The sequence below is a fragment of the Copadichromis virginalis genome, linkage group LG6, assembly GCF_057382275.1.
Source record: "Copadichromis virginalis isolate Kocher_CV1m ecotype Utaka linkage group LG6, C_Virginalis_male_GT1.1, whole genome shotgun sequence".
Lineage (NCBI taxonomy): Eukaryota > Metazoa > Chordata > Actinopteri > Cichliformes > Cichlidae > Copadichromis > Copadichromis virginalis.
In genome coordinates, this window is record NC_140623.1 from 21,835,460 (window position 1) to 21,907,548 (window position 72,089).

At 40.4% G+C, this 72,089-nt stretch overlaps 2 protein-coding genes across 2 annotated transcripts; one reads left to right on the forward strand and one right to left on the reverse strand.

Moving 5' to 3' along the window:
• The first annotated feature begins 8,191 nt into the window (after positions 1-8,191).
• Positions 8,192-35,594, forward strand: tacr3a (tachykinin receptor 3a). Its single transcript, XM_085459265.1, has 5 exons — positions 8,192-8,834; positions 12,226-12,423; positions 13,186-13,336; positions 30,872-31,068; positions 32,860-35,594. The coding sequence occupies exons 1-5, from the start codon at positions 8,467-8,469 to the stop codon at positions 33,191-33,193; spliced, it is 1,248 nt and encodes a 415-aa protein (XP_085315391.1). The 5' UTR covers positions 8,192-8,466; the 3' UTR covers positions 33,194-35,594.
• Positions 35,595-48,233: 12,639 nt separating this feature from the next.
• On the reverse strand, positions 48,234-50,180 carry LOC146707763 (uncharacterized). The gene is made up of 3 exons (XM_085460773.1): positions 49,577-50,180; positions 49,060-49,342; positions 48,234-48,878 (listed from the first exon to the last, which is right to left on the reverse strand). The coding sequence occupies exons 1-3, from the start codon at positions 49,807-49,809 to the stop codon at positions 48,234-48,236; spliced, it is 1,161 nt and encodes a 386-aa protein (XP_085316899.1). The 5' UTR covers positions 49,810-50,180.
• Positions 50,181-72,089: the final 21,909 nt, after the last annotated feature.

The following is a 72,089-nucleotide window of genomic DNA, read 5'->3' on the forward strand; positions in this document are numbered from 1 at the left end:
GTCACAACAGTGTTTGTTTTCATTCAAAGGCTATATGGCTTTAATACCTGGTGGGCCGGTCTTTAGTCAAGCCCGGGCTGTTTTTTTGTCCCAGTCCAGCCCTGGGCACGACACGCAGTGAATTAATCTGAGAGGGTGCATCAAAAAATAAATGGCCGGGCCAGCAGTGCATATCACAAATCAGCTCGCATAGACACATTAGTTGTGCCTCTTCATAATGAATGATGGTATCTTAGCTAACAACCCCAACTACCAGATTCAACTTGTAATTGGCTAAAAATAATTTAGCCTACTGGTAAGAGGGACGTTGTTAGCTTTCCACAATCCGACACTTCAAAAGCTTCAGGAGCTTTCCGCTCAGCACAGCATCAGCACTACGGAAATACACAGATACATCCGTAGATTCGAGACACAATGCATTTTTTTTTAAATGTTATTTATAAGATTTTAAGTTCAAAGTTACATAACGTCACACCAGACAAAGGACATAAGATTCAAAAACAATAACATTTAAGCACAAAAAAAAAAAAAAAACAGAAACCAAACACACAACAACAAAAAAAAACCAAACAGGAAAACAGGAAAGAAAAGGAAAAAAAATTAAATAAATAAAAAATGTATTAATAAATGAAAAAAAATAAAAAATAAAAAAAATAAAAATACACCAGTTAGCCAGTACAAATCAAAAGTTCAAAAGAAACACCATTGTTCAAAGAAGATGATCTTCTGCGTGAGTTTAGACAGGGCAACAGAGAGTTCACCAAGACCAAAAGATGTGGGAAACAAGTCCAGGAAGGAATCAGGGTCCGGCAGAAGTGCAGTTTCACACAAACACAAAGTGCAGTCAAATGGGTTAAAGTTTATGTTGAATTCCCATTAATATGATTGAGAAAAGGGCCCCAGATTTCGACAAACTTAAAATGGGTGTCAGCCAAACGATAACGAACCTCTTCAATATACAAACAAGCAATCATCTCATGTAGCCAAACCCTGAACAATGGAGGAGATGGTGATTTCCAGGCTCTAAGAATAAGTCTTTTAGCTACAATCATGCCAAACATTAAGGCTCTCTGAAGAGGATGTCTGAGTGCCAATGAGGTTAGGGAGACACAATGCATTTTTGGGACTTTCAGGTGTATGGACCAATGTTTTATTTTCTGATCAAACCAGAAATCTTTAATGAGCAGCTAGATTTGTCTCGCATTAACTGGCTAAGTTAATGCCAGTTAATGCAACATCGAAGCAGCTGGTATCCACAGCTGTGCGTGTTCATGGAGCTTGCATTTTCACCTGCTGGACATCACTACCTGACAAGTTTAACTGTCTTCAGAACATTGCAGAGGCCTTATTGACAGTATTTGGCTCTAATATCTGTGTGAGCACATTTTCTCCTACACGAAGCGTGTCCTCAGGTAGCCGTCTGAATGCTGGAGTGCTGAGTGGGAGACCAGAGATGACATTAACATGTGTGTCTCTGTATTAACAGACATGCCATATTGGCTTAGTTTATTTTTCTTATCATTGTTGTGAGGACACCATAAATAGCATTTGTATTTTCTGTTGTACAGTCCATTTGCTGTTATGAAGTTCTTGTTGTGGATAAAATGTGTCTTTTTTTGTTTATATTGTGTAACTGTTCATATAGAGCATTATTAAATTTATTGCTAAAGCAATCATATGGCACACTGACTTCTGAGGAAATTTTAAATGGCACTCGCCATCAGAAAGGTTGCCTACCCCTGGTCTAGAGGATAACCAAGTTAGGCACACTGACAAGTGTCCTAGTGACTGTCAAAATTAACGCGTTAACGCAAATTAATCTGCCATCATGGTCAATGTGATAAAAAAAATTTAACGCAATTAATGCATCTGGAGTGCAGAATGACTCAAAATCCCTGAAATGTTTCTGTCAATGCATTTTGGGCAATTTTTGCAAGTAGAGTTACCTTTGCACATGGGCAAATGGGCAGTTGATCAGGTAGTGCGTATATTTTCCCTTTTTTCTCGAGTCTGTTTGCTCATGCAAAATTAAATGCGATTAATATAGAATACAAATAAATGATATTTAATCGTGATTAATCAAAATTAATCCACTGTAACCCTGTAAGGTTTTAATTGTTTGACAGCACTCATTTATATTATATATTAGTGTATACTTACCTATTAGTATATAGGTTTTTTAAAAAGTTGTATTTCACAGGAGAGAACCTGTGTTAAAAGATTGAAGAAAACTATTCATTCATATTCATATTCATATTTTTTAAATCACTAGTCCTGGCACAAGCAACTGGATCTGCATAGGCTAGGCCTGTTAGGCGTTGGCGGTTAGACTCCGATTGCCCGCCTCGGCAGGTGTTCCATGCTTGTGTATTGGCAGGTATGTGTGGGTGTGTGTGTGTGGATACAGGTGTGTCTGGGAGCACCTGTTTACAGGCATCTTCAGGCCCGGATTGGAGTCTTTGCCATCTCCAGGCCTGGCCAGGTGGCTGGCCACACCTTAAAAAAATGATCGCACACCTGCAGCCGATCAAACATCGTCGGGGGAGCTACAAAGCAGTGTGGCTGAGAGCTCCTCGACACTGGATCGTTTTGTGACTTCCCGTCAGTTCTCAGTAAATGTGTGAAGTAAGTGCCAGTCTGCCGTTGTGTAAAGGTACTCACGGCTGCCTTTGTATGTGTGTTTCCCCAGGAGGATTTGTGGAAACAAGGAAGCAGCAGACGGACTGTACACAAGGAACGGAGACAGAGCACGGCGCACTGGAGAAGGGAGAAGACACGGAACGGGAGTCGGGATCGCACTGGGGATTTATTGTTGTTTGGATTGTTACATCTCTGTAAATAAATGCACTGCCTTCATCTAAGAGTCCTGTGTTTTGGGTCCTATTTTCCTCCACATCCCCACAGTCTGCCACGCGGACTGTGACACTCAGCCTGATGTTCTAGCATACCCAACCCATGGGAGTTTGGAGTTACAGAAGAATAGGGTGGCAGAGAGTAGATATAGTTGCCAACTCTTTGTTCTGTTGTTCTCTGCTTTACTAGTACTCTAAAGATAAAATCAGAATGCTGGCAGAACGGAAGCTTTTCCAGATGATGGAAGTGAACTGAGGTCCCCTGTCCAAGGAGATGTCACAGGGAGGAGTTGACCTCAAAACCCCTTTCTGACCAGCCCATTTGTTGCTTCCCTGGCAGATGGCAATTTATGCAAAGGCACGAAAATGCAGAAGCAGTCTGTGAGTTATTATGAACGATCAGAATTAAACTCTTAGGCAGAACTATTTAGCAGATTTTAACCTCCTGTCCTTTTAATGAGAATTTTAATTTCTCTAAATATGAATGTGTTGTTACTTCTCTCATCAACCCTGCATCGGCTATGGAGTATCTCTGGTTGAGAAATGGTTTCCAAAGCCACAAAACTGTAACAACAGTAATCAGTAATGGTGAGATCAATTACATGGTTGTGAGAAGAAAAAAAAGAAACTTTGAAAGTGAACTTAGCTGATTTGGTCCAGGTCTTGTGTTTGTTTGATCTACACCAGGGATTTTAAACTCATTTTACATCAAGTACAGGAATGTTTCTGTCATTTAAATGTTTATCTATTACTGAACTACTTTATTGTAGTTTCAATGTCCCTGGGGAGGTATTTATTTGGAAGAAATGTTGCAAAATGTACAAAAATACAGTTAAAGGTTCAGAAATGTATGCTCTCCATTATATTTCCCAAAGCTGTCCAACTTTGGGGTCTTTGCCAGGCTGATTCTGGCCCACAAGCCTTATGTTGCAGTACTCCATCCAAAACAAAAATCAAGTTTCCACATATAGGTTTAAGCTTTGCCTATGATGAGCACGGGTTTATACTTATCACAATAAATGCAACAGAATATCTCCTGTACGGATGTAAAAAACATTATCAGAAGACAAAAGAGGTGTATTGTTATTAAACACAACAGCTTCTCCTAGTGATTACAGACGTGGAAGTCAGTGTGATTTTGGTCTGTTTTAAGGACTTTGACTCTGAACATGCATCACTTTATTGTCTCATTTTATTTGGGCATTCAAGCCATTTGTTTGGGGAAACAAACTTTTTACTTTAGATCTTATTCCATGCTCAGGCAACATGATGTCAGCCCAACTGTTGTCCAATCCACAACACACAGAAGGGCGAATGAATGTGGTGCTGTCCATGACAGCTGACCGCTTTATTTCTAATTGTATGTCATACTGGATGATATCCAAAGCTGCCTCGGGGACAGCTCACAAGAGCTCCAAAGAGAAAGACCAGCATGTCACAATTTTTTTTAAATGTTTGATGATGGTTACAGTGTTTCAGTTGACCAATTTCTGACCCCTTAGCTGTGTACAACTGTAACAATGTTACTGATATAACACCTATTTTCATCATTTGTTTAAAAGCCTAATTTTAGCTTCTCTCACTCTGAGGCCCTCCTCCAAATAGCCCAGTCTGTGTTATCATTTTGTAATTTTATGTGCTGTATAGACTGTGTGGCTTAAGAGTCTGAGTCATTATTTAAACTGTCTTCAGTTCAACCAGCTGTTAATATTTTGCTGACATTTTTATCACATTTAGGGGGAAAAGACTGGGATCACTGGACTTCTACTTTTACATGAATAAAATGGACCTTTTTGAATTTGTTTCGTACCACAGTCTATCTATAGTCTATCTCATATCTAATAGTGTTGGTCTTTAAAAGCTGAAAGAAATCGACAAATGGTCAAAAGCTGCCAATATCCCACCCAGGTCATTTCCACAGATCTCACAGAAAATGCAACCTTTATCTTACCTCTGATGAATGCAAGTATGTATGAGCAAAGTGAAATGTTAATAGAAATCTTGAAGTGCTAGATGAGAAGACAACCACATTTCTTTGTCTTTCTTTTGTCCTTTCTCCCTCCCTTAAACCCAACCACTCATGGCAGATGGCTGTCTCTTCTCTAGTTTGCTTCTGCCAGATATTTCTTCCTGTTCAAAAGCCTTTTTTCCTTCCCACTGTTGCCAAGTTCTTTCTCATAGGGATTCTTTGGATTATTGAACTTTTCTCTATATTTTGTTAGAGTCTTACAATATAAAGCACTTTGAGGTGACTGCTGTTGTGATTTGGCGCCATATAAATAAACTGAATTTAATTAAAATTGAAATCTAACATGAATGTACAAAATATACTTTACTTTAGCATATCACCACCATCCATGATGATTATTCCAAGCAATGGTGCTTTATTCTTATCAGTGCAGCAGACCTTGACAGCTGCTGTAACTGCACTGAAGCTGGTTTTATTGAAGACAGTTAATCTTTGCTCTGGTAGGTGTATATCTATAGCAACAAACTAGAGTTTGACAGTCCTACCTCATTATTCTCATTTTAGTTGAGGTAACACTGAAAACACTCCCTTGCTTCTAAATTTGAGTCCAAATGTTTCAGCAGTGCAAGCATGGCTGCTGATAACATTTAATTGATTAGTGTGTGGCAGTCTGTTGTTGGTCAATAGTTGCACTTTGACAGCAAAAACTGAACTGAACGAACAATACAATGAATTCCTCACATGACAGTCTTCTTAGGAATTCAATTTTCAGCTGTTAATGTCTGAGATATGGACTAATTAGGAAATAATTGAAGAGCGATGCACATTCATTAGCAAATAAATTGCTGTCCATGGTTGCTGTCCACATTTTGAACTGATCAAACCAAATAGCCCCGAGCTCTAACCCCAGTTTGAAACACCACAGCACCAGCAGTGAAAAGAGCTACACATCAGCTGTCCTGGCATGTTTATAAAAGGTACTGTTATCTAAATAGCTAAGCAAATGACACATTAAGTCAGAAAATGGAGCTTCCCAATGACAATCAAGCCTATCAAGCTTTACAACAACAACACAGCAAAGAAGCAGTGACCAAACAATAAGTCCATGGTGGCTCATTACACAGCTGTTCTCAACGTGATCCAAGGGGAAAACAGACAGGAGTCAATTTCAAGTTGGTATGCATCACATACAAAAGAAGTTGTTGTTGTTGTTTTTTTCCAACATTGATGCTACTTTTTTTTTTTTAAATTACTGGTAATTTAGGTTTTGTTCCTGCACCACAAAACCATTTAATTACTTCTGCACAGTTTCTTACTCTATAGCCATTACAATGTATTATGTTAACAGTGAGAGTAAAACCATTATGCTTCAGATTGCAGGGTAGCAATAGTTGACAGGTGTAGCGTTTGTTTGTAACTATTTGCATCTTTTTATGCACCTGTATCTCTTGGTAAACAGTATAATTAAGATGAATTTCAGAAGCTGCAAACAATGTCTTTGTGTCAGGAAACATTGTCTTACTTTTATATGACACAGCCTATAGACGCAGGCTGCAGTCACTGCAGTGTAATTGTGCCTAGCAGAGTGAAAATGTCTAATAAACGTCCTCTCACATTTAAATGCAGCATTAAATGTTCTGCTGAGTCAGAATTCAAAACAAAGCTTACTTTTTTCTTTTGTTTGAATGCACACATTGAACTGAGTTAAAAGTTTTAGTTTGAGGAAGACCTACTGTGGAACCATACCTGATAACTGGGGATGTATTGTTTCAATGAGGAAAAATGACACTGAGCAGCTGCCACAGTACAGTGGGATACACTCACCAGCTACTTTATTCATCAACTGCTCATTGATGCAAATATCTAGTCAGCAAATCACATGGCAGTAACTCACATGTACTTAGGCATGGTCAAGACAACCTGCCAATGTTCGAATCAGAATTAAGAAAAAAGGTGATTTAAGACACTTTGAAAGTGGTGTGATCGTTGGTGCCAGTGCAGTGTGTCTGAGTATCTCAGAAACTACAGATCTGCTGGGATTTTCTCACACACATCTCTAGTGTTTGCAGGGAATAGTCTGAAAAACAGAAAACACCCAGTGAGTGGCAGTTGCCTGGGAGAAAATACCTTGTTGATGGCTGATGTCAGAGGAGAATAGCAAGACTGCTTTAAGCTTAGAGGAAGGCAACACTAACTCAAATCATCACTTTGTACAGCCAAGGTAAGGAGAAGAGCATCTCTCAACGTGTTAAACATTGAAAACATTGGACTGCAGCAGCAGAAGACCACACTGGGTGTCACTCCTGTCAGCTAAGAACAGGAAAATGAGGCTACAATTATAACAGGCTCACCAAAATTAAACAATCAAACACTGGAAATATGTTTCCTGGTCTAATGAGGGCTGTTTTCTGCTGCGAACTACAGATAGTAGGGTCAAAATTTGGCATAAACATCCTGAGTGCATGGTTCCATCCTGCCTTCTATCACCGGTTCAAGCTGCTGGTGCAATATTGAGGGGATATTTTCTTGGCACACTTTCACATCCGAGCATTGTGTAACACCACAATTGTTGTTGATGATTGTTGCTGTTGCCATTACATAAGGGATTTTTTTCAGACTGACACTGTGCCCATCTTCTGATGGCAGCTTCCAGCATGAAAACATGTCACAAAGCTCAAACCATGTCAAACAAGTTGTACTGGTGAGTGCATGTTATTGTCTGTCAGAAAGCTTTGCTGAACTCAATTGGATTTTATTAGCTGTATAAAACATGTAAATGCAGCCCGGATAGAGGTTTGTATAGCACTGTATGGGGAAAAAAGCGATGTGAGCTGTTGGATGTCTGGAGGGAACTTCAGCCTGTCAGTTGTAAATGCTGCATGGGTCTGACAGGAAAAGGAGAAATGAGAAAAATCACAACTATACCAAAAGTAAAGGTGACACAGGACACTGCACACTTTCACTTTCTCTCCAGTACAACTTAATAATAATAATAATAATAATAATAATAATAATAATAATAATAATAATAATAATAATAATAAGCAGCAGCACAAAATTTAATATATCTGGAGAACCCAACAGCAGGAAATGGCACTGATGAATTCATTGACATAGTTGGAACAACAAGTGTTAGAGAGAAAGACTGAATGAATGAAATGTAATATCCTGTTTGTAGCTTCGTTGGAAATACTGCAAACAACATCATCTGACGGGTCAGTGTAGATAAAGGTGCACACTAAACACGGACTGATTCTACACCGCAGAGAGAGAGAGAGAGAGAGCGCGCATTATTCATGAAGTGTAAAACAGCCGCCACTAGAATCAATCAATCTTTTTTCACTTTGTGCCACTTGTGCGTCACTGAGCGCGCACGGCGTCCTGCTGCTGGAGGAGAGGCTGCGCATTCATAGGCACAATCAGACACTGGGATTTACTTGTTCCACACACAGTTTCACTGCGTTTTATTAGTTGTGCGCAGAGACGTGCATGTCGGATCAAACAAACGGGGATCTTGTTAGGGGTGTTTAAGTTGCGCGCTATGGCGCATGTAAGCAAATCCTTCTTGCCAATCCAGCTGTGCGCCTAGAACATATTGGCGAAACAACTGAAACCTTTACAACATCAGGGGAAACGGAGAAGAGGATGACGGCTTCATATAACGGATCCAACATAACGACGAATCACACCAACCAGTTCGTCCAGCCGCCATGGCGCATCGCTCTCTGGTCTGTTGCCTACAGCTTCGTGCTGGCGGTGGCGGTGTTTGGAAACCTAATTGTGATATGGATCATTCTTGCGCACAAGCGCATGAGGACAGTGACAAACTACTTTCTGCTGAACCTGGCGTTTTCGGATGCGTCAATGGCTGCTTTCAATACTTCAATAAACTTTATCTATGCCGCTCACGGGGAGTGGTACTTCGGGGAAGCCTACTGCAAATTCCACAATTTCTTTCCAGTCACATCTGTGTTTGCAAGCATCTACTCAATGGCGGCAATAGCTGTGGACAGGTGGGTTTTATAAAATGCAGTAAAAAAAAAAAAAAAAGTTAAACAGATAATGTTCTGTTGCTCCACATGCACCTCATACACCAATTCGTTTTTTATTGGTCACCGGGTAAATTGATTAAGGTCTTATTTTAGGTTTACCAACAGCCTTTAATCAGTTTCTGTCATTTTTTTTTTCAATATTGGAACAAATAATCACTCAGTGTGAGGATGTTATACAAACACTAGAGTTCAGACCCTTCATTCAGCAATGGGAATATATCCCACTTATGTGCACAGTCTTATTAAATGCAACTAATAATCAGAAAATAGAATATTAGAAAACACACAGGATGAAAGATAACCTTGACACTTTAATCTGGATCATTTTATTTCAACCCTGAGTTCAAGCAGCACTTGTGGGAATGTGAATTAAAATCAGTGTCTTGCTTCAAGTCAAAATGCGTTTTGCAAGGCAAATGAATGTATTAACTTGTTCCCTTATAGAAACTGATTTGGAGTCCTCACCAGTTTAGTCTGATGCCTCTGTTATCAACTTCATCTTTGTCCTTTTTTGTTCCCACTCTCTGTCCCTGCTGTTACACGTTTTTTTTGTTTGTTTTTTCCCCAATTCCCAATGGAGTAGTCAAGTCGTGATTTGCATAATTGTATTGGAAAGGCAGTTCCTCAGGGGGGTGACTGCCATCTCATACACCTTGAGCCTGTTTCATAGATTTAGTTTTACATTTCAATGCAAGTGAATCAGACTGAAACAGTTGTTTTGGACAGAGTCTGTGCTGCAGTGAATGACTCTGTGTATGCCAACACCCTAGAAAAGATTGCCCTTTCCTCCTACACGCTCTGGCTCTCTTGCTTTCTGCCACATGCACATCTTTTCCTTTTTTTCTTTTTTTTTTTGCTCATTCACACGTCCTCTTTTCTCCGTTGGTTCGTTTGCAGTCTTTCTCTCTGACAACCCTTGTGCTTTCCATTAATGTGAGGATGCAGTCAACACTATCACCAGGGCTTTGAAACTGATCAGTGGACCATCATACATCATAATGTTTGAATAAAGGGATTAAACTGATGAAAGAAGTAGCCACAGGCTGAACATAATGAAAAGACAAAATCATGTGAAAGCTGCAAGCAAGTGCAGTGTGTGTCTACAGCTAGTGTTCACGTGTCACAGTGCGTTGTGTTATTGTCTGAGGTGTTTTCTTCCTCCAGTGCTTCTTCTTGTCGCTCAAATGGAACAATGTAATTCCTCAGGCCGTGCTCATTTTGGCTTCTCTCAACAACGACTTACATGCCTTTATATTTTTGGTCCACAATGTCCATTCAATTTGTCATCTGTGTACAGAGAAAGAGAACATCGGCATGACCTAGATGATGTAGATGTAACCTCCGGTCATGCTTTTCGTAACCCCAGTATGGTGCTGTCTCCGCTCTGATGTCTTGAAATGGCATGAGGCCACAGTTCATGATCATCTGTGAATTTGTCCTTCCTGCTGAGTCTCTCAGCTGCCAAGTGTGTTTCCTTGGGCAGCGGAAAGAAAAGAAAACAGGTTTCTGTGTGAAAGGTAACACCACTGAAGATTTTACAATGTCCCTGTGGTCATTTTTTTAAACAATTTTTTATACCTCATATAATTATTTGATTATTGATTATTGATTTTATTGATTAGCATTCAAATTCAAATCTCAGTGAAAACAGTGAGAAAAAAAAAACAGTGAAAACAGAACAAAAATCTACCATAAAGAAAGAAAGCATGAGACAAGGCTAATCAAAAGGTATTGGCTGAAGCATTTGCTTATTACGCCAACCCTTTTCTGTTGTCTCCCTAAATGTTCTTCGATAGATATCAAAAAGGTGTACACTTGTGTTATTTTATTTAGGTTTTTCATGTTTGCTCACTGCAAGTCCATTCCATCAGCTGACATTGTGCTCTGGAACATACTTGATTTAATTATATTTTGGAGGTCAATATTGTAACAGAAATTAATTTCTTAAAAGCTTATGTACAATTTAATTTTCTTTGTTTAAATAGCTTTAATTGGGAACACTTAACATAGCTTTTACTAAAGAAAATGCAATGTTGTTCAAATGATAACAATATAAAGAAAAAATGAATAGAAAACCATGGCTAGTAAGGATTAAGTACAAATAACAATTAATGATTCCTTTGTGATACTCTAAAGTGAGGTTTGCAGACTGATTAAACATTTTTCTTTCCCTTGAGGACTTTTGAGAGAGCACTTGAAATGTACCTCTGTACATTATTTTTGGTCTGGACTCTTCATCTGAGGTAATCTCTGCTAGTTAAGCACATGCTGGTGATTGAGTGAATGTTTACTTGGTAATAAAACAGTGTTGTGACATAGCTTCAAAACAATATGCTTTCCAAAAGCTGTCCTGTGTAGCTTCAGGCATGACAGGCTTCCGAGTCACACCCAGTTCTGTTGTCTCCCTAAATGTTCTTCGATAGATATCAAAAAGGTGTACACTTGTGTTATTTTATTTAGGTTTTTCATGTTTGCTCACTGCAAGTCCATTCCATCAGCTGACATTGTGCTCTGGAACATACTTGATTCCACATTTAACAAGGTCCAGTGAGAAGCAATAAGTTCCAAACAATTACTGGTGAATTTGCTGTTATCCCCGAGAGGGTTGTGGTCACTGGAGTGAAAGGACAAGGCCTATTTTTTTTTTTTTTTACCATCCTATGAAGATTGAATTAGCAGCTCTAAGCCCCTGTGATTGCCTATTGAAAATCATGTAACATCCTGAGCTGAGTTCATGAAGATGGTAATCTCCTGTCAGTGTTTCACTGTGTCAGTCAAACAAAATCTCATCACAGCTTTTTAGGAATGAATAATCCATCAGCTTCCCCGAAATTCAAACACCCCCATGTAATTGGACTTATACAAGACTGCCTTGTAGAAAATGAGGTATATTTTTAATGTTGAAAATGTCGTTGAATCATAAGTTGAATTAATGGGCGATTCAGTCAATTCCACTTGTGCATTAGTGACATTTTCCACTTTAAAATTATACTTTATATTCCAGCAGCTTGTTGAAGTTAAATGCTTAGGTAAGAGAATTTTTTTTCTTTATTGCATACAGCAAATAGACTTGATGCTATCTTTTAAATTTCACACTTTCTCAAATAATTACTTTTGAACTGTGAAATATTGTTTCATGTTTGCCTCTTGAGTCCTCTTAAAATCCTTGACATGAAACAACTTCAGAGTGTATAACGACCACTGATTTGAAGACAAATTTTGAGATGTTACGATCTGTAAAAAGTAACTGCAATAAAGACAAAATAATAACATTAAGGATGTGTTAACTCTGACATGTACGTCAGCAATTAAATAGAAACACAGAATTCTCTTTTTAACCTCTTTGCTGTAGGTACATGGCCATCATCCATCCTCTTAAGCCTCGACTGTCAGCGAAGGTCACCACAGGGGTTATTGTTTGTATCTGGAGTCTAGCTATAGTTTTGGCTTTCCCCCTCTGCTACTTCTCAACCATCCAAACCATCCGAAGCATACCCCAAAGGACTGTCTGCTATGTGGCCTGGCCCAACAGGAAGGATGACTCCTTCATGTGAGAAAGATTTATCTGTTTTTTCTGCTATGTCTGATGTTTGAATGTGTTGGATGTACTTATACAAATAATACAAGCAAGATGAAATAAACTAATAAATCCCATCCTTCATTTTAAACATCACTCAGTACATTTAAACAAAGTAGAGCAGAGCAGTATTGTTGGAAACACTACAGGGTAGTGTTCCCGTTTGAGCATTATGTGTGCTAAGCTCAGCAAAAAATAGCGATTTTACAACATATTGATTTAATTTTTGTAAGTATATAGTTGTACAGTGGTAGTTTTGTTTAAAAGGTAAAGACAGTATTTGACAGTATGCAAGTATTTGGAAAACATAAACCCTATGACTACATCTGATGAAAACTTGTGCCATTGTCAGAAAAATGGCAAAATATGAAATATTGCAGTGTTTACTGTCGTATTCATTAGCATTATGAGAGTAAAAAATAGCATTCCAGAGAAATTATGTTTTTTTTCAGAGGTAAATAAGAATAGAGAAGCATTCAAAAAATGCAAAATATAGTAAACACACCAAAACAATTTGTTAATTTATTGTCTTTTGTTATTTTTTCTGGAAGGTAGCACCAAATGCAGTCATTTGGGATTATAGTGCAAGTGTTCCCATTTATCAGTTGCAACAGGAACTAAGAGCACAGAGGTGGACATGTTTATACAGCATGAAACATATACTATGTGTGAGTTATGTATGATTATTTTTTAAGTGTTCCCACTTCTTTGACAATTTTTATACCTTCTTCTTAGGTATCATATCATAGTAACAGTGCTGGTGTACTTGCTGCCCTTAGTGGTGATGGGCATTACTTACACCATAGTGGGGCTGACACTATGGGGTGGTGAGATCCCTGGAGATTCGTCTGATAACTATCATGGACAGCTCCGGGCTAAAAGGAAGGTAAGCGAGCTTACAGGGGAAATAATACACCAGCATCTGAAAAATCAAGATATGACCTATGGGAACCCAATTTGCAACTGTGAATGTGATAACTGTTGAATGCTTAAAGGCAGAGAAATGGGAATAAGTATTTTTCTGCCACTGAGAATCCTGAAGCTTCAGAGTACTTTCATCTTGCTTCTGTTTTATAATCTAAAGTAAGCCAGGATAAGGACAGCAAACCCTGCTGCGTATATTTGTCTTTACTTTGCTCAAGCTAGAAACCATTTCAGCATGCACCAAGGCAGAGGAATTATGCAGCAGTGCACATACATTTAGGATTTGTATTTAAACTTTTGTTTTTTTTAATGATATAGTCACTGTAGATGAAACGTTTATTGTTGAATGAGGGGAAGACTCTCAGACTGCCACCAAACTTAATTATTTTCTCTGGGCCTATTTTGTGTACTTCTTTGGACATGCCATGGTTAGTGTAGCGTTGCCTTGGAATAAACATCCAGTGGAAGTGGATGACAAATAATTTTAACCTTGTAGTCTCCATTAGACAATTTAAAGTTGTGAGAATGCAGCTGTTGTTAAAACACACCATATTTCACAGGTAGCTTGTTCTGCTGCCTGCTGTCAAAAATAATGGATTACTGCTGTAAGGCTATTGATGTAGCACTTTTCTTCTAATGACTGTAGCTCCAGTGACTGTCCAACCAACCAGTGGGTATTAATTTTGAAAACGTCATTCACTTCAATTGCCTAAAATACTGAAAAAAATGCACACAAAAAGAAAAGAGAGAGAGAGAGAGAAAATAACACAAAGCAGATCTTCAAACTGCTGTAGAGGTGATTGTGATAAATTAGGTTTGTCATAATATTTTTAAAGTACAGATTACAGCTAGGTTAGAAGGACCCACATAGACCCATATTTGTATAACAAATGTGTGTATCCATATGGATATATTCAGTTATTTATAAAATAAATATTATTGGAAATTGTACTTTAATGCAATTTAAACTTGGACTATGTATACGTTTCATAGTTCTATGTTTTTTTTGTTTGTTTTTTTTAAATATCTGCTAGTCTGCTCTAGTCTCACTTCAATAAGTTTGTATTGGCTGTACTTTGGGTGGTTTTTTTGGGGACCCAGTTAGACAGATGTAGAGCCTGGCAGCTCGGCAGGCAGCCGGCACGCAGGACCACACAACACGCCGGCCTCTGATGGAAGAGAGGCCGGATCAAACAGCATGCCAACCTTGGGCTTGGCAGGACTCCCGCACACTTTGACCTCTGTCTCCAGCTTGGCAGGTCCTGCAGGTGCAACAGACTCCAGTGACAACGCCGCTGTACCAGGTGGCACCGCTGTACCGGGTGGCACGGCCAGTCCCTCCGCCACCCGGACCTCTGGGCTCAGGCCGAACTGGTCCCCCGTTCGCCTCATCCTTCGCCTCATCCTCCACCTCCGGCTGGTGAGGTTGCTTGCGTGCCTCATCCTCCACCTCCAGCTCTGGCTGCACAGGTTGAGGACACAATGGTTCCTCTGCGGCCCTCCTCCGGGGAGCTGGAGCAGGTGCAGGCACCTGCAAGGCTCCAGGTGCTCCCACCCAAGAAGTGGGTATGGGCGCAAAGGCAGGCTGCGTCCTGGCTGGCCCCACTCTGCTGGCCCCCTCTCCTACACTGTTGGGGAACGCCGGTGGGGGTGGTGGCAGTGTCGAAGTCCAGGCGCCAGCCAAACACCAACAACAACAATTTAAAGACAGGACCCAGTTTCCATTTTATGCGACAATTGGGGATGTCCCTCAGGTGCGTCTGCCTTCCCTGCAGCGGCACCGCAGACCACGCCCCACTACAAAGGCATTTTAAAAAAGCAACCATTGTTGGCTCACCCACAACTATTATCTAGCTAATGCTGCTGCACACCGATTATGCTTTGGTTTAGCTTTGGACCTTTTTCTAATTTTGTCAAAAACATTTAATTCTTCTTCAAATAAAATGTCTATTTGCTAACAGGCATGATCTGTTATTAATGCCTTTCACGGTGTCTTCACGGTGCCAGCAAAATTATATCTATGAAAGAACAAAACATATTTACTTTTCTCAGACAACACTAATAAAGGTAAATATATTGGATAGATTAGAAATCACTGGAGGAGATGTAAGGTCCACTCAACAGTAGAACAGTCATTACATTTACTAAATGATGTGCTTGTAATTTTATAGATAGATAGATAGATAGATAGATAGATAGATAGATAGATAGATAGATAGATAGATAGATAGATAGATAGATAGATAGATAGATAGATAGATAGATAGATAGATAGATAGATAGATATGTCTGTACGGGGTTTTGTACATAGACATATTCAGATTTGACCCCAGACATATATTTTGTTCACTTGTTTTAGAGCAGAATTGTTGAAATCTTAATTTTACCATTTAATTTTTTTGTTTTTTGTAATTGATGAAGCACTGTTCTGTTCTCATTGCTGGTTTACATGGTACAGTGTGTTTATCTGAGCACATGAATGTCATGCAGGTTGAGAGTACAGTGCTCTGAGTCTCTGGTCAGAATAGATTACACAAAGGAGAGAACAGCACCAGGCTTACAAGCTAATGTTTTTATGGTACTCCAGGCAAAACATACTAAATAAATAAATATATATATTCAGCTCAGTGAGCCGAATCAATTTGAAAACTCATAAAAAAAAAATCAGCTTGGTGACTGGCACAGAAATGTAAATGAATCTGATGGAAATATTGTTGTGTCTACAGCTAAATAGACACTATAACTAAAACTCATTTGAGTAAGTAAATGCAGATGGTGTCAGGGTTCCTGTTCCTAAAATGACTTCATGTTTTTTTCATGTTTTAAAGGATTGTGTCGCCTTTATGAAAGTGTTATAGACAATGTACATAGAAGATGTCAAACTGTGCATTGTGAACCCATTTTAAAGGAAACTCAACTCCAAGTTGACCTTAAATTGCTTTCAGCTCTTCATGGTATTAGTGAACAAAGCTATGGCTCATTAGCTGTGTCCCAGTTTAGTTTTACTTATTAATTCTGAGCAAATTAAATTTAATGGGTTCACAGTGGAAAGGCTTGTCAGTACGCATTGAGTTTAACTTTTTTTTGAGCATGCTGACCATGAGCTTTGCAGTCAGTTCACTGCACAATAAACATGATTAGCTCCATAAACGTGCTAAAAAATGAAAGCAAATACAAAAACATCAGGTAGAATCAGTTCAATATTTTCTGGAATCACTCACAATTTTCTTTTTCTGATTGATGCCCTCTGCGTTGTCTGCCACATGGCCATCGTGCTGGACCAAAACTAGTGTTAAAATAATCAACTGTGGCCGTCACTGTGAGAAAGAAACTGGGATTGTTTTATGTGTAAGGAAACATCAAGCACAACTTAGCTCGACTTAAGCTTTCCTAACTTTGTAACATAAAATCTAATAAATAGATACATCCAAGAATACAATTTTACTTAATTGTTGGAATTTAAAAATGAAATAATAAATGAAAACAGACCCAGGATGAATACAGTGTAAAAAATGAACTTATGTTATTTGCACTGCTCTTATTTCAATCATTAGTCTGCAAACTGCTGTTATTTACAGTTACAGTTGTGTATGTGGAGACTGAGGTTAAATAATATGTGACTGATTCGACATAACAAGTTATGTTATGATAAGTAAAATAAAATAAAAGCTTTTTTCTAAATGTTACACCAAATAAATGTCCCTCTAACTTCTTAGACGAACGAGCAAGTAAAAACATCCTGTTGTCAGAGCTTTTCAGTCATATCAGCTCACTTTGACCACAGTGAAACAGAATTCTAACTATAGCCAAAGATAACTAGAGTAAATATAAAATCGATTTTTAAAAAATGATAATTTCATTTGTTAAGGAGAAAAACCTTCCTGTATGAAAAAGTATTTGCCCCTTAAACCATATAAATGACTGTGCAAAGCTTGGCAGCTTATTGCATTTAGCCTATTTCACTTTCTTAGACAGCATCTAATTAAGTGATTTCTTAAATCAACAGGTCTGGCCTGAGCCTGGCTAATGAAAGTGGATTCAACTTTCCAAATATAATGTTGTTAATCACAGTTAATTCATGATTTAATAACAGAGGTCAATTAATTTCGTCACATAATGCCAGGCAGGTTTGGAAAGCTTTTTTTCCTTTGTAAATGAGGATTTTTTTTTTTTACTAAGTACCTTTTGCATTTTCTTGGGTTAACTTTGTCTGTAATACCAAATTTTATTTGGTGATCTGAAACATGTAGGTGTGACAAATATGAAAAAAAGCAAAGAAAAAAAGAAAGAAATCATGAAGGGGAAATACAAATTTAAAACGTTATTTTCAGACAGGCCAGGGAAAAAATTCAAGCCAATTTATGGCCCTTAATATTTGTTTTGTAATTAGAGTGAAAAAAGTATGTGTCAGGGCTGGACTACTGTGCGACTGGGAAGTTGCAAGCCTGTAACCATGTTTCTGTCATTTTGCTCATAAACCAACAACACAGATTGAATTTATTTTGTTTGTTTGTTATACAGTCTGCAGATTTAATGTAATCTTACAATTAATCAGGCTTAATCTGAGAGAATGTTTCAGTGCAAAAAGAAATTATAGTGACATCTTACTACAAAGATCATAACGTAAGCATGTATGTCTTTTCCCTGTTTTGTCCAAGACGTTTCACTGAATCTGGATGAGACTGATTAAGTAAACTACCACAGGAACTATGTGTAGTAGCTTATCTCAGAAAGGAAAAAAAACGTTATTTTCCTTGTTGTTATTGGTAACACTTTCCTCTTTACTCAGAAAAAAAATTCTTATTACTTACATATATTACTTATAAATTTATATTAATTGACAAAAAACCCCGGTAACGGTTCACATCCATGAACATAGATTCCTTTTTCATCATAATTTCACAAACAGCAGGGTGTTATAGTACCGTACAGACAACAACGCAGCTACTGCATCTTGCTCATTGCTGTCAACTCCTCAGCTTTTACAAGACGGTTCTTTTGCAGCGGACTAGCTCTGCAGGTTTGCTTTGGCAGAGTTTTTACACACCCATAAAGTGGAGTTGTTCCTCTGGCTGGAACTGAACCAGTGACCTTGAATGTGTAACTCAATATATCATCTTTAAAGCAGAGGTAAAAGGAGAATACCTACTACCTGATAAATTGCTCACTTACTTAAAATTATCTAGCAAAACAATGTCCTCATCATCAGCCAAATTATACCTTCGCTTGAATGAATCTTAATACTTTGAACTGCCGAATCACGTCTTTCTTTTTCACCGCATTTCTGGAGCATCTCATGACATGATTTGCTCACATCTTTCTAATGCCAAACTGCCTTCAGCGGGTCTTCTGCCTGAGCGCCAATCAGCATGCTAATTAACATGATAAATGACAAAGCTAATATGAAAGTTGTTTGTAGGTATGATTTTTTTTTCCATGTTTACAATCTAATTTGTTTGTTAGGTCAGCAAGATCTGCTATTTAGTACTAAAGACAAGGTATATCTACTAATATTAGCTCTGTAAAGCTTTGACATATTAAAAATTTAGCTACATGTTAATGCTATCATCTAGAAACTTAATGTCCAAACTCAGTGAAAGAAATGTGTAACAAATATTAATTATGCTTCATGCAAAACCTGAGGGGGACCTCACATAAGTCAAATACAAGTGTATATTTTAGTCTGGACCAGAGAAACAAACTGCAATAAAAATACCTAATAAATACAGAAATGATTTGACAGTGTCTTGTTTGTTTGAACCAATCATAAAAAAGACACATTTAAGCTCAGTTTTGTAATTTTTCATCCTAATAATAGATTTCCTGTGCAACAGGTCTGCGAGATGAGACAAAGCAATAAAAGAAATCTTGATTGTGTGCATCATTTCTCATCGTTGTGATGAAAAGTGGATTCACACTGCTGCATTGTTTTGAGTTAATCCATTCTTCTGCAATCACAGCACCATGGGTACTCTATTTTAAGCTCATGCCTGGGGCTGTGCATTGAAAATGTCAGTCTGACACATGAAACACTAGTGACCTGTCGCAAGACCGCTGTGCAGTCCTTTAAGGTAGTTTGTGCTCAGTTTTTCTTTCTTGGTAGAGTCTTGAGAATGATACGTGAGAAGGTAAAGATCGGTGTGGATTACATTACAAGATGAGTTATTTGTAGATATTCAGTACAGCAGTGTTAACCTGTATCGTGTGCAAGTGTAACACTAACATCAGCAATAATGAAATGTTTTAATCCCATCTGGGTTCATCCATGGCCTGAGAGAGACAGTCATACAAGCATCAGTCAGTGTGGAGGGTTATGCTACAAAAGCTTTATTAAAGGTCATTAATAATACCATATAACTTTGCTGCTTTGTTTTGTTTTTTGTTTTTTTGAGTGCATGCTGACCTTAAGGTGTGTCACACTCTTTCTTCTCGTCAGTGACTGATCAAAACAGCAATTAAATATCGGCCTCACACCTTGACAAGGACTCCAGCTGAAGCCCTCACTGCAGGCACAAATCATGTGCCTGTGGTACCTTGAGTCTCCCTTTCTTTTATCTACATTTTGTCTGCTCTCAAAATATCGTTTATTATTATTATTGTAATTAAATATATTATTACATTATTCTATGAATATTGTTGCTTTAAAGCTTTACTGTTTATATACTAATAGTTCTCACAGCTGCTAATATCTAAACTTCATTCTAGGTCATTAGTAATCATTATTTTCTCGTTCATTTTTTCATTTTATTGAATGAGTTTCTCTGTTGCTTAATCAGTTAATCAATATTGTGTTTTATTCAAACTCACTATTTGGCGATATCTGTTCCACACGAAGCATAACTCATTTTAGTTTCATGCTCAGTAATGTGTGGTTATTTACTAGCTTAATGAAGTCCAGTGTTAGGGCAAACCCCAAGACTGTTTTGGTGGTTTACGGTCTAACTCTAAATTATTCATATCTCACTAGCTTTATTACTTTTTGGGTTTTTTCAAAAGGAACTGAGCATTAAATCAAAATGTCCCATTTTTTTTTGCACATTTCCCACTTTTCATTTTATTTAGATGTGAAATATTGTGGTAATGGAGATTTTTAAAGAAAGGTTCAGTTAGTATGTTCACTTTGGCTTAATTTTGTTTTTGCAGTTAAATTATGTATATAACCTATATATGTGATATAAATATATATGAATTGAATGTTGGTGCTGGACTGTGTGCTACATTTGATTCCCACTCTGTGCTCCTCAGGCTGATTTCCACATTGCAAGCAACATATTTTTGTGCTTTTCTTCCTCTACAAGCTTCACACCAACAGGGGACCAAGTACACGCCTGCAATACAGCATGTAATGTAATATTCAGTGAGAAAGGACCACTTTCATTTAGTCCCTTTTACATGTCTTGATATAAAATAGCTTAAAGGTTTCACAGGAATGCTACTGTACGCCAATTTAGGCTTGACTAACACAATGTTTTTAAGATGTAATACTGAATACAAACACTTGAGATTCTACTCTTAGACAAACACATGTTTGGTCAGAAGGCTTTAGTGTCATATTTGAACACACTGGGTTCCTTTTACATCCATCCAGATATTCGTCTTCTGCAGCTCATCTGCGTCTGGCTTGCAACAACCTACTCAATCAATCAATCAAAGCTTTATTCGTCACATGCAGGTTGCCCTGCAGTGAAATGGGACCCCCCCCCCCGACCTTACACATATAGCACAAACATTACATGGGGATACAGGTCGGAGATTGGTAGAATCAGAGAAAAAACATTGAAATGTACACTACAATGGGGAAAGTACAAGAGGAAAGAAAGAGACCCCTACTCATGCTATGCTTCCATGGGACAGCATGAGAACAGGAAACAAAAAAACTCCTCTGCACAAAAAAAAGCACATAAATGTCCACAGCACAACATTGTGAAGACATGACAAGCCACAGGGGTGGGTGGGGGGTGAGGAGTAATCCGAAGCGAACACAGCAGCCGCCCTGCACAGCGCTACCATTCCAGCGTGGCACACAGACCCGCCGTGTAAACAAGCATTGAAGGCGTTGGAAAGGGAGGGGGGATGAGTGAGTGCCTATCAGTGTAAGTGTATGTGTGTGCGTGTCCATAGTTCAGCTGAGACAGTGTCCTTCGGCCTATCAGGCTAAGTAAACAGTCCTCCAGCCAATCCAGGTGTCCTTGCATGGGATGGGAAGAATAGCCGTAGCACAGTCGTTATCAGGGAGTGATTGTTCGGCTCCAGCCTTGGGCCTGCAGCTGGCGCCGTGATGGGGATCCGCAATGTTCATGTTGATTTTGTTAATTTCCATGCGAGCAGCCCAGGAGAATTTTCAGGCTGCTCTTTAACACTCCGACGCTGGTCTCTCAATCTTCCGTTGGAGAGTCGCGAGCCTCCCCATGATGGTATCAAACTTCTGTTCCATGGTGTTGTCATTCTTTTGATTCTGAGACCTCACAACTGCAGTGATCCGTTCCGCGATGTCTTCCAACTGTCGCTCAAGGGTCTCATTTTGAGCAGGCCTCTCTCTGATGTATCCCCCCATACGCTCAATGGTGTTGTTTTGAGCCTTCACAGCAGCTGTAAGCATCTCCAAGGTGTTGACCATATTACGTTCGTTGTGAGAGGTTGCGCCTCGTTCCATTGCGATTCCAGCGGGCAGCCTTGGGGGGGTTTGAACAGCCGGTTCCGTTCTACTCTGGTGTTCCTGGGAAATCTGAGATATTCCCAAACCAACCAACAGATATAACCACTCCATGTCCACTCATGTCTTCCCCAGGGCCTCCTTCAGTTAGACCAAAGCACATTGCCTAGGAGGCATCCGAGGTAAATGTTGAAACCACCTCAGTTGGTTCATTTCAATATAGAGGAGTACTATTCTGCACTCTTAGTGTGTTTGGAAATAATCTAGAATAGCATTTTACTGAGGTTAGGTTAGGTTAAGTTGGGAAAATCACTGGACAAAAAGTCTTAACTATGATTAAAAAGAAAAGTATTTTTGTCCAGCGAAGGCTAGCTCCTGTTAGCAATAATTAGCAGTTTTGGTTAGTTGTAGAAGAAAACGCTATTGAATCGCGTTAGTAAAAGATCAAGATATGGGTTAAAATGCAGTCTTCCCATTATCAAACGCTGATTTTCTTCATTAGCACTCTGTTCAAGATGGCGCTGGAGTGACGGCAGCCTTTCCAAGTAGCTCTGCAACACCGCACCTTTTTGTTAACTTTAACTTTTTAGACTAGGCTTTTCAAACTTTTTTTCACCTTCCTCTACTTATACCTCTTAGATATAGCGATACAAGATGGATAATGCACTTTTTAAAACTTCTGGAACCAGTTCCTTCATCTATTCGAGAGCGGAGCTGCTGGCACTAAAAACAAAGGGACAGACCGGCATGCGACACAACATCCCGGCCGAGCTAAAGAGGAGCTACAGAGGCTGCAAAGCTGGAGCGAGGAGAGCGGATCACCGGAGGCGATTCAAACCATCAATCCCGACAGTGATCATGGGCAACGTGAACTCGTTACAGAATAAGATTGACGAACTGTGCGCTCTGAACAACCACAGACTATACCGTGAGTGCAGCTTGTTTATCTTCACGGAGACGTGGCTAACCGAGCTAACGCCGCAGGCTAACGTAGACCTATGCGGTTTCACATCCGTGAGAGCCGATAGGGACACGCAGGCCAGCGGAAAAAGCAGAGGTGGGGGACTCATTGTCTACGTTAACAACAGATACTGTAACCCTGGACACGTCTCCGTTAAAGTTTCGGTATGCCGTCCGGACCTGGAGCTGCTAGCTGTTAGCTTGCGGCCATATTATCTACCTCGGGAGTTCAGTCATGTGATCTGTGTGTGTGTTTACATCCCTCCGAGGGCCGACGCAACAGCTGCCTGTGAGAAAATACACACAGTCACAGCAAGACTTCAGACACAAAACCCCGAGGCTTTCATTATTATATCTGGAGACTTTAACCATGCCACACTGGACTCTACTCTGGCTGCTTTTCACCAGTTTGTGAATTGTCCCACAAGAAGCAACAGGACAATTGACCTACTGTATGCTAATGTGAGAGATGCATACAGAGCCACCCCCCTCCCCCCACTAGGGAAGTCAGACCACAACCTGGTTTACCTACAGCCACAATACACACCCCTCGTCCAAAGGCAGCCGGTCACAACGCGCTCCATCCGGAGATGGACCCCAGAAAAGGAGGATGCTCTGAGGGACTGTTATGACACCACAGACTGGGATGTGCTCCTGAGCCCACATGGTGAGGACATAGAGGGGGCGACACACTGTCTTACAGACTACCTCAACTTTTGTGTGGACACGGTCGCCCCTGCTAAGACGGTACGGTGTTATCCTAATAACAAACCGTGGGTAACACAGGAAGTCAAAGCTGTCCTCAACATGAAGAAGAAGGCTTTCAGGAGCAAAGTGAAGGAGGAGATGAAGGCAGCACAGCGGGAGGTGAAACGCTGCCTGAGGGAAGCAAAGGACACCTACAGGAGGAAGGTGGAGCAGAAGTTGGAGAGGAACAATATGAGGGAGGTCTGGAATGGTGTGAAAACCATCACAGGCCACAACACCAAGAAAAGCACAGTGGGGGGGACTGTGGAGAAGGCAAACGAACTCAACAACTTCTTCAACAGGTTTGACCAGCCCACAACCCCCCCACCCTCACCTTCACTACAGAGTCCAATCCCCACTCTCCTACCTCCCTCGCTTCCCCCCCTTCCTGACACCATGACACCCCCCTCCTCCAATCCCTCTCTCAGCAGCAAGACATCTCCCCCCCTCCCCTCCTCCCAAACATCTCCCAGTGTCACAGTGGATCAGGTCAGGAGACAACTGAGGAAGCTTCGCCCCAGAAAGGCAGCAGGCCCAGACAAGGTGTGTCCTAGGATGCTAAAGGCGTGTGCTGCTGAACTTGGGGAGCCGCTACAACGAGTCTTCAACCTCAGTCTGCGACTGGGGAGAGTGCCCGCCCTATGGAAGACATCCTGCATCGTCCCGGTCCCCAAAAAGAACCGGCCCAATGAGCTGAATGACTTCCGACCGGTGGCACTGACGTCACATCTTATGAAGACTCTAGAGCGGCTCTTCCTCAACCTCCTCCGACCACAGGTACAACATGCCCAGGACCCACTACAGTTTGCATACAAGGCGGGTGTCGGAGTGGAGGATGCCATCCTGTACCTCCTACACAGAGCCCACTCACACCTGGATGGGGGAAAAGGCACGGTCAGGATCCTGTTTCTTGACTTTTCCAGTGCCTTTAATACCATCCGGCCCTGTATGCTTCAAGAAAAACTGAACAGGATGGAGGTGGACCCCTGCCTGGTGGCTTGGATCTCCGACTACCTCACCGACAGACCACAGTACGTCAGGCTGAAGGACATCACGTCTGACACAGTGGTCAGCAGCACAGGAGCACCACAGGGAACTGTGCTGTCCCCTCTTCTCTTCACCCTGTACACCTCTGACTTCTGCTACAACTCTGAATTATGCCACATTCAGAAGTTTGCAGACGACACAGCCATCATGGGGTGTATCTGGGATGATCAGGAAGAGGAGTACAGAAGTCTGGTGAGGAACTTTGTCGCATGGAGTCACACAAACCACCTGCAACTCAACACCTCAAAGACTAAGGAACTGGTTGTGGACTTCGGGAGGTCTAGAGCAGGTCCACTGCCGGTTCAGATAGAGGGGGAGGAGGTGGAGGTGGAGGTGGTCAACAAGTACAAGTACCTCGGGCTGTGGGTGGACAATAAACTGGACTGGTCATGCAACACAGAGCACCTGTATAAAAAAGCCCAAAGCCGACTGTACTTCCTCAGGAGGCTGAGGTCTTTTAACATCTGCAGGAAGCTCCTGAGGATGTTTTACCAGTCGGTGGTTGCTGGAGTACTTTTCTATGCTGTGGTGTGCTGGGGGAGCAGCACAGCAAAGAAGGACTCATCCAGGCTGGAGAAACTGATCAGGAGGGCTAGCTCTGTGGTCGGCATGAAGCTGGACACTCTGGTGACAGTGGCAGAGAAAAGGACATTAAAGAAACTGATGGACATTATGGACAATGCTGGGCATCCTCTGCACACGGCCATAAACAACCAGAAGAGTCTGTTCAGTGACAGGTTGCTTCTCCCAAAGACAAGAACTAACAGACTTAAAAACTCCTTTGTCCCACACGCCATCAGACTGTTTAACTCCTCTCTGGAGGGGAGAGGGAGGGGAAACAGGAGGACAAAGGAGGGAACAACTAAGCTGTAGTGCCTCTTCACCTCACTGTGCAATACCTTGTGCAATACTTTTGTAAATAGTCAACGGTGCAATAGACTCAATATTTGAAATGTGCAATTCACTTGTATTTTTATTTTTATTCCTATTTATTCTATTTATCCCCTTCGTATATTTTATTTATATTGTCTCTGTATTTATATATATGTGTGTGTGTATAACTCTGTAACTTCTGTCGGTGCTGTGCTTTTTTGGAAATCGAATTTCCCAGAGGAACCCACCCGAGGGATTAATAAAGTTCTATCTTATCTCTTATCTTATCTGAGGGGGCTTTTGAAGCCAGCATCAACCAATCAAGGTCCTGACCATGAGGATTTGATGACTTGAGTGTTGCACTGGGCTCTTCAGACAAAAGGGCCCTACAGGATAGTAACTGCAGGTGTCAGACTGTCTTTTGTAGCTGTCTCAAAAGCATTTAGTATCTTTTCTCAAGATAAACCAGAGAAAATATGTTGAGTCCAAATCTTAGACACTGATTAAATCATATTATGATTTTCCTTAGATTTTTCCTATGTTTTGTCATCTGCCTTCCTGCTACCCTGCTGTTAAAGGAAAATGATCGTACCCATAAAAACAATTTTCTTTAAATTGAACAGAATTCACTCAGTCTTTCACACACATTTCTCAATTATGTTTTGCATGGGGTAGATTTACTGCAATAAGCTGTTAGTTGTTAAGAGGCTATATCTATCTATCTATATATTTAATATAAAATAATACATATATATGCGCTTTAGATTGGATGTCAAGAGGAGTTCAAGTATTTAGGAGCCTTGATCACAAGTGCGGAAAGTGTTGAGCAGATGATTGACAACAAGCACCTCAGTTCGTCGGTGAGCGACTTGTTTGTCACGGTGACTGCAGAGCAGAGCATGAAAGCAAAGCTGTCAATTTACTGGCTGATGTGCAGCCATAAGCTGTGGATAGTGATATAAAGAATGAAATCACAGATACAAGTGGCGGAAATGAGATTCCTCTCAAGAGTGTCTGTTCTCACCCTGAGAGATAAGGTGAGGCTCAGTCACTAAGGAGCAGAGATGAGCAGCCGCTCTTCCGGATCAAAAGTAGTCATTTCAGGTGGTTTAGGCATCTATATAGAATGACTCATTCAGGCATTTCCAAGACATGCTGGTGAGATCATGTCTCTGAGATGGCATGGGCACGCCTCAGTGTTGAGCCAAGACAGCAAAAAGCAGAGGCTGGGGGGACAAAAATTTAAGGTTACTTATACTGCTATTTAATGATCTGAGAGGGAGTAAAGAATAAATACAAAGACAGAATTCAAAGGCTTAGTCTACCTGTGATACAAAGTCCACAAGTACAAATAGTTGAATGTCACTGCTTGTACAGTAGAATAACAAAACTGTATTTCTTTCTTTCTTTTTTTTGTAGGGTTAAAAATATCTTTAATCTGGAACTTAACCTGTTCCAAGCATAAATTACATATCCATGTACATGGCGAGGTAAGCCACCTTCATGTTACAGAAGCCCCAGGATTAATCCCAAGAGTCACCTGGATAAGATGAAATGCTGCTTCGTAGTGTAGGCCTCCAGTGCAGATGGATTTGTGTCTCCTCCTGGGATCAAACCAAGCACGTAGAACACAATAATATGGAACTACTGCCTCTAATTTCTCATAGTGCTAAGTGTGTTTGTTTGTTTTTTGTTGTTGTTTATGTTGTGTGTGTGTGTGTGTGTGTGTGTGTGTGTGTGTGTGTGTGTGTGTGTGTGTGTGTGTGTGTTTTAGATGATTTTTTTAAATACTGGTATTAGACTGAAATCCTTTTTTCTTTAGGAAAATGTGTCTTGTCTTCCTCCCCTCACCCCAAATGCTCCTCCCTGATCCTAGTTCTGCCAGCAGTTCCTTTCTGTTAAAAGGGAGTTTTTCCTTCCCACTCTTGTCAAAGTGCTTGCTTGAATATTAGACTGAATACTTTACTCTTGCAGTTGCTGCCTTTATAAGTAGCCTGGTGCTAAATTACTGCCAATACTGTGAGCTCGGTTTTAAATAATTGTTGTTACATCTTACTTATTGTTTTCGCTGGATTTCACTTAAATTTAACATGACTGTTACAAAGCATATGATTTTAGGTATGAGCCCCTGTTTGTCCTCAATTTTTCATTCTAATATTGTCTGATGTCACTTTGAATTCAAAGCTCATTTGAGTACACTGCTAGACAGAATAAGCCCTTTGTCCCCATATATTCTCTTTCCTTTCAATAACCTCCAAAACACCCAAGGTAGAGTATGTAGAAATAAACCTTTTGCACTCTAGCCATTATTTGTTTCAGTCTCTTGTGCGTCACAGAATATCCTTTTTAATATTGTTTATGGACCATAGTTGCATAAGGAAGGGACTGTGGGTTATTTTTACTGCACACAAAATGTTGACCACTGTGGACTACATTTTACTGTAAAAGCTTGAAAAACAAACTCTGTCCTATACTCATTTACCAAAAAGGTGCTTTTTTGTACTTTTGTTTGATGCCCAATGGTACAGATACCTAATCTTCAAAGAAATGCTTTATATTCTGTTCCCCCTTTAATATTATGTTTGTTAACATAATAGTTCATTATTATTATTTAAAGCATACTTCTTAAAGTAAATATTTAAGTTTGTGTGATTACGTTTTCTGGCCGTCCAAATATGGACCATTTAAACAAAATAAGAGAATTTAGCAAATGTGTCTGTCGTTCTGTTAAGTTATGAGCATGTTTAGCCTGAAGAGGAAGTGCCTGTTTGGCTTTGCCTTCCAAGGTATATTTGCAAGAAATCAAAAAGTGCAGCAAGATTTTTAACAGCTGTTCCTGTAGTGTTCACTGAAAGCATTTCAATTCAGCTCAATCGAGTTCAAGTGAATTACTTCATATATATAATTAATATAACACCAAATCACAAATGCAGCCACCTCAAGGTGTTTTATATTGTAAAGTAAAGATCCTAAAATGATACAGGGAAAACCTCAACGATCACATGACCTCCTGTGAGCAAGAAGTTGGAGACAGTGACAAGGAAAAACTTCCTTTTAACAGGAAGAAATCTCTGACAAAACCAGGCTCAGGAAGGGGCACCCATCTGCCAACTCAAACCAGTTCGAGATGAGGGGCAGAAGGCATGCTGGTAAACACAGAGAGATTGACAATGATTCTAAAAGACTGTATGTTTTAAAGATCTTTAAAGGAAGAAAATAGGTTTGAAAACTGGCTCCATAGGCAATGCAAGAAAGTCAAACACAACTAAAAGATGGACAAGAATAATAAATAAATAACAGCATAGACCATAAGATATAAATGGTAGTAGTTACCATCAGTTAACACGTTCGAAATCAAAATGGATAGAAGCAATGGTTGCCACTATGTCTTGCTCTTTTATCTTCTGTCATCCTTTCAAGGCTCTGTGACACACAAACAAAATGTCCAGCCTTTTATAAATGTAGAGAGGTCCTACAAATAATCTAGTGTAAAATAAACTTTGGAGTCAAAACCTTCCCCTCAGCTTTTCCCCATAAATTACACCGCTGGAGGATTCTTTTGCTACAGATCATTGTACATGCAATGGAAACATTTATACTTACACACACAAGGTCTTTTATTGGTCTTTTGACTTGTTTAAGTTGTATTATATCTTTTGGGTATCATCCTTCATTTAATGTAGACACTGTCATTAAATAAAACAGCAACTAAGTGTTTCAACCCTGTTCAGCAGCCACCTAGTAAGGTTTACCACATAGTTTGTATTATGCCATAAACTTCTTTTTAAAACATATACTCAAAACAAAGGGTTCCAAGACTTTGTTTAGATTTCAGGGAGGACTCAGACATGTCTGTTTTGTATCTGCAAAGCTTTCTGCTCATGGTGCCTCTCTAGCCTCTCTCTGAAGAAACAAAGTATTGGAGATTTTGTTCCTGGTAACCACCCAGATACAATCCACTGCAGTTCAGAATTGCCTGAACTGCCATCAGTCAGGCAAAAAAGTAGGTTTTCCTCTGACTTGATTTTTATTAACCTTTATTTTTCAATAAATGTAGCGTGTTTAAAATGGGCATATTGATATGGTTTGATTCAATTCTTAAATGGTTCCAAATGCAGGATGTCGCAAAAGTGGAAAGGCATGCAGTTAACAAAGGGAATTTAATAAACTTACAAAAGATAAAACAGTGCATTCATACCGAAGCTTTAGGTAAAATGAAAAAACAAAACAAAAACAATAGCTCAATGATCTGAAGTTATCTGGAAAAAAGACAGGACAAACACACAAAGAAGCGCAATTACCAAAATAAAACAGGAAGTAGAAACAAGGAAGGCAAGGGAAGTAACACATCAACAAAACAGAGATAGATAAAAGAGAAAAGAAAAACTGGAATGCTGGGGGAAATATAAACATGCTAAAACACTTGACTGATATAGAATCCTAGATGCTCAGTGGTCCTGGGTCTTCTTTCTCATTTGTTTAAATTTTTGTGATGCTCCAAATGTTTTCAATTTGTGAAAGAATTGAACTGCAGGCAAGGCAGTTCAGCACCTGGACTGTTCTTCTATGAAGTTGTGCTGTTATTCTGAAACCTATAAATACCTCTCAGCATTGATGGTGCCTATTAAGCCGTCAATTCCATTACGACTTTTGAACTGAATGGTCATAACGAGTCTCTTGTTTTTAGTCTGGAGGATGCAGAGTCTATTTTTCAAAAAAGAAGAAGAAGAAAATTATGATTTGTTTGACCACAGACTCACAGACAGTGTTCTTGAGTCCATGTAATGATCTTCATGACAGATTTCTCCAGATTTTCTTCAAATGTCATTCAATTCAAAATGATTTTATGAAATGTTTCAGTTGAAAAAATTCTGAATTACATTATCATTGTTATTATTATTATTAGCATTACTCCATTTCCATGTATAAAAAGCAGAAGTAAGGCCAATTAAGGAATTGTTATTGCCTCAGTCTGATCCAGGGACATTTAACGTTAATTTTAGCATCTCTTTTCCCATAACAGAGTTGGCAGAAGAGTTATTTTTGGTACTAATTATTTGGTGTTTCACGTATTTGTGTGATAGTCCTATTACAGCATTACAGTAATAAAAGTATAATTTGCCTGCTTTTGGACTGAAGTTATGTGCACCGTATTCTTCTTTCAAATGATTGTCATTTATCTATGCTTTTCATCATTTTGCACTCTCTCTGTTTCAGGTGGTTAAGATGATGATTGTTGTAGTGGTGACGTTTGCCCTCTGCTGGCTGCCATACCATGTTTACTTCATTGCAACAGGTCTCAACAAGTTTCTGAGCAAATGGAAGTACATCCAGCAGGTATACCTGTCGATCATGTGGCTTGCAATGAGTTCCACTATGTACAACCCCATCATCTACTGCTGCCTCAACAGCAGGTGGGTAACAACAGTGTTGCTAATTTAGCATTGCTACTTAACGAGACAACAAATGTGCAACTAATTTTGCAAAGGCACCTGATGCATGAGGGAATTCATTCAAGGTCTTTTACACCTGTATTACATAATGATTTGATTTTTCAATATATTTTTTGGCATTTTAACTTTATTGGCTTTATTGGATAGACACAGCGAAGACTGACAGGAAAGCGGAGGGAAAGACAGAGGGGAAGGCATGCAGCAAGAGGCCACGGGTCGGACTCAAACTCGGGGTGGCCGCTTTAAGGCACGCGGCATATGGTCACCTGCTCATCCGACTGAGCTAAACTGGCGCCCATAATGATTGTTGTTTATATTGAGATGAAAGCAGTTAAGGGATTGTCATTCCCTCAGTGCATTTGTATGATGACTAGGAAGGCCTACAGTGTTATCTAATGTTAGCTATGCAAAGTAAGCTTCTCTATCCAAGAAGTATCATAAGCTACTTATCATAAATAAGTCAGCTAATGCTTAACTGTTAGCTAACTCAAGTAGCTGTGTTTCAGTAGTAATATATCAGTTGCAATACTATTGCCTGGGGGAATGCTACCTCCAAAATAACATTTGCTATGCTAGCCACACTTGGTCAACAATGCAGAACAGACAACTACGTTGCAGCTTCACATCTAGCATCCCTACTAATAATGACAGACACCACTTCACTTCCCACTAAAGGCAAAGGTGAAAATGAAGACATGACCCTGTGTCTGTGTCGATAAGATACAGAGTGTACTCATAATATGTGTCTTGAAACTCATCAGAATTGCCCTTGAATCTTAAGCCAACTGCAGACACTGTCCTAAGGTGCTTCAACACTGACTGGCCTCTCAGACAACCTTGTCCTGACACATAACTTGGGGCAAGCAACTCATCAGTGTAGATTGGTGGGTGATGATGTGTTTGTCGGATCTTCTCATCACTGATGACCATGATCCACTTGTGGCCACATTGAGTCGTGGCCACAGGCCTCAAGAGCAGCTTCGGCAAGTGATAGGTCATTGGGTACCTGAGGGTTGGACTAGAGGATGTTTGTGTTACCACCACTCAGTCCAGGCTTGGGACAGTTATAGTTCTCAGGTACAAATTCAGTGGCCTCATTACTCTCTTCACCAAGGAGAAAAATGACCTTCTTGGTAGTTTTCTCAGAGGCTCTTTGGAGCAGCTGTCTCCACAACCCCTACCACTCAAATGACAGGGTATTTAAATCTGCACAGCACATATACTGATGCTGATACTAGTTTCTCCCAGTCAAAAGTGGAGATACTTTCAAGTGCCAGAAACAGAAACAGTTGTCTCAACGGTGCCACCACTCTGCCAAAGATGAATTCAAAAATGAAAAATAGACCAAAAAGGCATTTCTATAAAAGGTTTTGGTGACTTCAGAGAGTGATAGCATTCTCCAGATGGATGGATGAGTGGATGATACAGAGCCAGCTGTTCTGCACCTCACTATGCAGAAAAACAATTTCCTTCATGCATTGCAGACCAGCCTGCCACCATGGTCACTGAGAATAGAACATTCAAAACACAGAGACACAAATTGGCTTATGAGAACAACAATAACCAAGTGATACAGAAAGCAGTTTGCTGTATGCCTTCCTCACCTCATACGGTGGTTCATTTACAAGCCAAGGAGGGGAACACTTGCTTTTTCAATTAGAAGAAATTATGCAAGATTTAACAGAAATAAAGGCCAATTAAATGACAAATGAACTCATTTTTTTGTCATGTGTTTTTCTCTCACTACAACAGGTTTCGAGCAGGCTTCAAGCAAGCATTTCGTTGGTGCCCTTTTATTAAGGTGTCCAGCTACGACGAGCTGGAACTACGCTCTACACGGCTAACCCAAACACGCCAGAGCAGTATGTACACACTGACACGGATGGATAACACCATGGTGGTAGTTTATGACCCTGCTGAAGGTGATGGCAGCGCTGTAGGTGGCACCGGAAGGAAGCATTCCCTGCCTGGTAGGAAGAGAAGCTACGTCACTTCTCGGCACACAGAGATTGCTGGTTGCAGCGACACCGCTGTGAAAACACAAAATGGAAGCGCTCCCAGCGCTCAGCCTGAAGAATTCCCTTGAACATGAGCATTTCCAGATGTGTGTGTACACAAAACATTTCCATGTGTAAAGCTTTATACGCATGCATTCTTACACCGCAGATGTACAAAAAAGTGCGCACGGTGCTTGGTTAGCTTAGAAATAGAAATACTGAGAGCAAAAAGTTTAACTCTTGTTCATTCAAGTTCACCCTTTGATACAAATCACTGTAAGAAGCATTTAAACACAGCCATCTGTCCTACAGCTCATTCAGTTGATGATAAAATTATTCAGTTCTGATGGAGATCAGATCAAAAGCCTGTTTTTTATTTCACCCCATAACAGCTGTGAACTTCACAAAGGATGGGCGTTAATGGCTTCAGGAGAAGCCATGAACGAGTGGCTGCAGAGAGTCACCAGCGGAACAGCTGCTGATGGAATTCTTTCTAGCACTACATGGCTCTGTGTGTAACTCTTGGTTATGCAACTGTTTCCTGGTGACCTACAATAAGCCAGAGGAGAAATCCAGTTCATTTCCACCATGTCAATAAACAGGCAGCTCAATGAGCTTACTGAACGCAAACTAGCCATCTAGGAGCTAGGGCGTCATTGTTTTATTTATATTTTTCAGTCAAGTGAAAGGAAAACAATACAGGAAGTTGCATGGTGACGTGCAATATATAAGGATAGCGTTGTTCCGCTACCGGTGCCACTGCTGTTTTAACGCTGTTTCCCTGTGTTGCATGGAAATTGTTGCTTGTGTGAACATCAAGTGCTGAGATGGCACCAGGCAGTACGACAACCTCTGTTGTGTTGAATTTACAGTTTACAGTGGAAGCATACTGTGGCAGATCCTCAATGACTCAGCATTCATCAAGTCTCAGACATGAAAATTTTCATATTTTTGGTCTATTCATAGATTTTGCTGTTAAGAGATTAGATTTGTCACTTGTTTTGGTAATCAAGCATAATCATAGTTTTGGTTTCCTATTGAACATACCGAGCTTTGGAATAAAAAAAAAAGATTTTGTGATCAAAGCTAAATACAGTTTTGGTATTTTGTCATTTATATTCCATGTTGATTAACACATAGCGAACAGATATTCAGCTGTCACATAGTATAGAAAAAAAAAACCAACTTTTTTTTTTTTGTAAATCAACCAGAAGGTACAGCCATACAAACACAACACAAATGTCCTTAATTATCCTAAAGAGATTTGAATGTTAATAGACTCATGAAAGTATTTTCAAAGAATGTGAAAACATATATGCTGTGCATTTTAGTGTTTTGCATTTTTAAGTTGTCCAATCATTTTTATTGAGGTTGGTTAAATATTGAGACGTATTAATCAAAGTATTTTGCTGTTTCTGTGTGTAAATAATGTGTTTGTTTGAATGTACAGCACGGTGTGTGCCTCTCTCTGTTCAGCGGTGACTAAATTGTTTGTTGTGTCTTTAAAGTTTCTTTCAGCATGGGTCTCTTTCTTTCTTCTTGGTGTAAAAGCAGTATACTATATTTTAAACACTTAATTATTATTCCTGGTAAATGTCAAGTAATTTGTTAATATGAGAATGAATAACTTTCTAATTCGATATCACATTTCTTATATAAAGGCCTCCAAAAGATTTCTCATTGCTCTGCTCTGTGAGTACTAATATATTTGCTTGTAGCTTTATTGTATATTGATCTTCTTCGTCGCATTATGAGTGTTTACAAGTGACAGAATATGCTTATGATGAAATGTAGCTGTGACTTATTGCAATTTTTAAAAAGACGTTAAATGTAAAAAAAAAAAAAAAAAAACCACTACAAAAGATAGCCAGAAAACTTTTCAGTATTACTGTTCGTTTATACAAAAGATTATTACTGTGCTGTGCTGCATCCAAGAATAATGTTTTGTGCAGTTTGCTTTGCCACATACAGTACATTGCAACATTTGATTTTGCAGTTACAAGATTGTTTGCGCTTTATTACTCATCTTGCGTTATCTTTTCATTATTGTGATGAATTTCTGTGTCGACGTAAGCCCGAGTGTTTCAATAATTTAAACATGTCCTTTTGTAAAAAATTAGCTTACTCAGTTTTGAGAAGTGGGCTACCACCTTTGCACAAAAAATAAACGAGAAACAATGTACTTGCTGGCAATCAGAGATTAAAAAACACGTCAAACTATATTTGATGTATGCATGTGTAATGCTAAACATTACTCTCTGCAGACATAATCGCTGCACAGCCAGAGCGTTGGCACAGCACAGACCTTAATTCTACTCTCTGTCATTATGTCAGTTTTGGTGCCTGCAGCTACTAAACAATAATTCACATCTATTTTGTGGTTTAGCAGCTTCTGTCTGATGATGAAATCCAGTGCAAAGATCAGTCCCTATGAAAGGAAAAATCGACAGCACAATGTTACAGATTTTAACATTAAATTCAACTTTAATAAACAGCCAGTGTGTGTTGTGTCCTCTGTCTTGTTATATAGAAGTGTTTAACAAACCAGACAAATTTATTACAGTGGGGGGGAAAGGGGGTTCAGTGCCAGGTACTCATCTGCCTTCTATCTCTCAAGGGGACCATTCAAAGCTGTTGATGCAATTTTTCAAAATGATATAAACCTATAAATGGGTCTACAAACTGCCTTCATGACAGATATCACAGGGGAGTAAATGTGATAGGCCTTGTGGGCGTAGTAAAGTCTGTATGAGTTTGGCTAAAGGGGAAAAAAAATAACAGTATTAAGGCAACTTGAAGGTGACAAAAAAACAGCTTTGAGGTAGCTTATTGAGTTTTCACAGGGAGCTGGCTAATAGTGTTTAGCTGTTTTGAGAATGAGTAAATGAAATTCTATCTGCTGCTGTCTCAATCCCCTAAAATTTTCAGTTACAAGCTGTGCCGCTTGGATATGTTTCATCTCTCTGCCGCCTCAAAGCATCATTACCGCATGGCTTGTCTAATCTAAAAAATGCTTTGAAATTTATGTGCTTAGCAGGAGCTTTTAGCTTCCGGTTGTTTTGTCATCAAAGCAGAACATTTGAGATAACTTTCCTTGATTATTTCTTTCTTGTTACTTAGTCTTCAGTATTTCGGCTGCAGCATTTGATGCGACGATCAGCAGTCAAGTAAAAAGAAAAACCTGTCTACATGAAAAGTGAGTTAAACTCATCAGACAGCTGATACTTTTTTTTGTCTGTGGTGGTATCTCTCTGTTGATCGGATCATAATCTCACAGTTTAAAAACAGGGGTTTTTTTTTTTTTTTTTACATCGTAGGCAGGGAGTGCAAACAAACGATCATCTGGAGATGAAGCAGATTACAAAGGCTGAAAGAGACAGTGGGTACAACAAGACTTTAATGACTGATAGTAGTACAACATGTAAATATCTGGGGGTGTAGTTTGTCCTTTTCAGAGGATAGCATGATAATTAGGACCAGCAGGGAAACATCCTCACAGTGTTCATGCAAATCTGCAGTAAATCTAATGCTCCTTAAAAATACACTCTATCACATTTAACTCCATCAAGGAATGATTTTTAGACCCAAATCTTTCAATTTACAACCTAAATATTTGCATTTGTGTCAGAACACAGAGCTGAAACATGAAATACTGCAAAGCACTGAATCTTGAGTCAATACATATTAGGGTGATACAGCAGGTACAAGCATGGATCTGCAACACTAAATAAGGAAATTGCTGTGCAGTAGTCCATGTCTAGTGCATTCGGTTTAGGAGTGCTGGTCTGCTGGTCTGTGTCAGATCGTTTGGCAGGTCATTCCTTTTTTTGCAGTGTGGCATCTTACCCACCAGTGTGGTATAAAGCTTCCTATCAAAGTGGACATTTAATGCACAATAACTTATTTGCCTTCCTGTGTTGAAGAAAATATATTTTTAATTGCTCTGGAAACTGATTTTAATGTTGCTAAAACACTGAATGATTCTGTTTCAGTGACTGCAATTAATGTTGCTTTTATGGCAGCAGAGAAAACTCAAACCCTTTTTGCCCCACCTTGCAAGAAGGCTAGCAAATGATGTGTGAAAAATGCAGTCCTATAAGCACACAGTTGTGCTTATCAGCGTTAATATCTTGCTCCCCACAAAGAATCCAATGCTTCTCAAGATGAAAGAAAGTCATGAAAAAAAAATTGCACATATCCGTTGGGCAGTTCAAAACATTTTGCTTATACTCCCAGTCTGAAGGAATAAACCTACATTGTTGGGCCCACAATGTAACTCACACGAAATGTGCTAAAAACAATGCACACTTCTTACAATCTATTTTTAAAAACTTGCAAATATTTTAATATTTGCTTAAATATTCTGACTTGTGACTGCAGAACAAAATAATTGACACTCAATATCCTTATCATGGCATGCTGCAGCAATTTTCTTTATTTGACAAATGTGTGGAAAAAGTTTTTCAGCACTTTCTTAATTAGCCTGATTGAAAACAGCCGGGGGTGACAGGCTAATTTCTGGGCTGTCTGAAGATTGCCGCATTTGCCTTTTGTTACATTTTGACACTCCGCAGTAGGCAAACAGAGGCATAAACAGTGTGATGTTTAAACTCTGCAGGCATCTACCTACCTACCTTAGTTTCCTAGTTCTGTTTCACTTACACTTTAAAGGCTATGTGGCACTTTAACAATACAATTTTAAATGCTATTACGACACCCCAAAAGTGCATCCAAATTGAACGCTTTCATCCCACATTAATGGATTAACAGATAACCAAGTGGTGGAGGATTTTTGGAAAAATAGTCATTTCCAGAACATTTGACTCATTTGATTCACTCTCTCCTTAAATAGCCCCAAAACACAGACGGGATGTAACGCAAATATAGATAAAATAAAATGGACAAAAATACTTTTGACTTTAAACAGATCAAGCTTTTAATAACGGTACAATAAATAATTTTTCCCACAACTGGCAAGGCTCAAAAGTCAGCCCTGTGACTTTTCATTTGTCTAGGGTTTAGAAAACTGAAAAAGATTTTGATCCTGATCCTGTCAGACATAATTAATAGCTGAATGAATAGATTGGGTTCTATGAAGCTAAAGGGATAAACTTAGCAAAGACTCCAACACGCAGCAACCAGCAACAAACACAAACATTAGCTTGTTTTCATTTTGTAAAACCTGCATTATACTTCTTAATGGTGCCCTGTGTGGGTTTCTGGCAACTTAATCATGTAAGCTTTACCTTTTGTGCACCCTGTCCACCTTCTTTTTCTAACATAAGTTTAAATTACCTGTGTTTTAAATGATGACAAATGGCATTTGGTAGGTGGTCATTAGGGTTCTGTTTTGCAGATCTCTGTCAAATTGTTTACAGTTTGCTCTCATAGAAAATATATCTCACCCCAGGATTGCCATTCTGTCCTATGTAAGTGGCAGGGTTGACATACAGGCCACTGTAATATTAGCTGGCAAGAGTTAAATGCTTAGACTGATTCTAAAAAATGCAATACAGTCCTCAAACATGGGTCCGAACCAAGAAGGGATCATTAAATTTTTAGGATGTTGTTGCTGCAGATTTGTCAGCTGTGCATTCATGATGCAAATCTGTTCCATCACATCTCAAAGGGGCTAAACTGGATTTAAATCTGGTGGGTGTGGAGACCATTACAGTAAAACAAACTCATTGTCATGTTCGTGAAACCAACTTTAGATGATCTGAGCTTTGTGACGTGGAACAGATGGAAAATAGGTACACTGTGGTCATAAAGAGATGGAAATGATCAGGAATGATTCTCTTGTGGGCTCAGTTGGTTCTAACGGAGCTGAGGAAATAGTTCTGACATCATTACGTCACTGCCACCATCAGCCTGAACCACCAATAGTTGGTGAGATGAATCCTTTGATCTACACCAAATTCTGACCGTACCATCTGAATGTCACAGCACAAGTCAAGACGCATCAGACCAGGCAATGGTTTTACAATCTTCTAATGTCCAATTTTGCAGAGGCCATGCAAATTGTAGTCTAGATTTCCTGCTCTCACTTGACAGTAGCAGCACCTGCTGTCATTTTCAGACACACTGAGAACGATCACTCACTGGATATTTTCTCTTTTATGGATCATTGTCTGCAGCAGTTTCAGTCCAGCTCATCTGACACCAAGAACAATGCTACGTTTAAAGTTACTTCAATCACCTTTCCTCCCAGTTCTGAAGCTCAGTTTGAACTTCAGCAGGTTGCCATCACCATATCTACATGTTTAAGTGCAATGAGTCACTACCATTATGAGTGGCTATATCAGGTTGAGCCAAAAGGTGGACCAAAAAACCAGACTCAAAAGAACAATGTTTGAGTTAATGTAACCTTTATTTACAGAGACAGTGCTAATTAACAAAACAGGAAAGGCTTTCACTGTGAAATCTGAAACAGACCAAAGGAGCTGCGATTTCAGACTGAGACACAATTGGAAGGAGAGGTGAGTCGGTGGAAACAGACGCTGGAGAAAGGTTAAATGAATGCAAGGAATGCAGACAGTAAGTATCGCACAGAGGCCAGTAAGTGTTACCACATAGGTAGTAAAATAATCTGTCACCCAGCTCCACCCCAGACACACCTGCTCGCAAAAAACAAAACATGAAACAAGATACAACACAAAACCAGAGCTAGTCTACCCATACCCTAACAGGCTGTCCATTAGTATTTGTGTTAACAAGCAGGTGTAAGTAATCAACTGGTTATTGAGTGTCTCATAGGTTGCTCACTCTGAGCTAGAAAAGATTCCAGTGATCTGCCTCATTCTCAAGAATCAGTTTAAAATGTTGTCTTTGCACCGTAGTCTAGTTGTTGAAGTTAAAAAATATCAGTGAAAATGAGTACTTAAAGTTTACATTTTCTTACACACTGACTTTCAAACACCCCCAGAGATTAACCTCATTCAGAAAAGCTTACACAGCTGCACTAGAGAAATGTCAGACAACAGGCAAGGTTTGAGATAGGCACCAGGTTGTGAACTTGCCAGGCCTGAACTAGGAGTTATGTGACAAATTATGAGCCTGGAGACCTAGCATCGCCTGACTGGAACTCCGGCCAGTGAAGATTAACTTGATAAATCTGTGAGTGTTCTCCTGTGGTTTGATCTAAGATGTTTGCAATATCAGAATGTTCCGTGCAAAATCCTTTTGTGTGGCAGGGCAAGGAGTATTGTGAGATATTTTGAGTTGTCAAACAAAGCTGTGACTAATAGGTTAAATAATGGCTTCATTCCATTCCCTGTGCCCCTGCAGTCACAAGAACTAATGGATAAAACACTGTTAAGGGGAAATTTTAAGTTTGTTTATCTGTATGCAGACAGTCAAAAATTCAAGTGATTCTCTGGATACTGTTGGAAAAAGTGCTTGGATCTACTGATTAACTCTTAAGCAATGTTTAGCTTAAGTTGTATTCTCTTGAGGAGCCTCTTAAACACTTAATTAGAGCCTAGGAATGTGAATAAAAGACTTCTTTGTGAGTTAAGTCTTGCGTGAGATGAGGAAACTCAACAGTGTAATAAAGTTCAATCGGTAATGTAGTTACTGTCGCGGGGAGTACATGTTAAGGTTTGCAGTTATGTAAAGACGTATACAAAGATTAGAAAAGTTAGCTGTTTTATTGTGAACCAAGAAATATAACCAAAAATAAAATAAAAGAATGGGCTAATTTGTGGTTGTTATTTCTTATAAACACAGTTAAATTGTATCTTTTTCCTAATCCTCTGTCAATTATCTACCATGCAAGACATGTATTTATATAGCTGTTATTCATGACCCAATTTTAACTATTTATTTCAACAGAAGAGACACATTAGACAGAATGCATTACATTTGTGAATAAAATTATCTTGTGGTTTTTCTGGCAGAAATAAAAGAGCAAATTCAGAGAGCAGTTCTTTCACATATACAGATTAGTGTTTATTTATGCTTCTCTTTATTTTGAAAGTAGATACAAGCTGCAAGGTTTCAATATGATGGCGTATCATGCCACTTAATGGAACGCTACCATCATTCTTTCCTACTGTGATTTTTTAGGTTTATCTGCATGCGATACAATGAGGACAGTAAATGTTTGGACTGTGACATAATTTTCATAATTTTTCATGCAATTAAAGTTCAGGTTCTCCTATGAACTCATTAATTCATTCAATAGCAACTGCATCCATGTTTTATTTTAGGTTCTCTTTTAGAGAGCTCAAATATAATTGGACAAATAAAAAAAATCAAATAACATTAACTTTCAATAATTTTCTAAAAATCCTATAGACAATAGTGATTGAGATAAAAATTAATTACATTTTAATCTCAATCACAATTTTGGCTTCCCACTAATCGGCATGATCGAGCAAGATTTAATTTTACATACAATTCCATTATGTAAAAAGCAAAGAAAAAGCAAATCAAGCACCTGACGTACCTGCACGAACCCATCAGAGCTGTGAGCTACACCATGCAGCTCGAAGTTTCCTGGACTAGTCTGGATGAATAACGCTACGTTAAAACACAGATATACAATGAAAATCAAATGTCTGGCACGATGAAGAGCATGTTCCTAGAAGTGGATCGTCATTTGTTGTTTGTAAATTCTTTGGGTTTACCGCAACTGATGTTAACCAAGAACAAATCAAATGTGAAGAGTGTTGCAGAATTGTGTCTGCATTGCAAGGCAACACAAATAATTTATTCAACCGCTTGAAAAGACATGACAAACTCCAGTATAATTAATGAATGAAGGCCAGGAAAAACAATGCAATGGTAGCTAGCATGAACTGTCCTAACATCAGCTCAGATGCCCATAAAAGGCGACCCTGTACAGCGCATCATCATATTTCATTTGGCCAATGGTATGTGGCCATTAAACACAGCAAGTAACAAATGTTTTGGAGAATAGTCAAAATATATATAAATATTAAAAAAAAAATCCCAAGCGCCCTCCGGGTGGTCTTTATCCTTTGAGCTCGGGTCCTCTACCAAAGGCCTGAGAGCTTTAGGGTTCTGTGTAGTATCTTTGTTGTTCCATGAACTGCGCTCTTCTGAACAGCTTCTGCTGGAGCCACTCACCCAGTTTGAGGGTCACTGCCCCAAGTGCTACAATTCACACAGAAACCATCGTTGCCTTAACCCATTTTCTCTAGCTCCTCTCTCAACCCTTGGTTTTCTCAAGCTTCTCTTGTTTCTTCTTCCTCATGTGGTTGTACAGCTCCATCTATCACTGTAGCCTTATATATACAGAGGTTAGCAGTTGGATATTGTGCAAAAGAAATGGTATTTATGTACAGTATGGAGTGCATAATGTCGAAGTTCCAGTAAGTGAAGGTGAGATGTCTATGAAGTGTTCAGCAGTCTGATGGCCTGATGAAAAAAGCTGCCTCTCAGTCTGCTGGTTCGGGACCAGATACTGCAGTACCTCCTGCCTGATGGAAGTAGTTTGAACAGTTTATAGTAGTATAGTAATTTGAACAGTTTATGTCTGGGGTGACTGGAGTCTTTGATGATCCTTATTTTATAATTTTATTGATTCTAATCTTGACCATAAGCATGCAGCCCTATCTGGAACTCATGTACATGCTGCTTGTTTGTTGACTTCATGGAGTGTAAAAGGTTGAGGATATGTAGATACAGGGTGCCAGTAGGATTTCTGCTGGCCTCCCTTCTGTGTCCAGAAAGCAAAACATGAAGTCCACAGAGTGAAGTGAAACTAAATCCATGGGACAGGTTTAGAGGAACTGAATGAAACACTTAGGGAAGACAGCACTATTTATATACAAGAGTAAAGTGGAGGGTAAAGAGCAACAGCTGAGGATGTTCAAGGCAATGAGACACAAGTGAGGGGAAGTAATACTAAAAGCAAGACATAGGATACAAATTACTACCAAAATAAAACAGGAAGTAAGAACTACCATGGGAAATGTAGACACATAAATAAACTGACCATAAGGAAATTGATACAGAAGAATGAGACAGCAAACACTGATGGAATTCAACTCTATAACTATGTTAAATTATACAAAGTGCTTAAAAAATACTCAAGAATAAATATAGATCAAAATTCAATCAATAACAGAATCAAGAACAACTAAGATAAAATAGAAAATAGAGTAAGAATAAATACATACAAACACAAAAAAACCTAGGATCATGACAATATTTAAATTTTTCTTCTTTTGTTTTATTCCTGTCATGCTGTTACAGGTCAGTTTTAGGACAAAGCCTAATATAGCCTGCCTTTTTTGAAGCAGGCGAATGATTTGCACAGTGAGTTGTGATGGGCCCTCTCTATTTACTCTTGTGAATTCCTCTCTTTATGGTAGGATAATAATATGCCTACTTCATGGAAAGTGTTCTGTACTTTACTGCCAGGTCTGAAGATGTTTTTCCTTTCCATAAGGATCCCGCAATCATCCACCAATTTTGTCTTCTCATTATTGCCGTGCAGGCCTTTTTACATTTCAGCATTTTCTGTGTGTGTGTGTGTGTGTGTGTGTGTGTGTGTGTGTGTGTGTGTGTGTGTGTGTGTGTGTGTGTGTGTGTGTGTGTGGTCAGAGTGTGACCCGATACAACTAATGTTGTTGCTCTCTCTCTATTGAATATGTTTTCTTTTGGCAGTCTACTGACGCGCTTTCTTCTCTGCATGTTGTGGATTCTTACAGGGGACTTTTGAATGCAATTTTGCATTGGAAGCAACTTCAGACCTTTGACTTGCTTCATCCACTGGAAAAAGATAAATTAGTTAAGAATTATTAGTGCTTAAAAAAGCCCTGCAAAGGCTGCAGAAAAACAATGACAACAATTCAATTTAATTTGCAATTCAATTTTATTTATACAGCGCCAAATCACAACAACAGCCTCTTCAAGGCACTTTATATTGTAAGGTAGACCCTACAATACATGCAGAGAAAAACCCAACAATCATATGACCCCCTATGAGCAAGCACTTTGGCGACAGTGGGAAGGGAAAACTCCCTTTAAACAGGAAGAAACCTCTGGCAGAACCAGGCTAAGGGAGGGGCGGCCATCTGCCATGATCGGTTGGGGTAAGAGAAGGAAGACGGGACAAAAGACAGCCATGGGACAACACAAACAAGTTCAAGTTTCATGATTCAAGAAAATGGTCAATTCGGTGGGCATTAAGTCAGAACAATTCACAACACAGGAAGCTGTAATTAAGCTCTAATTAATAAACAGAAATCCTTCCAAACCTGGTCAACTGGTATGGTTCTGTAAGTCTGATTAGGTGAGGGGAATTCTAGCAGAAAGCAGCTTGTAATGCACCTCCAACTGTCTCACAGAAAATCCTGACTGGCAGCTGAGATTATATTTTCTGCATCTGCAAGTCTTCTAGGGTCTGCAATGAATAATATGGAGTGTGGAGAGATTATGACCATGCAGTGTTTAAAGCTTTGAAGTACTGACGTTACTTTGAGTTTGATTCCGCAAAGAAAACTCTGTTTTCATGGATTCCTGGATGTTAAACTTAATTGTTACACCTCGTAAAGCAACTACGCTGATCATTTCATTAAAGATGAAAGAACTTAGACAGTTTTTACCTCTCAGTGACCTCTCAGTTACCTCTCAGTGACGAACAAACGCAGTGTTCGTTTGACTTTGGGACCGGAGAGAGTTTTGAACCCAAAGTACTCCACGAGGCTCCTGACTACGGTAGCCGTAATGCTCCGACAATCCATCAAGCGGTGCGGCTTCGTAGCTTACCAAAGTTGTACTACAACATTTGAGCGCGGTGTACCACATAAAATCCATTCGAGGTCTGTAAGCACAACCAGAATTCATACATAAGGTGAACCGGATTATAAGGTGCACTGTCGATTTTTGAGAAAATTAAAGGATTTTAAGTGTGCCTTATAGTGCGGAAAATACGGTATATTGTTGTGCCACTTAGGTTCTTTAATCAGGGGTAGGCAGGATGTAGTGCAGTTTTTTTAACCATTCAGTAGGTTATATCACCACCTCAATGACATGATTGATCTCCATCCTTTGTAGTTCCTCTTCTACTTTCAGCAGCATGGAATAAGGCACCAGGTGGGCAGTGCCGTGCTCCCCGTAAGGCTGCTAATATACACTTGTCTTGATATACACCTCACACGCCTCATCAGATTCATCTTAACTGACAGGAAATGGCTGAATAGGTTGTTGACTTTGTGTTCATGGACTACAAAGTCTTTAAAAGGATAGTCTTTGCCCCTGTATCATATTGTGACAATAAAAGAGCTGAGACACAACAGCTCCCCTCCTGATGGAGGTCAGATGGTTTTAATTGTCCTTCTCAAAGAGACATGACTCCATTCTCCTGTTGGCAACTTTATTACCCTCTTTTGAGTTTTGGAGTTTAATGAAGCATAGCATCCCATAGCTAACACGTTCTCTCATCTCACACTGCTCATATTCGTTTCTACTCCTCACATTTTCACTCATGCTCACTCGTGACATCACAAGCCAGTCTGAACTTGAACCTTTTGGGGATAGTATAACTAGAATAACTCACAGAAAATGTCCAAAACAAAAATACAATTAGAATACTCCTTTCTGAAACCTCAAATCTTTTCCACGGATTAATGAAATGCAAATAATTTCAAACATTTCAATTCAATTCAATTCAATTCAATTTTATTTATATAGCGCCAAATCACAACATAAGTCGCCTCAAGGCGCTTCATAGATACAGAGAAAAACCCAACAATCATATGACCCCCTATGAGCAAGCACTTTGGCAACAGTGGGAAGGAAATTTCTAGATCACAACACCATCAGCCCCTGTGTTGATCTTAAATTCTACTGGGATGGAATCTACATTTAGTTGCACAGTCCATGCTTCATTTCTCTCATTCACATCAAACACCAAACCCACAAATTATGAGGTCTGCCCACCCTTCTCAGTCTCAGTGGCCTCATTCACTGACCTGCTTTTACGACACACTGTGGCTCAGGGTCCCATTTTGAGACAATTGTCATATGAAGCTTTCACTTCAGGGCACTTCAGGGCGATCAAAACCGGTTCTGAAGCAGGTGAAAACCTGGCCAGCAGGAGCCATCTCTGCTCTTCAGGACTGCTTCGAGAGCACTGAGTGGAACATGTTTAGGGAGGCTGCAACTTACGGCGACTTCACTGACTTGGAGGAGTACACGTCATCAGTGTCCAGCTACATCAACAAGTGCACCGATAACGTCACTGTCTCCAAGACCATCATCTCACGACCCAACCAGAAACCGTGGATTACTGCCCCCCTCACTGGATCCACTTCAATTTGCATACCGCCATAACCGCTCAACGGACGACGCCATCTCCACTGCACTCCATCTTGCCCTGACACACTTGGACAAGAAGGACTCACACGTCCGAATGCTGTACATAGATTTCAGCTCAGCATTCAACACGATCATCCCCCAACAACTGATCGGAAAGCTGAGCCTGTTGGGCCTGAACACCTCCCTCTGCAACTGGATCCTGGACTTTCTGACCGGAAGGCCTCAGTCAGTACGGATCGGGAACTGCACCTCCAGCACCACCACACTGAGCACTGGGGCCCCACAAGGCTGTGTGCTCAGTCCTCTGCTGTTCACACTGCTGACTCATGACTGTGTAGCAACACCCAGCAACACCCAGTTCAAATCACATCATTAAGTTTGCTGATGACACGACCGTGGTGGGTCTCATTAGCAAGAGTCAGCGTACAGAGAGGAAGTGCAGAAACTAACGGACTGGTGTAAAGACAACAACCTGTCTCTGAATGTTGACAAGACAAAAGAGATGGTTGTTGACTTTAGGAGGACACGAGGCGACCACTCACCGCTGAGCATCAACGGCTCCTCTGTGGAGATCGTCGACAGCACCAAATTCCTGGGCGTCCACCTGGAGAAGGACCTCGGCTGGTCCCTCAACACCAGCTCCCTGCACAAGAAAGCCCAACAACGTCTCTTCTTTCTGAGAAGACTGAGAAAGGCCCGGCTTCCACCACCGATCCTGACCACCTTCTATAGAGGAACTATCGAGAGCATCCTGAGCGGCTGCATCACTGTCTGGTTTGGGAACTGTGCCATATCGGACCACAAGACCCTACAGCGGATAGTGGGAACAGCAGAGAAGATCATCGGGGTCTCTCTCCCCTCTATTGAGGACATCTACACCACACGCTGCATTCGCAAAGCCACCAGCACTGTGGCTGATCGGACACACCCCTCTCACACACTCTTCACACTCCTGCCATCTGGAAAAAGGTACCGAAGCATTCGGGCACACACATCCAGACTGTGCAACAGCTTTTTTCCACAAGCCATCCGTCTCCTCAGCAAAAAGGGACTGACTGATAAACACACACACACACACACACACACACACACACACACAAACAAACATTATCACTCAGGTTAACTCAACTACCTCAAAACATTGAGACTGGACTGACTAATCAACACAAGCGCAAACACACTGACCTACACCACCAAACCATCGTACACACCAACCTGTAAATGCTCTTTTGCACAATATTATTACTGGACTTTTTGCACTAACTTCTGTACTTCCTAATTTTTGCTGTTACACTAAGGAATGTTTACTGTTCCTCCACTACCTCAACTCATCATCACAAAACCTTATTACAGTTTTTGCCCACTGCTTGAACACATTTTGCAAAACTCCGCTCTCTGTGCCAAAACTGTACACACAAGTACACATGACACAACACTGGGAAATATACCATTCACATCTGTGCCAAATTGAAACTCTACTCCCAAAACCTAAACTCTGCTGTCAAAACCTGACATTCCTTTGTCAAAATGTAACTCTGTTGACAAAATGACACATACTTGCATCATATGCAAACACTGACAGATCAGGGGGAACACACTAGTCTTCTTTATATAAAACACTGCAGTCCTTGATTTCCATTGTTTATTCAGAAGGCACATTTACAGGAGACACATTTTCAAACAACCAAAAACGCGAATAGACCTACTCAATATTGTACATTGCAGTACCATGAATTCAGATAAAGCAAAAAAAACAACAACAACACAATAATACTGCAATAGAAAAAACACTATACTGTAAACACAAAAAACCATGACAATTGTGCATAAGTGGGCTCATGGATCCCGCCGTCTGTTGGGGTCTGGCCACAGGACCTCATCAACATCGCAAGCAATGTCCTCTCTCGCTAGGCACCGGGGAAAATATCCTCTTGCATGTCGAAACCATCCATGGATTGCTGTCACCTGAATGTCGCCGCAGGCCTGTTCCATTGCCTGCAGAAGAGGCATGCGGGCATGTGGTTGGCGGTCATATACTCGCCATCTCCAAGCCGAAAAAAATTCCTCTATAGGGTTCAAAAATGGTGAGTAAGGGGGCAAGTATACCACTTCAAATTGATTGTGGTTGGAGAACCAGGCCTGGACCAGAGCAGCCCGATGGAAACTGACATTATCCCATATCACCACAAACCTGGGCTGATCTGCTCTGTTCTGTACAACTATATCATGGAGAGCATCTAGAAATGTGAGTATGTGTTGGCTATTGTATGGACCTAGTATTGCATGATGGTGCAGAAGCCCTCGAAGGCATATGGCGGCACATAATGTGATGTTTCCCCCGCGCTGCCCTGGGACGTGCACAATTGCCCTTTGGCCAATTACATTACGACCCCGTCGTCTTGTTTTGCTCAGGTCGAATCCAGCTTCATCAATGAAAATGTATTCATGAGGCTGTGCAGCTCCATCCATGGCCAAGATTCTCTGAAAAAAAGGGGAACATATCACTGTACTACAGTGCTACACATACAGCACCCTCACCCCATCACACAGGTACCTGTGTAGCTCTCAGAATAGATCCATGTGGTACTGATATGGTACATATTCAGCTGCTACTGGACTTCACCAATACTCTATTGTAAATGTAAGGGACAGTTACACGTACCCGTACATATTCAGCTCGAAGTCCTTTGACCCTGTCACTGTTCCTCTCGAATGGGACTCTGTAGAGCTGCTTCATGGTGATGCTGTGTTTACCCAAGATGCGTCTGATGGTGGTGATGCTCACATGGTCTATGTTGCTGAACACTCGCCTGCCTGCAAGTATTTTCCGTCGTAGCTGGTGGAGACGGATGGCATTGTCTGCCCTCACTAGGTCCACAACGGCAAGTTCCTGCTGTTGTGTGAACAGGCGTTGCCGTCCTCCCCCAGAAGGTCTTCGAGTCATTCTGGAGAAATACAACCACATATTGTCATTGGTTTGCTTATTTTTCTTACAGTACTTTACTGTATGTACTGTGTCATCCACTGTACAACACTGTACTTCAATATAAGGAATCAGCCACTTTGGCTGCAAAAGGAGCATTAGCACCCCGTACACTTGATATGGTAATGGTATATACTGTAGAACAGTGCTATAAAACCATCTGAGTAGAGCAGAAGGTATGGAGGTGAAGACAGACCTGTTTTCTAGTCGGAATGTTCGTATTACAGATGCCACTGTGAAGCGGCTTAGATGTGGGTGGACTCTCTGCCCAGCTTCCCTCATAGTCAGGCCATGGTTGATGACATGGTCCACCAAAGTTGCTCTTATTTCATCAGAAATATGGGTCCGTGCATGGCCTCTTCGGCCTCCTCCTCCTCTTCCTCCTCCTCCTCTACCTCTTCCTCTTCCTCTTGCTCTCCCTCCATCCATGCTTGCAAAGTTCTTGAAATGGCTACGCTGAGGGCTTTTTGTAGTTGGCTAATTGGTGTTCGGTTTTGCAAGTAAGTGCCTTCAGGTGTGTATTTGAGTGGTTGCAATTACCCGATGTGTTTTGTATTTTGGATACATGTGTTTTCCGAATGGCACCCTGAAATTTCATTTTGTGAGCGAAGTGTCTTATGTATGAAATGGAGTGTAGCATGCAGGACCATGTGTGTTGCATAAAGGAGTAGGTGTGTTGCATAATTGGAACTGGGGTGCAAAGCAGCGCTTTTGTTTAAGGTAGGGGTACATGTGTTTGAGGTATGGTAACAAAAGCTTCAACTTGTGTTACTTTAGTCTAGGCATGGGTTCATGGTGTTCAAGCAACGGGCAAAAACTGTATTATGTTACGTTGTGTTTTTGTATCATTCTGTCATTTTGCTGCTCTTGTTTGCACATTTGCACGTGCACTTTGTTGTCTGCTGTCTGATAACAAAAAAAAAAGTCTTCCTTAGATAGTTAGATAGTTAGTTTTTTTTTGTTTGTTTTTTTGTTAATTTATGTTGTAATTTATGTTAGGTCAGTCTGTCTTGTCTCTGCTAGCCAGCTAACTAGGCCTCTTAGTTAGCTAGTTTAGTGTTTTCTGTTAATTTATGTTGTAAATTTATGTTGCATGCAGCACCTTGGTTCCTGGAGGAACGTTGTTTTGCCTCACTGTGTACTGTTAAACTGTATATGGTTGAAATGACAATAAAGCCAACTTGACTTGACTTGACTTGACTTGGCTTTTCATCTCTGGTTTGCTTTGTCTTGCCACATTTGTTTTCACTTGGTTGTCATGGCTTCCAGTTTGTGTTTTTCCATTTAAATCTAGAACTTGCAAGTTCACCTTTACTGGGAACTCCTCTGATTGTCTAATGGTCTGTATTCTATGTGCCAAGTTGAGGTTCTTCATCAGCTGAATCTTTTCACCTTTATATACACTGTTACGAGTTCAAAATTGGGTCACATTGCTCTGATAGTTTGTACAGGATTGTAAACAGTAGTTTGTGGTGCACACATTGGATCTGATAATTAAAAAACCTAAGCATTACATTTTGAAGAGAAACTAATTTTTTTTTTTTAAAAGGTACAATGGGTTCAATTTATAGCTTAATAAAGCCACTATTGCAAGGAATAAAACACATATAATAATATTCAGAAAATCCAAAATGTAATTTCCCTAATGAAGACACAGGGTCTCTGGAAGATGGAGAAGAGAGTGATTTCTGGATTGGCTTGACAGCCTCAAGCTGTCATTTGAGCCATTACAGTTTTTGGGTACTTCATCCCCCAAAAGGTTCCCAAACGGTCAGCACTGCTGCTTTGTACACCAGCCAGCTGTACGTGAATCCTCTCCAACAACATTCATAATTACGTTACTGTATAGTACTATTTTCAGTGGAGGACCCAGTTGGTTTGATGTATTTTTTCATTTCAGCTGCATGACAGTTTGATGTTGTACTGACTGCACAGCTCCGTTAATCTCGTTTTCTTCTTTCACTGTTGGTGAAACTGCATTTTCTTTTCCTTTAATCCTCCATAGCTGCCTCAAATCAAAAATGACAAATTGGCAAGACAGCATATGCTGCTTTTCAACATATGTTTTCTCATGAGTAGCAGTTCAAATCACCCATTAAAAAAAACTGATGGTGCAAAAGAGCCCCTGTAGCTCTTAAAAAGACTCAATCTTTCTTAGTTTTACTGCAATTCCAGTGTAATTCTTTGTGTCTAACTCTTCTTTTAAACTAGAAATGTTAAAAGTACAATAGAGCTGTGAAGCTTGATCTTAATCCAGATGACAGTGGCGTGTCTAGAAAATTTTTGTTGGGGGGGCCAGGTAGGGGCACAGATTTGGAGAAGGGTGGCAGATGTAATTGGCAGATAATGTTTAAAAAAAATTCTACCAACCATTAACCATAATTCAATAACCCTATAAACCTAATAACCGAATGCGCTTTTAACTCTTATTAGAATGAGATTTTAACCACTACGGTGCAAAGTTTTTAGATACTGCGTTGATAAAGTACAAGAGATACAATCAGTGCTTTGTCAGTGTTTACTCAGCATTCAAGGACAGCAATATTTGCATAGTATTTTTACTGACATGTAGTGCACATATGTTTTGGGCAAAAACATTTTTTAATATTAAAATACGAACATTTGTAACAAACAATTGACAAATTAGCCAGTTCCAATGCAAAACTTTATCTGCCTGTTAAAAAAAGAAGATAATCTTCTCACAAACTGGTGTTTGATTTTGAAACAGGAAAAAAGTGGGGAAACAACTGAAAAGACTAACATTTGAATAAAACCTGAAAGCAAGTAAATACTTTCTATGCTGCCTTATCGTAAACTTTGGTAATATTGATAAAGAACAACACTGGCTGATGATGAAATATAGTCAGCTGGCATGGTGACACTGCCAGTATTAACCTGCAGGGCTGGACCGGGACAGAAAATCTGGCATTTTGACTAGAGACTGGTATTAAAGGTATTAAAGCCATAAAGACTTTGAATGAAAACAAATGCTGTTGTGACAGTGATGTACAGTCTTGTTGGTATATGTATGATTTCTATACATTTTACGTCAGATAAAAACTTTGGTTGTAAGATTTAGATAATTATTTAATAAAAGCGAGATATTTTAAATGAGAATAAGAAAGAAAAGTATTTCTTTGTGCCCCCCTTTCCTTGTTAATGCCCTACCTGGCCCCCTGGCAAAAATTTCCTAGATCCACCTCTGCACAGTTACCAGCTCAGCTGCTTAGAAAAGGATCCTGGTGTTATTTGTCTCTCAGAAACAGTTCATAACTTCCCTTCAACTCATTCATGTCACCTAAAAGGTAAACCTGTTTCTCCATCACAGCTCTGATGATCCAGTAAGGACATCTCCTGGTTTCATCTTCATGTTTCCCTCTCACCACATATACAAACCAACATCATGACCAGCAGTTTTACAGCTGTGGCTCCAGCAAACATCAGCTGATACTAGAAATTAATATTAAATAAATTCTAACAATAGCTGATCAAGCTTAAACGTGCTGCTGTTGTTTAGTGCGACATCTGCTGGTTTCCTCTTTCTGGCGCAAAGTGGGCGATAAATAAATGAGAGAGAAAAGCCGATCAGCTGATCATTGATCAGTTTCATGATTGAAGTAGAAACAGGAGAGGCAGGGGGAGAGAATGAGAGAAGAAGAGGCAGCTGTGCAGCATAAAGACAGAATAAATCTAGCTTTGTGTCTTTTTTCATTCTAGCTAAAGTTCGGGACAAACTGCGTCTCTTCTCAGCTCAATACGAAACGTGTAATATTTTCTCTGAATGAGGGACCATTCCATTTTTTTAAGGAGCCGTTGGCAACTCTACTAACCTTATGAATAAAATAAAGTTCACTATCAGTAACATCATAGAACCCACCCACCTAAAAACTCCATCAAGCTGGCTAGTACGCAGTACGAGTTATTGCAACTGACGGTAAAAAGTCAGCACAACGAAAATAAACTACTCCTAAACTTAGTTTATATCTGACCCAGATAGACTGCAGGTCATAATCGTACATTTGATTGAATTTTATTGTTTTACCTTTGGGGTGGCACCTGGGGTGGCCAGTCTGGTTGGGGGGGTGGCCTGTGCCCCCCCAGGCCACCCCGCTGGACACGCCATTGCCAGATGACTCTGCTGGTTTGACGGGTTTGTTGTGGGGAGGTCTACAAATTCATACTGGCACTTGATTTTGACTGACGTCCACAGACAACCTCACACATGTACGAGTTGCACAAAGACACTGTATGAAAGAAACACAATAGAGCCATATGATGCACATGTCTACTCCACATAGAATGATTCAAAATATTTTTTCCACTTAACCCTTAAGTGCTCACCTCTTCAGAAATCCTTTTTGAAAATTAACTTGTATTTCACTCTGATGTGGATCAAATTTTTCATTTTTACCCTTGTAATATGCATGAATATGATATTTATACATCCATTGTCTTTTGTTTGTCCTTATCAGGGTTGGGGTTTGGGGGGTGGGGTGCTGTGTTGGTCCAGTTACTTGAAAAAAGTAATAGTAACTAATTACTGATTACTTATTTTCAAAAGTAATCACGTTACTTTACTGATTACTTATTTTCAAAAGTAATTAATTACTTAGTTATTTTTTAAAAACACCATTTACAACCTGAAAAGGTAATAAAGCGATAGATCTTTCAGCCCAATTCTATTTTTTCTGCACATTCCAGCACATAAAATAAAATATTATTTTGTACGGTGTCATTTAGGTGGTGATATAACCTACTGCAGTACGGTGGCACGGTGGTTAGCACTGCTGCCGCACAGCAAGAAGGTCCTGAGTTCAACTCCAACATCAGGCTGGGGTCTTTCTGTGTGGAGTTAGTATTGTACAGCACTTTGGTCTACCAGGTGTGTTTTTAAAGTGCTATATAATGGTGCAGGTGTGCCGCAGCGGTCAGTGGAAGAATCAGCGAGTTTCTCTGTGAATTTCACGTTCTGTCGTAGCGCACTCGGTGTTTGCTCGGAAGTTAAGGGTTTTTTTCACTGTAAAAAGAAGTTTTCTTCCCACACAGTGAACAGCGGACACTAATGATTTCGTCACTTTTTACAGAATCAAACTCAAAGTAAGGTCAGTACTTCCATGCTTTAAACGCTGCACCTCATACTCACTCCTGCACTCGATTTATTATCGAGTTGTTGTTGATCTGCACACAGCTGTTGCCACGAACGTCACACTCGCTTACGTCATTGTCATGAGACACTCCCACAAAAAAATCACGGTTTTAGTAACGCGTGCTTACGGGAAAGCAACAGTAATCTAATTACCCTTTTTGCAGTAGTAATCCCTTACATTACTTGTTACTTGAAAAAAGTAATCAGATTACCCATCCATGGTGGGGGGCAGGAGCATATCCTAGCTACCAGAGGGAGGGTACACCCTGGACAGATCAACTGTCTGTCGCAGGACTCAGACATGTCACTGTCAAAGTAATAAACTTCTTATTTAAATGTGCATATTTTTGTCCATTTAGTACTTAGATTTCAAACACATTTCAAATGAAAAAAATTGTGGGGAGAAAGGGTTATTTTAGTGATTAGATCTGTGACAATTATACAAGATCACCAGAACTATTCTTCCCTGCCATCTTGTCCAGAACGGAGAGCTGCTCAATGAGTAGTGTGACCACTGAGGTCGTTTGTGACGATTGATTGGTACAAGGTCAACACTGAGCAGCTGCAATTCTATTGAGGAGTCTACTCATCCAAACATTACAGCATTAAAAGAATCAATGCTGTTGGGACCACAAGCTAAATTCTAATGACCGAGCAAATGAAAAACAGAATCTCAATGGCTCAAATACCACCAGGTAAGAAAAAAACAGCATATTTTAATCACTCAAACTGTAACAAAGTGATTACACAATGTGGGCATTTATTTAATTACATATATAGTAATCTTGTAAATGGATGAATGAATAGACAAAGCCCAGTTTTTAAATCAATTCTGTTTTAAATGTATGGAACAAAAGGTTTTTGAAGTAAAAGAGTCACACTATATTTTAAGTTTAACAGTGACCATAAACATTTCTTAAAACGATTAATGTAAGTCACAGAAAAACAAGTCAGATGTTGAACTGTATTACTAGAAAGATGTAACTTTGGCATGGCTCTGGGTATTTGACCAAGCATTTTGAGTTTTCTTATGAATTTACAATTCTTTGGATTATTAAGATCATTTAGGTTCAAGTTTACGCAGGGAGAATGTGCTTTCATGTCCGTCTGTTCCCTGTCCTGTTGCCTAGCGTACATGTCCTTGCCCTGGTCTGAGTCTGCGTGTCATGTTCTCTTTTATTTTAATAGTCTCTCGTCCAGTGTTCAGTGTGTTTCGTTTTACCAACCCCTGTCTCATTATGTCTAATTTGTTCCTGCTGTGTTCTCATGTGTTTCTACTCCCGCTGACTTTTGCTTGCTTTTGTGCCGCCTAAAATAAATGGCTCAGTTTTGTTAAGTCTAGTCCTGCCTCCAATGTCTGCTTTTGGGTCCTCATCCTCGCTCCACACAATCTGTCGCTGCAGGCAGGCAAACTACATGTGCATGTAAAAATTTGTGTTATTTTGCCAGTTTACAAAAATAAAAATAAAAAAATTAATCAAATAAACTCTGATACTGAGACCACAAAAAATTAATAAATGTATGTTGAAATCATGCCAGGTAGGGTAAGACAGCAGAAATACAGACTTTGATTGCGTTATTTAATGCATTTATTTTCAGGCTAAACATCCATCCATCCACTGCCGGTTATCCAATTCAGGATCATGGGGGTGCTGGAGCTCATGCCAGTACATGTTCAATATCCAATATGTTAAGAAGATAAAAGGTATTCTGTTTTCTCACCTGCAATAGATATATTATATTCTAAAAGAAACACTGTTTCTCCTCTTTCTCTTGTTATTTTCATGAACAGGCTACAACACAATTTATCTGTTTGACACTTTTAATTTATGTCAGTGATTCATCCAGTTGCATGCCTTTTGCATTATTAAAATGAAGCTTATCCATAAGTTCAGTAAGAAAGATCAGAAATCACTCATTTGCCTGCTTTCACAGGTTTTAGCTCCTTTACATTTTCCCACGCTGTCAATCTCAATATTGACATCATTAGTCTTGTTCAATCATCTTCTTTGAGCCAGTCAGCTTCCACTCTATAAAACTGTGCTCTCAGGCATTCTCCCTTCTCCTCCTCATCTCCACCTCACCCAAGTCACTCAGAGCTGCATCCAAGCTTCAGTCTTTATCTTCACCACCACCAGCATCTAATTTCTGGGGTGTACTTATCCTAAATACTATCACCACTGGGATTCTGTTCTGCCAGTGCTGAACAGAATTAATCAATTTCTCTATTGTTATACATCATGCTAAATTGTTCCAAATGGTTACTGAAATATATCATACATATTAGTATTGATCTCAGAAACGACTGGTCATCTTTATTTAACAGTAACTGTAAGTAGACAGAGCAATGGCATCACAACTAGATTCATATGTGGCATTCTTTTGAATTCATTAGAATGACTTGAGCTCACAGGTAGTATTTAAGTTACTTGTTTGCATAATATACTTGTTTATAATATAGCCTAGCTGTGAATAAATTTACTCTTAAGTTGTGATTTTATTTTACACAGTATTAAAACCACTGAAATCAGAAACATTGATTATTTAGTTACAAGGCAGTGTTCAGCTAGGAAGGCTCAAGTTTTGAAATTCATGCAGATGTTTTGCTGACCCTTGCCATCCACCTAAACACTGTTGCAGATCAAACCCACTCCTCATGGCAAAACTAATCCTGGATAGCAGCAAAGTCCCCCAGGAGGACAATTTGTCCATTCATTCTGGAAACACTTAGGAAGAACAGCATATGAATAATGCCGCAACCCACAGAGACCCAACTTGGAAACCAGACCCCCAGAGGTCCAATCTATGCCCCGATAGGTCAGAGTTGTTTTCATGTCTCAAGGTGTGAAATACTTAATTCAACTGGTTGTTATAAGTTCAGTGCATCTATGATTCACACCTATGACTCTTTCCCATAGTAGAAGATTTAATACATTTTTGTTTGTTTGTTTGTTTTGCTTTGTTTAAACTCAAAGCCTTTTCAATGTTATTATTTTGAGCCACAGGGTTGCTGGTTTAAAGAGTTCTGTGAAGAAGAGCCAACTATGTAAATTCCACTGAAGCCCCAGGGGAATATTGTTTATCTAACACAGCACACACTGATGTGTGCAACTTCTCTAGGGACATGGTTCTTCTTCTTTTTTAAAGGTATGATAGTAACTGAGAAGAATAATGGCAGCTGGCAGAACTGAAATACAGTTGTGTATTGCTACACATAAAAATAAATCTGAGAAGTTGGTTTAATTTCACTTTAGAGAAGAAATGAAATTGAAAATAATAAATAGTGATGTGCACAGGTTTGTAGCTTGAACCTATTCGCTGGAACGTTGAAGACAATATAATTACACAGCAAGCAAGACACGAAGTAGGCAAAGTTCTTCTTGTTACTCATGCATGAGGGAGACCTGCCTGGAGCCAAGTGTCGTTCCACCACTTGACCTCCGTCAGACTCTCAGCCAGGTTCCCCATAGCACTCCTTTTATTGTGGTTACATGAAAATGCATAGGGTCATTAACATATAACATCTTACATAGGTATACATGTGAACAAAGAATACTGTGTGTGTGTGTGTGTGTGTGTGTGTGTGTGTGTGTGTGTGTGTGTGTGTGTGTGTGTGTGTGTGTGTGTGGTCAGAGTGTGACCCGATAAATGACTTCTCTAAACCTGCTGGTCTGGAAGTCTAACAGTTCATCTAAACAAAAGGCACTTAGCCTAAAACAGATATATCCTGCCATAAAACAATAAAACAAGGTACAACCTCTTCTCATGCTCCCAGGATGTAGCCTTTGCAGCCTGTTAAAGATCACACATCCTATCACTACACAATCGATTATACACGTCTAAGCATATATGGTTAAATATTTCTAAGCATAAATGACAATCAACAATACAAAACCTAACAGTTATCTTTTACATGACTGGTTCCAGATCAGAATAAGATAAGAATAGTAATTAATGCTTTCATGTGCTGCAAAAGTTTATTCATGAATTGTAAAACTTCTAGTTTATCACATTATTTTTTAAATTATTCATTTAATTATTTTAATTTATTTAATTTATTCTATGTCTTCAGGAGAAAAGTTTATCACTGAAAACTATGAACAGCTTATGATTAATTGTCTTCAAGTGAAAGTCTGGAGTTTGTTTTTTCACTTATCTATTTAATTTTTTTGTGGTGTACAGGTTGCATTACTGGGGGCATTGTGAATACTTAGATTCACTGTGCTGGACCTCTTACCTGAATTGTGGTATTGAGGCTTTCTGGAGCTAATACAATTATTTGACAAATAAAGTGAGTTTTTGTGGAATTAATTGTACTCACAGCACATCCAACAAGTTCATACTATTTTTTAAATTATTTTAAAATGGCTATAATTCCTACACAATTAATGCAAGTTAATGCAAGTTGAAAAATGTTGCACCTCTATAACAACTTATGTTTGGTAGGTTTCCTGTAAAATCAACTGTAGTTGTGTACAAAAAAAGTGTCATTTTCCAAATAGTTGAACCTCACTTTACATGTATATACTGGGAAATGTATTGATTTTTTCTTTAAAGCCTGTTGCCACGTGAAGTTATTAATTAATGGTTAAAAATGTCACAAACAAGAAACTTTTTAAATAAGTGTGTATGAATAATTTAAAAGTATCAAAGTAAACTATTAACATCACTATTTTAATTATTCTTATCATGCTACTGTTAATGTATTGTCCCTGTTATTTTTAAATAGTAGATTTTAAGTCTTCTAAAATATATAATTACAGATTATTTGGGGCAGGTTTTTTACTACCATCGAATTATATTATTCAGACAATGGCATTAATTACTTGATTTGAAAATTGATTATTTATGGACACTGACCGCAGCCAAAAAGTAAGATTAAGAAAATCAGTGGTGTGTGGTGACTTTTACAGAAGGCCAAACAGAAAATTAAGAAACATAGTCATGTGTTATATGAAAAAGTATTGGCCTTAAATTTAAAAGACACACACATCTGAATTAAAATGCTTGATTGATATATGACACAGTTAAAAAAACAGTGGTGTATTATTATTAGTGGTGTAAACAGCTGATTAAACTTAGCATATTCAGCCAATTTCGTATACATAATATTCTGAAAATGTTGGTTGAGGACCTGTTGAACTTGTCTGTTTTATTAAACCAAAGTCAAGCAACTGACAAGCTCAAGCCATTGCTAACAGATTGTGGACAAAATGCTGGCTCCCTATGGAGTTCATTGCAATCATAGCTGAGTTAAATCTGCTTCCAGAGACAATAGCCAGCTGTGAAGGGCAGCAATGTGAAGGCACTTTATAACACTGAGATGATAGAGGTCACATTCACTATGGTACAGTTTGATGTCTACTTCTGGAAATATTGACTTGTGTCGTAAGTGTTTTATATTTGAATTGTATGAGGATATTTCTGCAATATAATCCAGAGTCAGCACAATATTTTCATGGTCTGTAGCTAGATGAATGGGACTTTAATAAAACATGAAGAGCTGTTTATTGTTCTCGTTTCTTATTTAATTTTCTTTTTTTATATATATAATTTTATAAACAACACTATAAAAGTAAGCTGGGCCTGCCTCAGCTGCTTCTGGCTTGCTCTGATAAAACCTCCTTCTGAAAGCAACTTGATCTGCACTTACATCTACAGTGTTGCTAGTCACGGAGAGTTGACCTTGTTGACCCAAGGAGTCTTGTCTTCCCAGGCAAAGTGAGCTATTCTCTCCTTCTATCATTTTCATTATTAGCAGGGCCCATGGTGTAAATTGTGCTTTGCATAGCTGATGAAGGTCAGACAGAATGTGAATGATGTTGATCAGCCCGGGGTGAGCTGCAGCAAAACACAGAGGAAAGGGAGATGGCGATTACTTGGATGAGGTTTCTGGCACAAAGAGTCTTTAAAATGAATTGTCAAATAAATTGGGCCTGTGGTTAATCTTATACTTTTTTTAATCTAAAAAGTTGTAAAGGAAGGAGATCAGTGTAAGAAATCAAATCCACAACGTGGTTATCAATGAGCTAAGGAAGCGAATTTATATTAAAAACAGCATAGCAGAGTAGCATATAAGGACCCTTAAAGTACTTATTTCATTCAACCTGTACTGACACCAGCCTCGGTTTGACTTCTCTTTTGATAGATATGCTCCTCTATAGCAGTGCAAAGGAGCTGAGAGCAAGGGGAAGATCGAACGGCCTTTACCAGAAATAAAGACAGTTTTGAATGTTAGATTTCAAGGGTTATCTCGGGGGATGGGGGAGGGGTATTAAAAATTTAAAAGTCTCGTTTTAGATTTCACTAGAAATAAGTTAGGTGCTTTAGTCTTTAGTGCTCCAATTCTCCAAGGTCATTGGAGCCGTGACTAGTAGAAAAGGATACACTTAGTTCTTAGTGTCACGGTCCTGGGTCTCCTGACCCAGCGTTTTTAGTTCTTTGTGATTTTCGTATTATTGTACTTGTGTGTGATTTATTCTATGGCTTCTAGTTTTGATCCCTTGCCCTTCATGTCTCCCTGTGTGCCCCTCTGTGTATCTGTGAGCCCTCGTCTCTCCTTATGTTTTATTCCATGCTTCCCCTGCCCATTATGTCTAAGTTCTCCCCGTGCTCTCTCTTCCCCCTGTGTGCCCTCTATGTATTTATGAGCCCTCGTCCCCTTTCGTGTTTATTCCGTGTCTCCCCTGCCCGTTACGTTGGTGTTCTACTCGTGCTCTCTCTCCTCTGTACTTCCTGTTTCACCTCTCCCGTCAGTGTTCAGTTCACCCCGCCCTGTCTCGTTATGATTATCAGTGTCACCTGTGTTCCCCGTGTGTTCCCACTCCCCTCGTTAACCCTCTGTGTATTTCTGTCTGCGTCTCCCTCTGTTCAGCGTGACGTCGTCCCTCATGCCGTGTGTGGATCTCCCTGTGTCTCTCTGTGAGTTCTTAGTTTGTGGTTTCCCAGTTTAGTTTAGTTTGTATATTTGTTCTGCCAGCGAATAAAGCTGAGTTTTGAGTTCATTCCCTCGTGCCTGTGAGTCCTGCATTTTGGGTCCTACTCCTGCCTGCCGCACGGCGATTCATGACAGTACGACGTCACCAGTAATGGATCCAGCGGACTCACCGTGGAAGCGCAGCTCCCGTTTTGACGGGACTCGGCTAGCGCTTGGAGGGCCTCCGTGCTGCCGCTCCTCACTAGCTGCTTACCCTTCGGTCCACTCACCTGCTTCCTCTCCGCGGACGCCCAGGTCTCGCAGAAAACGCTCCAGCCGGTCCCGGGAGGATTACTACGAGCCTGCAAGCAATCAGCTCACGCCTGCACAAGCCTTCTACAAGATGTTAGGGATTATTATCGTGCCGCCCGACTCACCCAGCGTTTCCACTTCACAGCAGGAGCCTGGGACTCTTCTCGACCAACCGCCTAGGGTGAGTGACAAAGTCCCCCTACATTCGCCTTCTGTGTCGAGGGATAAACGTACCGTTTCCCCCAAGGCCGCTAACGTCGGCTTCATGAACTCTAGATCTTCTGTTCCTCCTGTTCCAGAAAATGACAGTATTTACTTTGAGAGCGATCGTTTCCACTTTGGTTCAAAAGACTGTGCTTCTGATGCTCCTTCGGACCCAGGAGTTAAGACTGTTTCATCTGGAACTGTTTATTCTGGAGCTATGTTTATTCAGTCAGCTGCCCGTCCGCTTTCAGCTCAGTCCCCTGCTCAGCAGCCGTCTGTAGCTCAGTCTCCAGTGTCACCTGCTCAGCAGCCACCTGTAGCTCAGTGTCCTGTGTTTCCTGCTCAGAAGCCGCCTGTAGCCCAGACACCAACTCCACCACCACCATTTTCGCCTCAAGCTCTGTTAGCCGCCCGGCCCGAAGCTCTGTTAGCCGCCCGGCCCGAAGCTCAGTCGCCACCTCCACCACATTCAGCCTCGCTTCCCATAGCACAGTCACATCCACAGCCTGACTTACTACAAACCTTATTTCAATCCTTAGCCCAGTCAATAGCTCAGTTGGTAGAGGAATCATCAGCCTTATCGACAGCTCAGTTAGCTCCCTCGCAGCCCTTCACAGCTCAGTTAGCTCCCTCGCAGCCCTTCACAGCTCAGTTAGCTCCCTCGCAGCCACCCTCAGTGCAGTCTCCAGTGTCCCCAGTGCAGTCTCCAGTGTCCCCAGTGCAGTCTCCAGTGTCCCCAGTGCAGTCCCCAGTGCAGTCTCCTTTAGCACAGTCACCCACTCAACCACCAGCACCACAACCATCACTACCTCTAGTTCATTCCCCTGTGAAGTCATTAACTCCACCACCTACTCCACTCTCACCACCACCGTTACTACAGACATCAGTTCAGTCCCCTGTGCAGTCATTTACTTCTCCACCGTTAGCAGCTCAGGTCCCCGTGTGTCCAGCAGCTCAGGTCCCCGTGTGTCCAGCAGCTCAGGTCCCCGTGTGTCCAGCAGCTCAGGTCCCCGTGTGTCCAGCAGCTCAGCTCGCACCTGAACCTTTGGCCCAGTTCCCCGTAGCAGTGCAGTTTTCTAGCCAGCTTAACATTGAGCCCGGGGTCCTAATCCTCTCTGGCTCTACATCGGCTCCTGCTGGAAGCTCGGATGAGCTCATCCAGGACTCCGCGGCTTCCACGCCGCCATCTACCTCGTCCGCTGGGGGTTCCAGTGAGCCCGGCCAGCACCTCCCTGTCTCCGCTGGAGGGTCCGAGGGGCCCGTTCAGCCTCCTGTCTCCGCTGGAGGGCCCGAGGGGCCCGTTCAGCCTCACGCCGCATCAGCTGGAGGGCCCGAGGGGCCCGTTCAGCCTCACGCCGCATCAGCTGGAGGGCCCGAGGGGCCCGTTCAGCCTCACGCCACATCAGCTGGAGGGCCCGAGGGGCCCGTTCAGCCTCACGCCGCATCAGCTGGAGGGCCCGAGGAGCCTATCCAGCCGCCATCTGCGACCGCCTCGTCATCGCCTGGCCCGGCTACATCTGCCTGTGCTTCTGCTACGCCTGGCCCGGCCTCAGAGCCTTCGTCTGCTGCAGCCTCAGCCTGTGCTTCGCCTGGTCCCGCCTTGACTGGTCCCGTCTCGACTGGTCCCGTGCCCACCGGGCCTCGGCCAGTACGCCTGACACTGGAGAGCCGCCGCCGCTGCCTTCCGCGCGGCCGGCCCCCTGAACTGCACCGTCATCGCCTGAGTGGCCGCCGTCGCCTTCCGCACGGCCGGCCCCCGGACCGCCTTCGCCTGAGTGGCCGCCGTCGCCTTCCGCACGGCCGGCCCCCTGAACTGCGCCGTCATCGCCTGAGTGGCCGCCGTCGCCTTCCGCACGGCCGGCCCCCGGACCGCCTTCGCCTGAGTGGCCGCCGTCGCCTTCCGCACGGTCGGCCCCCGGACCAGCGCTGTCATCGTCGCCGCCGCCTCCCGCGCGGTCGGCCTCCTGAACTGCTCCGTCGTCTCCTTCACCGCCGCCATTGCCTTGCGCACGGCCGGCCTCCTGAACTGTTTCCACGTCGCCGCCGTTGCCTTGCGCACGGCCGGCCTCCTGAACTGTTTCCACGTCGCCGCCGTCGCCTTGCGCACGGCTGGCCTCCTGAACTGTTTCCACGTCTCCGCCGTTGCCTTCCGCATGGTCGGCCCCCTGAACTGCTCTGTGTTTGAGTTGTTTTCTTGGGCTCCGGTGTTTGCTGTGCTCTTCTTTTGTTTTCTGTTCCGAGCCCTCCGTCCTGGGCCCCCGCCGCCCGCCCTGGGTTGTTTTCTGTTTGGTTTTGTTTTTCTGTGTTTGGGCTGTCTGGAGCCAGCCCTTGAGGGGGGGGGGGTACTGTCACGGTCCTGGGTCTCCTGACCCAGCGTTTTTAGTTCTTTGTGATTTTCGTATTATTGTACTTGTGTGTGATTTATTCTATGGCTTCTAGTTTTGATCCCTTGCCCTTCATGTCTCCCTGTGTGCCCCTCTGTGTATCTGTGAGCCCTCGTCTCTCCTTATGTTTTATTCCATGCTTCCCCTGCCCATTATGTCTAAGTTCTCCCCGTGCTCTCTCTTCCCCCTGTGTGCCCTCTATGTATTTATGAGCCCTCGTCCCCTTTCGTGTTTATTCCGTGTCTCCCCTGCCCGTTACGTTGGTGTTCTACTCGTGCTCTCTCTCCTCTGTACTTCCTGTTTCACCTCTCCCGTCAGTGTTCAGTTCACCCCGCCCTGTCTCGTTATGATTATCAGTGTCACCTGTGTTCCCCGTGTGTTCCCACTCCCCTCGTTAACCCTCTGTGTATTTCTGTCTGCGTCTCCCTCTGTTCAGCGTGACGTCGTCCCTCATGCCGTGTGTGGATCTCCCTGTGTCTCTCTGTGAGTTCTTAGTTTGTGGTTTCCCAGTTTAGTTTAGTTTGTATATTTGTTCTGCCAGCGAATAAAGCTGAGTTTTGAGTTCATTCCCTCGTGCCTGTGAGTCCTGCATTTTGGGTCCTACTCCTGCCTGCCGCACGGCGATTCATGACACTTAGGGCTACAATATAATCAAAACCAAAAGCTGCAAATGACTTTATTTCATATACATTTTCTCTTTTGTAGGAGCAATCGTCTATAAAGAAATGTGGTATATCCATGTTGTTTGTATAAAAAATTTTCATATTTAAAAAAAAAAAAAAGAAAAACAGCATTATTTCATTCCTAGTTCCACACACGGCTCTGGAGTCAGCAGGTTCACAATTACTTTCTTCCACAAGATTCTCTCTTTCAGGAAATACACTCAGAAGGGAGCCAACTTCATTAATGGAGTTAGATCGACTGAACATCTTCCGCCATCTTAAGCAGCAGCAGGAAGATAAGATGATTGCAAACAGGTGAGCCCATTACCTCCAGGCGTGCAAAGTCAAAGGGCAGGAACCCAGGAGAAGACCCTGCTGGTAAAAGTGCTGTCAACTTTCACGGTTCATTCATTCATGCTTCTTTAAATATTTCAGAATGACCCCTATTGCTCTGAGTTTCTTTAAAAATTTAACATCTAAAAAAAAATGTGTGAAACTGGTCTTCTAATAAGAAGAAAAGTGTCTGCTAAAACACTGTAAAGCTGTTTTCAAGTATGAAATGCATGAAAAAGGTCAAGATGGATTACCATGGCAATTTAAGATTTTAATCCCAGAGACTAGTTTATTTCATAAGGAAAGCAGGTGCAACTATAGCACTGTCCATTCACAAAATGAATTCATCTTCCAGACTTGCGAAGCTGCCATCCGGTAAAGTCCTAAAAGTGAAACGCTTGAATTCTGTAAAGATTCGGAGCAACTGTACGAGTGCAGCTTGTCAGAATATAAATTCCTTTAATCATTAAAGATTAGAAACGATGCTTAAGATGCCTGAGAGGTTATTGTTTTTTTTTAACTTTCACATTCCTCAAAGCCCTCTGTAGACATAACAGTGGGTTCTGACTGTCATTGTTTCTTACATAGTGTAGATATCACAGGTACTTCTGGGATGAGATGTACTTCACATTACAGATGTGTCACGTCTTCCATGATATTACTTCATTGTCCTTTACATTATCGTCTCTGAAAAGGACATCATGTTCCTAGGCTTGTTTTGAAATTGGTATCATTATCCACAATTTGCACGTCTTTTCAAAGTATTCAACCGTGTCATCATCCTTCTATATTATTCTATATTATTCTATATTATTCTGTAGAGGAACACATGATGTTCCCAGTCTCCTGCACACACATTTCTTTCCATTTCTCTCTCTTTTTTCTTTCTTTTGAAGAGAACTGTGCATGTCAGTGGTGTGGTCAGTTGCACTGAAAAGGAAATAACTAGGATGTTACCACAATTTGGAACAACATATCTTCTGTACAAAGTAAGCACTCTGCTTCACTGACTTATCAGTCATTGCCTTTCCTTGCAATACACTCATTGTAATAATTTCTTACTGATCTTCTAAAAAAAATTACTGTAATAGTCAGATTCAAGCAGTGGAATCAAATGAGGAAACAATATAAATAATGTTGCCAAAATCCAGAATACTTAAGATAAAAACCTTTTTGAGCTAGAAGCACACATGCATGGTGTGACTATAGTTATTCCTCATGACACAGTTCGAAATGGGAACAGTTAGTGTGAAATAAGAAATGTAAACATTAATATATGTAATATATTTCATACCTTCTTTGGTCAGTATCAACCTGTTGGCTTTAAATATATTATTTCTACACAGTGGACCAGCTTGTCTATTACATGCTTTGCCATGGTACTGGGTTGCGTTTGTTCAGTTCTAATGAGCTTGAAAGTCAATGTTTGTTATGACGACCTTATAGCCTGAAACTTTTAGGCAAGATTGCTTGTAATTTCTTCAAGTAGTTTTGGGGAATTGTTTTCAGTCCGAAGAACATTCAAAAGGATGTTTTTTTATTATTATTTTTATTTTATCTAATCTTTATTCACCCAGGTTAGTCCCTTTGAGATCAAAGATCTCTTTTACAAGAGGAACCTGACCAAAACGGTGGCAAGATGCATAGAAACAAATATCAGATTCATTTAACAGCATTAAAACTTAATCATACATCATTGCTCACTGTAATGATGTTAGCTGCCTTTTGTTCTATTCTCTGTCAAAAAAATCCCACACTGCCTCAATAATGCTGAGTTTTGGGCTCTGAGGAGGCCAATCCATGATCGATAGTGTGTCATTGTACAGCCAAGGAGACACTTTTCAAATCTGATGGTACTTTTCTGTGTCTATAAATCATTCAATTTTGACAATCATCACTTAACAACTGGCTGAAATGTAGACTAAAGAAATGGATACAAATTCTGTGTTTCTTGTGATAGGCTGCTAGCAACAAAGCCTAAAGATACAGCTTAAAATTGCTTTCTTATACTTAAAGGTCAGTAGTAGTAGTCAGTGTCAAATGGAATAACAAGCAAAAACATTTTTCTGAAAATGGTCGGCTACAAGGTCTGGATTAAAAATGAGTGAAAAAGTAGCCAGTGTTTGAAAAGAAAAGAACGTCTAGCTCCTTGGAAGTAAAATATAAACTGACGAGAGGTAGCTCAAGACTATTGCACAGTACATTATACCTAGACATTTATAACTTCATGACAGACATTTTCCACACTTTGCAGCAAACCTGTTTCTTAAGGCAGCTGAATTGGGCTTGATGTGAAGACTTACTACGGCTAATTCAGTGAGACAGGAGGGGTCCCTTCCCTGATCCTCAAGTAGTTCATGCATTATTCTGAAACACTTTTTCTGAGTACCTACAAGAAAATGCTGTTGAGCAGTCACATATTCAGTGAAGCTATTCTTTGTTGTTGGTTTTGCCAGCGTGCCAGCTATCTGACAAGCTATTCTGTTTCAGCTCTTTCATCTTAGAGATTTCATACTGACAGAAAAAAAAGCACAAACTGTCTGCCTGTTATCACACAGGAAGGTTCCAAATACGGACTTCACTTCCTCCCTGGATGTTGCCTTGAAAGGGTGAATGTCGTGAATTTTTACCAACTAGTGGATTAATGTTGTCATTATAAAAGGAGGAGTGTTTTGTTCCACTGAGGAGAAGAAAATCTTTAGGCAGTGACTTGAATACATGTAAATCACACCACAGGATAATATTCACAAGCTGTGCATATGTCTCAAAAAGGACTAACCACAAAACCTCAGCACTATTGGGATTAATTAGTAATGTTCTTGATTGTGGGCTGTAGTTTTAGAATCAGAATTTGGGTGAAATATGTGATATTTCTGCTGCTGACAGTCACAGAAATGAAAACTGCTTTAGCTTCATTGCCATAACTGCCTATACATACAGGCTGCTTCACAAAATGTATGTGTTCTACAATAGGTTGATTTGGTTTAATTTAACTTGAGCAGTCCAGCATTACAAAATGACCACGTATAACTACTGCACTTTGGCATGAAATATGCTTTAGTGTTTCTTTAGTGTCTCTGAGAGAGACCATTACATATTTATAGGATTTGGCTTGACAGCAGGGTGTGCGGGCATTTGCAGAATGCAGCAGACACTAAAGAAAACTTGCAAGATAAAAATAAGACATTGCAGCACAAGTAAGACTCATCTCAGGATATACTGTGAACCCCTGCTGTACATGACTCCTCACATCGCAGAAGTACAAACCTTCTTTGACTTGAACCCCACACTATAAGTTCCTACTTTGTGCTCCCTACACCATAGTGCAGAAAGGTAGCAAACAGTTTATTTTATTACATATTTTATTCTCAATCAAAATGTGCACTGATATCAGTCTAATCTTTATATGTTTAAATAGATTTCCTCTACATGCCTGTGAGTCAGGTTTAATAATTTCATTCAGTTACAGAAAAAAGACACCCTGCCTTCCTCCAACACACTCTGCTTGCCTGTAAAAGGATCAAAGATCTTCTCAGGTTTTCATCCTGTCAGCTATTTGTCCCCAAGCTTTACAGAAAATGACAAGAAGAGTCCATTCAGTGACAATAAAAACATGTTTTCCCCTCAAGGTGCCATGAAATTGACCCCATGTCAAAAAAAAATGCTGTTTGAATATTAAAATATTGTTGTAAAATATTGAATCACTTGCATGGTGTGCGTCACAATGAAATGACAAATATTCTTCTTTTTTTCATTTCTAAATAAAAATATTTGATGAAATTTTAAGTGTCCCAATGTACCTACAGCCGGTTGAGTTTGGGAAGCCAATAGAAGTTAACAGGATGTGTGGAGAGAAGCTATGAATTGCTTATTGGTGGATAAAGCTGGATAACGACACAGTTAAAAAGAGATGCTTAAAGGTAATCCTATTTTGAAAGTCCAAAACATTCACAGGCTGTAAATTGAGCCAACAAGACTAAGATAAGATAAGATAACCTTTATTAGTCCCACACGTGGGAAATTTGTTTTGTCACAGCAGGAAGTGGACAGTGCAAAACTTATATAGCAAAAATTAGAATACAATACGAATAATATACTGTACACAACTGTACAGAATAGAATAGAATAAAATAAAATACTATACACAGTAGAATAAAATAGAACAAAATATACAATAGGATAAAAATAGAATACAAATTCTATATACAACTGAGTAAAAATACAACTTTGTCAGAAAAGATTATTGCACTTAGTGTTATTGCACATGTGTGGGTTTGTGTGTGTTTGATCAGCTGCAAAAGTCTTTGTTGTACAGTCTGACAGCAGTGGGGAGGAAAGACCTGCAAAATCTCTCTGTCCCACATCATGGGTGCCGCAGCCACTGAAGGAGCTGCTCAGTGCTGTCAGCACTGCAACATGAGTAAAAAAGCTAAATGTTTTAATCACTGCAAAATCGTCAAAATAAAGGGGAACACTGACATTTTAGCACATTCTTTTTTGTGCATTACTTATTCTAAAAATTCATACAATTCATTGTATTGTTATAGCTCTGATACAAGATCATTTATTGTTCTTTGGGTGGAACAGTCCATTATGCTTTTGTTTTCTTTTCTTTTATTATGCTACCTTTGGATTACCTGCCCTGTTCCTTTTATGATGCAGCATAAATCTTCTCTTGCATTTTAATCTCAAAGTAATTCTTCTCTTTGGAAAATTACATTTTTTGCACATTTTTACAGTTGCTAACACTTTTCTTTAAACCTTCCATCCACTGAAAACTCTAAACACAAGACTCAATTTTAAAACTACCATCAAAAAAACCCTGACTTTTGTTACAAAACCTTTATCGGTGCTCAAAAGCACACAGTGTTGTCTGACTAAGCACATAACCTGTTGTCCTACTTCCCTCCTCCATACAAGAAAAAGACACAAGGGTAGCTGGAGATCAGACAGCCAAGAAGTAATTTCCTGCTAAAAGGGAATTTAGACTTTTGTGTTTAATTCACGCTGTAGGTACATCATAATAGCAAACCTGTGAAACCCTGCACTGTAATCTAGCTGTAACCTGACATGTGAAAAGGAAATGTACAAAGAAATGGAGGGACAAATAGGTTTGCCTCAGAAAAAACAAACAGATAAAACAAAGAACCCCTCCCCAAAAACAAATAAAAAGTGGCCAAACATACTTTTTGTATCTGTCATGGCTGACAGTGAAATCTTTTCCCTCCTTATCTTTTCTGACTGTTTTTTTCAATAGTTATGCATTTGATTAGGGTCAGTGTCACTGCTGGTGAGGGAGTGCAACGTCCAGGATTGCCAGAATGTTTGCTGTGTGTCCCAGCATAGTCTGAAAAGCATGGAGGAGATTCCAGGAGACAGGTAGTTACTCTAGGAGAGTTAGACAGGGCCTTATAAGGTTCTTAGCCCATCAGCAGAGCTGGTATCTGCTCCTCTGTGCAAGGATGGAACAGGATGAGCACTGCCAGAGTGTTACAAAATGACCTCCAGCTGGAGCTAGTGCAACTGTTTCCAACTAAAGAAACAGAAACAGACTTAATGAGGGCCCAGCTTCCTCTAGCAGGCCTTGTGCTCCCTGCCTGGCACCATGGAGCCTAATTGGGATGTGATATAGAATACAAGAACTGGCAGTGTTTTTCACAGATGACGGCAGGTTCACCCTAAGCACATGTGACAGAGGTACAAGGGTCTAGAGAAGCCATGTAGAACTTGATGCTCCCTGTAACATCATTCATCATGGTCAATTTGGTGGCAGGTCAGTGAAGGTCTGGGGAAGCATATCCATGGAGGGGCGCACAGACCTCTACAGACTAGGCAACAGCACCCTGACTACCATTTAGTATCAGCATGAAATCCTTGGACCTGTTATGAGACCCTGCGCTAGTGCAGTGGGTCCTGTGTTCCTGTTGCACGACAATGCCTGGCCTCGTGTTGTGAGAGTTTGCAAGCAGTTCCTGCATGTTCTGGTAAATGATACCATTAACTGGCCCCCATGCTCATCTAACCTAAATTCAGTAAAACACATTATCTTTTCATCCATTCGACACTGCCAGGTTGCACCTCAGACTGTCCAGGAGCTCAGTGATCCCCTGGTCCACATTTGCCAGGAGCATGCCTCAACATTGTCAGTTTGAGGATCTGTAAGTGTAAGGAAGAGGACTCCCTTACTGCATTTATTTATATTGTATTGTCTGTATAGCACTTTAGAGCACACCTTTCACTTTATCAAAAGCACCTTATCAAGCACTTTATGTAGCATTGCACTTTAAGCATGGATTTGCACACAAGAAGTTTAAATATTTATTGACTATTTATTGGGAATTTTAAAATCAGTTGGTGGCCTTGTTTCAGATCCTGCACAGCTGCTCCTCATCAAGGAATGTGGTGGTTGTCTGTCAGGAGAGAAGAATGGTGATTGAGATTGTGATTAAGGTTTACCAATAAGGAAAACTAAGGCAAATGTGTGTGTGAAATCTAGGGATAAAAGTGGTGCAAATAAGTGTTTGTAAGTTAATGATTACTCACCTTTCTTGCCTGTGTCCTCTTCAAGGTGTTTGGGCAAATGTTTCCCCGGGGGTCCAGACACCATTTAAAGGTTCCGGGAGAGACCATGGGTAAAGAGTGTGGTGAATCTTTTTGTGCTTGGGTTTCTGGGTTTTTATAATATTGGGTTTTGTGTAACATTAAAGTGTGAAATATTTATTAATATGTAAATGTGAAGATGTATTTATGTA

What these genes read in the sequence shown, in the direction of transcription:
- tacr3a (XM_085459265.1), top strand. Translation starts at nt 8,467, where the DNA reads ATGACGGCTTCATATAACGGATCCAACATAACGACGAATCACACCAAC. An exon ending in GCGGCAATAGCTGTGGACAG is followed by an intron (nt 8,835 to 12,225) that starts GTGGGTTTTATA and finishes TCTTTGCTGTAG; the next exon opens with GTACATGGCCATCATCCATC. An exon ending in AGGAAGGATGACTCCTTCAT is followed by an intron (nt 12,424 to 13,185) that starts GTGAGAAAGATT and finishes CCTTCTTCTTAG; the next exon opens with GTATCATATCATAGTAACAG.
- LOC146707763 (XM_085460773.1), bottom strand. Translation starts at nt 49,809, where the DNA reads ATGGATGGAGGGAGAGCAAGAGGAAGAGGAAGAGGTAGAGGAGGAGGA. An exon ending in ACATTCCGACTAGAAAACAG is followed by an intron (nt 49,343 to 49,576) that starts GTCTGTCTTCAC and finishes GTATTTCTCCAG; the next exon opens with AATGACTCGAAGACCTTCTG. An exon ending in TTCGAGCTGAATATGTACGG is followed by an intron (nt 48,879 to 49,059) that starts GTACGTGTAACT and finishes CCTTTTTTTCAG; the next exon opens with AGAATCTTGGCCATGGATGG.